The sequence below is a fragment of the Electrophorus electricus genome, chromosome 2, assembly GCF_041902795.1.
Source record: "Electrophorus electricus isolate QZ-2024a chromosome 2, ASM4190279v1, whole genome shotgun sequence".
Taxonomy (NCBI): domain Eukaryota; kingdom Metazoa; phylum Chordata; class Actinopteri; order Gymnotiformes; family Gymnotidae; genus Electrophorus; species Electrophorus electricus.
In genome coordinates, this window is record NC_137498.1 from 41294812 (window position 1) to 41355759 (window position 60948).

Genomic DNA, 60948 nt, shown 5'->3' on the forward strand with positions numbered 1-60948 from the left:
ATCCATTAATATGTTTGATCACAGCTGGACAGTATTACAATGTCTGTTCCTTTCTTACTACAAACATAGTTGGCAAGGTGCTGCTACATCACCACAAAGTGAAAATTGTTTTTTTTTAAATTATTTTTATTGAACTTCATAATTAAATTCACTTAAAGAAGTTACAAAAATAATAAAGTAAAGGCGTGAGATGAGAACGTCCACTGTTAAGCATGGTGAACATCAGAGGCAGTCTGGAGCTTCGGGAGTTAACGCCGGTTGTCATAGTTCTGTAGCGTGACCCATTCATACATTTCTATGGGAACAGGGGGATTTGCATTCGTAAGCTCTGTTTCATTTTCACCCATTCATTATAGAAAAAAGACTTGCAGTGGTTTTGCAAGATTACAGTGGTTATTATGAACTGAATTTAGGCCTGGTATTCTTAAATACTTAAATACTCTGGCATGCTTAATTAGTAGAAAGTTTAAATTCTTACCTGGTTCCTCCTGGCTTCTTTTCCCCATTAACCCAACAAATGAGTTAATTTTATGCCCTGGGAGGGAAATAAGAGCAAAAACAAAAGGTTTGTTAACTGAAATTTTTGAAGGGAATTGGCTTTGAGATTAATTTTGTCCCATTGTTTTCAAAGGAGAGTTAAATTATCAGAAAACAAATGTTTTGAAGAAGCCATTACATGTGTGTGTGTGATAGAGACCATGAAAGAGTAATTTAGATAAACTTTCTAGTTTGAAACAAATGCAATTAATTAAGTTCTCTAATGCTTCTCCCTGACATGTACTCTTGTTAAACACTGTCCAACACTTTTTGGATGTGGGTTTGTTTAGCCAATTTTCTTCATGCAAACCCCATCCAATAGAATTAAATAAGTAAGTAGGTAAATTAAATTTGTCCTCCTCTAAAGCATAAACCCACAATAGAAATCTTTTAATTTCCTGACATTACAGCTAAAGGGGGTCTAGTGAGTTACCTGATATATTTATATATGTATTAGCCCAAATGTGATGGGCAGTCACCTCGGGTTTAAACAATGTTGTTTTGAATGCTGATGTGAAACTAGCCTAAATAATATCAACCGTATGGAGAACAGGCCTAGTTGCCGAGGAACAGACTACAGCAGTCACTTCCATAAAGGAAATATGATGTGAATAAAAGAAGAATGTTTACTTACGTTTTCGTGTAATCTGTGCGTTATCTTTTGAGGGGCAAAATATGTAGGAGAATATGAGTTAGGAGCAGTAACATCATTCCATCAGGCACAATTTTAATGTCATTTGGTTAATCTATGTAGACGGATTTTATATATATATATATATATATATATATATATATATATATATAGAGAGAGAGAGAGAGAGAGAGAGAGAGAGAGAGAGAGAGAGAGAGCGAGAGCGAGCGAGAGCGAGAGCGAGAGCGAGAGAGAGAGAGAGAGAATATTTTAGCTATACATTGTTTTTACCAGAGGAGCGCTTTCCCATTAGTCCGATGAACTGATGTGGTCGAGGTTTTCTCGTCATCCGTCTAAGTATCTCTCTGAATGGATCCGCCTGAAGCCACTCACCCTATAAAGGATTATTTGATTAATGTAACATAAGACAGTAGCGAAGAACATGGGTCACCAGGCTCTTTACGAAATCAAGAGTGTAACTAGCAGTTTCTAACTGCAGGCAAGAGGCCCATTGCGTGTTAAAATGTGGTTTCTTCTTTTGGGTTGAGTTTAAATTATTAAATCTTTAAAGTTAATTATTTATTAGATATTTACGCCTTCTTTGTACGATAGACAAAACCCTGCCTATGCTTAGGAACAAAGACATTTTCACTACATTACCTACTACATATGACGATAATAGCCCTCTTGTGACCGTCCAGTAGGCAAATATTGCCAGTATGCGGTTTATGAGTACAAAGGACGGAACCAGATACTTGGCTGCCTTCCATCCCGCAATGTCAAACGAAAAACGTGTGCTACATTTGAAGCATGGAGTAACGTGTCTACCCCGTTCAGAACTGGACAGCGACAGTACGGCTGCGTTAGACTCATCACACTCGTTCCTTCAACAACTCTTCCGATTAGCTGCTGCTGAGCCAATATCAGGTTAGTCAGGTTAGTCTTTTTCAGTAAAGTTTTTTTTTCTCCTTTATATATATATTTTTACTTTTGTAATTAAAAAAAAACCCCAAAACAAAATTGCGGTATCCTAATCGTAAATCTTTGCTGTTGTTTTTTTTCGAGGCTTGGCTTCTCATAGTAATTCCAAAATGTAATCTAAGATGGAAACGTACCTGTATTTGGTTGTCGTTTGTCCAGTAGTCGAGGTCTTCTTTTAAACTCAAATCCTCACCAAAAATTTGGGACAAAGCGAGGAATACAAGTACTACAGATAACAACAATTTCATGATGGTGTTGACTGGCGGCGCACAGAACGTTAAGTCTGACTATCTCCTTCCTTTTAAACCCACAAAAGTATAGAAATATGACAACAAGTAAGATATGGCGTATAAGAGGCGGTCTTCTTTAAAATTGGATATAATATTGTTTCTGTGTCTTCAGACAGCTTCTTTTTTTTTTCCAGTTATCAATATCCTCCAAATGTAAGCGCAATAGAGAACTATCTGGCTGTCCGCCGCGCTTCAGCGCTGCGCTCCTGTTCGAGATGCGTCTTCGTGACTGTGCTCAAGTGCGCACTAGGTTTTATAGCAAGCAACTAGGAGGTGACCAGGCACTTAAAATCGATAAAAGGAGTATATCTACCGGGCAGATGACTTCCAAAACGTCTTATGACTAATATCCTTTTAAATATTTTGAGTATGGTCAGGATTCGCCGTAAGTTACCCCTCTGACCCCTGATGTCGCTCACGTTGTTGTAACTGGAATGTCCTACTAATCTGTATGGGAAAGCAAGATGTCGATGACGCACTGACTCGTAAATTTCACGCAGGCATTGCAAAGGTCTTCAGGTCAAAAACGACACGAGCCAAGTAAATAGAGTTCCCTCAGCAAATAATTTTGTTTGTGCGTCAAGACGCACGATGTTTGAACAGGTAGTTTTAACTAAATTACTTTAATGAATGTAGAAGGAAGTGACTGTCAAGCAACAATATTTATATAGGTTTGATTTCTGCAAAACAACTCTTAACTTGGTACAACTTTTCTACAACACAGCTAGTGGCAACAGCTGTCGTTCAACACACAGGCAAAATAAAATATTTCTTAATTAAATGCGCTATAGCCACGATGGAACTGACGATGGGGAACATGTAAACATATGGTAGGGGGCTAAAATAGTTTTAATACAGCCATAAATAATGGACATTTAGAAGTTGATGACCCACGGAGGAAGTGGGTCCATCACTAATTTACATTAGAAAGAACACTTGTTTAACAGAAGAGCAAGTGGCATGAGCTCCCAGAGTGCCCGCAGCCCAACAAGCGCTTCACAACTCGAGTGCCTTTACTGGTGACACTGATGTCCCTGTTTTAATGAAGTTTTAATGCTACGCGCTAATGTTATTTCTGTGTAGCACATCCTGGCACTGTTGGAGTATCAGTGAACCCCCTTTGAGTCTTGGTTCCCCTCAAGGTTTCTTCCTCATCTTCTAGTGAGTTTTTCCTTGCTTCGGTTGCCCTTGGCTTGCTCACTGGGGGCTTGGACTAGGACATGTGTAAAACTGCTTTGTGACAACAGCTGTTGTAAAAAGGACTATATAAATACATTTGACTTTGACTTTGACTTTGTTGTCTGCCAATTAAATTAATTTCATTATTCCAAAGATATGTTTCTTCATGTTTATGCATCGGCAAGGAAAACAGTTTGTGAGACCTTCTGCATATTCTGTATTTTTGTAGGAATAGCTCCTAATATGAAACCTGATCTTTTTCTAAGTCACATAATAATAATAATAATAATAATAATAATAATAATAAAGACAATCTTATTATTATAAGGTATGCAGTACTTGAAGTTCAAAGGGTCCAAGGTACAAATTGCATTTTGACTGTTGCCATCAAGTAGTAGGGAGCAGGTCAATTTTTAGCCTTGTAGGCAAGCATTGCAGTTTTTAATATGATATGAGCTTCTACAGGAAGCCAGTGAAATAAACGGAACAGTGGAGTGACATGGAGAAACTTGAGAGAGTTGAAGACCAGCCATGCTGCAGCATTCTGGATCAGTTGCAAGGGCCTGATGGCATATATAGGAAGACCTGGCAGAAGAGAATTGCAGTATTCAACCATGGAGATGATGAGACTGAACAAGCACCTGGGTGGCCTCCCTGGAGACACAAGGGCAAATTATCTGAATGTTGAAGGTTGAAACCTGTATGACCAAGTCAAGTTTGTGATTTGAGACATAATTAGAGAATGATACCTGGTTATCCACAATTACACCAATGTTTCTTGCATTCTCAGATGGAGTGATCAGTGAATTCTCAAGAGAAATGGCAAGATGTCTGTGAGGACCAGTTGCTCTGAGAATGTGTAGTAGCTCAGTTTTGCTGGGATTGAATTTCAGGTGGCGGATCAATTTTCAGGTTATGGATTTTCTCCATGTTACCTTATATAAGCATCCCTTCCAACATGAGCCAGTGATTTCTAGATTTTCTAGAGAGGGTTGACAAGGCAATCATTTGGTTCATTGTGCCAACCGCAGCACACAGGTGTAGAAGAATCAGAACCAACCAACAACAGTTTGGCTCATCTAGCCACACTGTGTTTCTCTGTTACTGCAAGCAAGATAATTGGTTATAAACAGCATGCTCAGGAATCTTAGAGAAAGGAATGGAGGGATTCTGGTTGGTGGTTGTTGATGCCAGTTCAGTGTGGGTTTCTTCAGTATGAGTGCCACCCTGGTAGTCTTGAAGGTAGATGGTACAAACCCTGATAACAGAGAGATGTTTATGATAGAAGTGTTGAATGGGAGTAGGTCCTGGGAGATTGACTGAGGCAATGTGAATGGGATAGAGTCTAGAGGGTCGGTAGTTGGGTTGCTGAATGTTGGAAGATGTAACATTTCATCTGTGGAGACAGGAAAGAAACACAATAGAAGACCAAATGCAGGAGGATGAAGATTGGTAGAGGGAATTGAGACATAAATAAAAAACACTGATGCATCCTGTTAACTTTCTCCTCAAATGAAGGTGGCAAAATCCTTTGAGGTTAGAGAGGTGGGTGGAGCGAGAGGGGGAGGACTGAGAAGGGAAGAAATAATGGTGAAGAACTTAAAGGTTAAGTGTTAAATGAAGTCAAGTGTTTGAATAAATTCAGGAGGGAGTTTTACTTGCCCTACTATATAACAATTTTAGTTATCTGCTCTTTGGATCAGAATTATGCTGTAACATTGTGAAATATAACCAAATCAAAAGATTTTTTTCAGAAGTGTTTCTTCTAAGAGGACCTTCAGGCTGAAGAGGATCTCCATCTGGCAGAGAGTTTGAACAGAATAGTGCCATTAGTGTTCTGCCTACGTGTGAGCATCCTACTACAATCATTCCACATGTGTTACAAAGATCAAATGGGTTACAGATAAAGATCAGAATACGCATCCCTTGCACTTGATAACATCTGTGTTTATGAGTCCCATTAGCTAAACTCTGTACAGTACAAAAACTGATATTCAGTGGAAGGAGCAGATGCAGAAAACCACAGTGCTCCAAAAAATTAAAAGAGGTCCATCTGAAGTTTGTTCAAGACCACCTAGATATTCCAAAACAGTACCAGCTCAAGGTTCTGCAAACAAATGAAGCAAAATATGATTTTTAATTTATATTATTAAATATACAGGTTATATACGTGGTTTTGCCATCAATGACCTTGATTACTTACCCAGTTCAACTGAACTTATCAGACTGCATTTATGCTCCCTACCTACTCACAGTACATCTGAACCAGGCTGCTAAGAACCCTGAGTACCTAGTACAGTAACACTGGGAACTGAGTCAGAGCAAAACAGGTGGGCTCTGAGGTCTATGATGAAAACCATGTTTAAACCATTTGCTTAATCAATGCACTTTAAAACATGTGTGACTTATTTGTTTAATAAGAGCAGCTTGATTTATTGTTTCGACTTAGATGATGGCAAGACCACATTTTTCACACTGCCATTCCTGTAGAAATCTAAGTAATATTAAAGTGCACAAATTGTTTTTCTCTGCACATGCTTTTGATTTTTTTCCTTGTTAAAACTATTAACATTTATATGGCTTGCAATAGTCTATATCTAATGGATCATCAGTATTCTTTTTAGAATTAAAACATGTAAAAATGTTTAAATGATTGTTTATGTGTATATCATGGATATGTCTATATTATGCTGGGTTCAGCCAGAGGGGCATGCTCACTGGCACTCACACTCACACACACATGCCTCTCTCATTCCCAATCACCCACGTATTAATCACACGTGCACTTAATCACCATTACATTTGCCTGTTCTCCCCTACATCAAGCCAACAGTTGTCTGCCTCCAGTGCTGCACATTGCTCTCATGATGCCAGTTCTTATCCGAGCGTACGCTGCTGAGTCCGTGTTCGAGCCTTTACTGCCAGCTATCTACTGGTTTTTGTTTTTCCTTCTTCTCTTGGCAGCTCGACACTGTCCTTGTATTTGTTTTGGAATTTTGAGATGGATAATAAAGAAACTCCACAACCGCACTCACGTGTGGCTCCATCCCTACTGCTGTCACAGTGTAACATGTTCCTTGCAAAAGTGACATATCAGTGTTGTTATCTGGCTGTAATGCTAGTATGTCGCCAAATTTCAAAGCTGGCTTATTTTCAATGTTAAACAGGTCCATCATTATGACCTAAGGTCACAACAGTAAACAAAGCTACGTATTTGATTTTTGTGAGAGAGAGGGCAAGTGATGAAGACAGAACATCAGGCTAAAGAAGAAAAAGTGATAGTTTGACTGCTGCATTTGAGAACTGAAGCCTGCCTGTAACTGGACACTAACATCATTAACATTAATATAAGTCACTGTAGACAATGATGTAAATTTGTCAGCAGATCTCTTTGGATTTCTGGGCTTGGTCAGGCTTGGGGCAGCAGCCTTGGGACAGTAAATGAGAGCACAAATTTAATACTTTCCACTTTTCTTATCTTTGCTTCGGAGAAGTCCGGATTCTTCTTATGGTTCTGGTGAAGATGTTCTTCCTGGTCAGTTCATGGTTCTGGACAATTTTTAACAGGTGGTTCTTTAACGATCCTAAGTAACAATGTAACAAGAATGTAATGAAACAGTGCATTGTTAGACCATAACTACAGTGTGTATTATAACACATGGACAAACGATCAACACCAGTCAGCTATGCGATGTGATTCAGAAATGAAAGTTTTGGCAAACATAGCAAAACAATGCACAAAAGGAAAGGCTCATATTCAACCTTTTTAATGTGCCCACACAATGCACACTCAAGTCTGTATAAATTTAATTGTTTATTTGGTGACTATTATTTTGAATATCATCACAGCGCTTTAGTGGACAAACAACTGCCAGTTCATTGTGTTTTGGAGAAAATGAAATGTACAAATGAAGAGTGTTCACACGGAACATTGGTAGCCTTGGTAGCTATAAAATAATTATATTTTGAAGGCTTAAAAAGAGCCTGTACTCTGCTTGGTTTTGAATCTAAATGTTTCATAATCTTAGCAGGTATTAGGATTTACACATCCACAATGTAATCCACAGGCAGTGTGTGTGTGTTTGTGTGTGTGTGTGTGTGTCTGTGTGTGTGTGTGTGTGTGTGTGTGTGTGTGTGTGTGTGTGTGTGTGTGTGTGCGCGCATGTGTGTGCGTGCGCACGCGTGTGTATATGTGTTTCTGTATGAGGCAGATGAGAAGCAAATTGAATTGGAGTGATGATTTAGAACAGCCCACCTGTATAAAGACAGTGATTATTTTAACATAATGAATGTTTAATGTGAACCTTTTTCATTGGCCTGAGCTTGACACATTGGGCATTTCTGTGTCTATAATGACACGTAAAAAGCTTGACATCTTAAATATTTTTTCTTCTTTCACTTTCACTGATTCATGACATAAATCTATCATATCTAGGAAAAAGTGGTTTAAGTGCTTGATCTGAATAATTATATGGGTGATATTTGAGAATTCCAGAATAAACTTGAAACTGTATTCAGTGATATAGATGCAGAGTGGAATTCAGTGCAAAAGTCATTCCTTATTCGACCTTCATGCTAGAAATATAATAGCCAGAATAACTGTACTGAAACAAATAGGGCATCCCATGCAGTTAGTTGTCAGAAATGAATAGTACATGATTAGAAAAAAATATCTAATTAGAAAAATATTTTTAGAAGTCTTTTTTTTTTTTTTTTAAATACAGAAAACAAAGTTGGAAGTTAAATTAGATACTTGTGAGATAAATGTGTTCAATGCTTGGAAGGTTATTATTAATCAATCTCAGTATGTAAAGAGAGTATAATGCCAAATGTCCGTGAACATTTGTGCAGTGCCTCAAGACTCCTGTTGACAGGAGCAAGTGCAATCTAGCCAGTCTTGCTGTATTATCAATCAATATGAGGCCAGTTCACATAATTGCATATCATCGGTCCAGTTCACAAGGCTAATTCAACACACCCAACCTTCCTTATGCTTTCCACTCTCATGCCAAGTTGTACACTGTAATTAGTTTAAATGATCAGGGCTTACACCTATCTCCTGAACTGAAGTCAGTGCCAACTGTGTTGCTAAATACAATTATGCACTGGAATTGATTACCACACAAAATGAGGTTTTATGACAAGTGAACAATCCTTACAGTCTTTACAGAAGAGAAAGTGCAGATTTTTTTGTGGTTTCTATACTTTTCTTACTGCTTTAAAGTCACTGAGAATTGCAACTTATTCTCTAGTCTAATAAAACATAGAATGCTAATTTCTCTTCAGACGTATATACTTCAAAAAACTGGTGTCATGATTTCCCCCTCTATGTTTTCTGACTCTGTCTAGTCTGTCACTTTAGCCATGTTTAGCTATGTTTTTTGTTTCTGGGCTCCTCCTTGTTTTGACCTATTTGTCTTGCCCTTCGCCTGACTGATCAAATTCAGCTGTTCCTTGTTTTCTAGACTTGTATTTATATTCTCCTGTTTCCCTTTTGTAGCCAGCCAGCATTGCACAAATTGTCTGTAATGTTCTTAGATATGGTTTGTGTTGTTCTACTCTAGTCTAGTTTCTGATTCTTTCTGCAAGTTAGGATTTAGTCTTGTTTTGTTTCTTCCTAGCGTGAAGTCACTAATTTGAATTCTACCGATTGTTATAGCCTGCCGCTCTATGTTTGGTATTTCATTTTTTTTAGTTTTGCTTTTGTAATTTATTTTTCTTTTGGAATTTATGTATTATGCATATTTACACCATAGCATTAGTGTTTAGCAAGCAAGGAAGACTTCACACATCACGAAGACCAGATTTATGAAAACAAAAATATACAAGTAGTTGCATGCTTAAAGGAGCATAAAAAGCTTCACTGTGTTACAAGACAAATACTGTTAAAGAACGAAGCAGAGTTCTCACAGTCATATGAATCACAGGCATTACTACAGAGTGAGAGGTCAGCTTCTGTCTGAAGATCGCTTCTCTGTCAGGTTGGTAAGCTTGCCACTTATTTCTGTTTTCTTTTCCTGGTTTTCTTCACATTACCATTATATACAATCATGCATTGTACTCTAAAATCACCACTAACTGATATGATGGAATATTATTCTTTAACCATGCAGCCAATTTTCTTTATTTCATGTTACTGTTCTTTGTGTTGCTTCTCCAGTGCAGGCAGTTTAAGTGCCTTTGTAGTAGTTTTACATATCCTTTAGTATTTTGCTCACCTTTCAAAGTCTTGATCAAGTTAAATCACTCACTGGTATGCTTGATAACTGCAGCAGTAACGAACACCGTTGTGCAAATGCAAAAGCATGTTTAGGCTTTCTTATTATATATCTAAGAATTAATGTGCAAAAATAATAACAATTGAACAATTGGGCTGCTCAGACATAGTGGCCTCTTCTGTCTCTGAGTCTCTGAATCCCCAATGAGTGACTTGCCAGCCCATGACTCCTGTTCTGTGTGCCCTCAGGGAGCCCCTAGTTCCTTTCAGCACCATGGACAGCACCATTTGGATTGTCTTTAATTAAAGTGGTCCACTTTGCTTGTGGCAGCACAATGGCAGCACATTCTGCGAAGTGTAATGAGGGACTTGGCCCAAAGTCATTCAGCCTGTTTCCTCCTCCCTGTCTTGGACATTGTCCTATGATGTAAATATGAATTATGATTTTTAGATTGCCATTGATCATCTGTGCCTCAGTCAATGACAGCAATAGGTGCATGAATGGATTCTCCATGCTGAATTTTAAACCCCCCAAAAGAGTGTGCAATGCTTTTATTTGCAATTTTAATTTTCTTCACAGAAATAAATCAGTGAGACTTAAATTACCACGAGATTTTCATCTTGCATAATTTGCCATATCTGAGCTCTCTCTTGGCTTTTTCAGCCTTTTTAGAATCTTTGATGAGCCTTATCACAAAATCAGGAATCATCCATGATAAAGGCATGCACACGTCTCTACTTGGGATATACTTAAGAAACAGTGTACAACTTTAAATCAAATCTAGAAAATGTATCTTCCTTAATACAAACTGAATGATTGATGAATGGTTGCGGATATGATGTCATTGTGCGCCTGTCCAAGTAAAGGGTTGTGTGACCAGATTAATTCACTCAGCGTTAATACAGGCAGGAACTATTTTACTGTCCTACACAGAGAACACTATCAATCACAGCCAGACAAGACATTGCACAGTAGATCCACTTGGCATTGCTTCTTTAGTGAGAGCGAGGTAGGAATGGAGTGTGTGTATGTGTGTGTGTTCACATGAATTGGCAAGTCAGGGTGTGTGGAGTCTATTTCCTGCAGAGGATCAGAGAGGAGGGTGTGTTCTCATCCTGCAGCTATAGGGAATTGGCTCATAACTATTATCTGCGTCATTAGAGAAAGGGGGAAATGAAGGGTAGACGTTAGTCTGGTCCAATTACGCATTGCATGAATAACCAGTACTGACATACTCATGCCGTTGACTGTTTGGATTACATGGTGGAAACACAGCATGACACAGGCAGATGTGAATTGAATGTTACAGACAGATGTGAACTGAACTATTTGACTCTCCAGAATCACAAAATCACAAAGACTGCTGCTGACTGCTTGTGGCATATGATTTAAAAGAAGTTCCAATTATTTTTGATTATCAACAATGTCTCTCTGTTTCTCTGTCTCTTACTCTTTCTCAACCTCTCTCTCTCTTTATTTCTCTATTTATCACTCTCTATTTCTCCATCTCTTTCTCCATCCAGGTAACATTCATGAAGTATTTTCTTTTCTGTGTTTCTGTTATATACAGCATGATTTGCATGACCCCATTACAAATTTGTAATTTGTAACTTGTATCATGCTAAAAAACCATGCTACCTTGAACTCATGTGAAGCTCAGCTCAGAAAGTATCATGCAGTGTAATTACATAATATCGCTAATTAGATTGAAGATCCACCTATAGTGCTATAGATTGTCAACACCAATTCCCTGCAAAGTATTCAATCTGCTGTGCACATTTACAAGGTTAAACCATAAAATAGGCCAACCGAATGGAAACCCTCTGACAAAGCAAGCTTTTAGAAGTTTTAGAAGTACAGATTTTTTTTTTTTTTTTTTGTGCATATTTTCATGATGCATGCAGGGCTATGCAATAGAATTTACAGCATATTTGTTAATTATAATTTGGGGTCAATTAGATTTATCATGCATAAACCTTTGCTTGTGCCTGTTTCTGATGCTGGTTGTAGTTAAGTAGGGTAGGTGTGAGTAAATATACATGAACAAAATCCCATCCATACAGCAGTAGTTCAGTTATAGCTAAAACATGAACACTGTTCAAGTTTGGTTTATTTGTCACATACATAGCACTGTAGCAATAGGCTTGTGTAAATTGGTAATACATTTACTAATAGATGTTTCATTTACAGATATTACAGATATTAGATATTTCTCTAACAGATATTTTCAAATGTTGAATCAAATGTCAAAGTCTTTAATGCTAGCTATACACTGTAAGATACATATATATTGTAAGGTAAAATGTCAACAATGATAACATGCACAGACTCCTCAGAGAGAGAAAATAGGCACTGCTAGCACTACCTCGTCCCTCTGGTTGAATGCAGTATACTGGGACAATTGGGTTACCTTGACAGTTGAAAAGCATTTAAAAGCATTGAGTCTTTAGTTGGAATTGTGAAGACTTTTGTAGTGGGCCCTGACCATTCCTGAGGGCTTCACATTGATAAACATCTTCCACTGTTGGATCAAGGTAACATGAAGATTTTTTGCATGCTCTGCATGGCACAAAATCTAGAAAATATTTTCTATATCCCTGTACCAGCTAGTGTCCTCACTTTGACCATTGCCAAAAAAGGCCACAGTAAATCAAGCCGCTATAAAATGCTGTAGAAAGAAAAGGTAGATATTTTTTTATGTAACATAGTTAAATGTATGGATAAACAATTAGTGTCTCAAGTTTTTTTTTTCTGCCAGTGCTACAATATGTGATGTCATGTTTTAGTAGGATACAATGCAGCAAAGTTGTTGTCTATACCTTTCCCGGACACTGACATCTATACTGATCAGGGATTTGTAGATGTGACTAATTGAATCTACTCTCAGCCATTCCAAAAGATAGATCCATGCATGCATGTTGTTTGGCAACATTCTGGAGAAAATAAAAAAGCCTACAAAACCATATGAAACTTTAACTGTTGCTTTTCATGCATGTGATTTGCTGTTAATGTCATGCATAGCTGTTTTGATCTCCTCATGAAAAGTTGATTCAATGTGAACTTAGGTATTCAAAATTATATTACACAGAACTTTGCAAAATATGCAAAATGCAAAATATATTGAAAATACATTCAAATATAATCTATTTACATGTAGAATATATAAGCAACATATTGCAATATTTTCTTTTGAAATGGTTTGTAAGGAAGCCCATGAATAAATGGCGATCCTCAGTTACAATGGAGCCAGTTACAAAATGATTCCATTTAACAAATACAAACATAAATAACATAAGTAAATAAAGAATTTGATGGGCCAGTGTTTTCTCAAATGAATCATTCTCAGACAGAATGCCATCTGACATCAATGATAATAAACAGTATGATTTTGCAGGCTGTCTAAAAATATGCTGTGATGATATAAACTGCAATATACAAAATTAAAATATTTATGCACATCAGTCTTCGTGATCATCAGATTTTCTAAATATGAACAGGTGATAGAGAGAGTAATTCCTGGAGAAAGGCCTTGTAAATCTAATGTGGGAATAAGGTGGGAGCAGAGTGGAGCACTGACATTTCCATTTGACAGGAGTGAGTTCCCCTCTGCTTTGAGCCCTGTGCTCTTCCTTTCTCCCTCTGACTTTGATTTGAATTCACGCTGAGCATCATAGTCATTACACAGAACATGTTGCATATGGAGACTCCCACAAGTCTTTGATCAATATTCCTTTGTGTCACCTGTATATTCACACTATTTATCATTATTGACCAGCGATGTTCCCTTAAACCACCACAACAACCATTTCAATTGTAAAATGATTATTCGCACTACAAGATGTACAAAAGTGAATTTTGCAAAATTGGGGTTTGTTCATTCTCAAATAACCTCTTGGACAGAGCCAGTGTAAAGCAGAATGTCAATCATGTGTCACAGAAAAAAAAGCACTTAGCAATTATGAGACTCAGTGTGATTAGTCCTTGCTGCTACTGTTTTTCTTTGAGTTATAGAATGTATTGATGCTGAAGGCCAAAGAAGCTCAACAATCACAAACAATGACAAAAAAAGCAGACAAAGTTACTTATGTAACATACAATTGCAGTGTAATTTTCTATTCACACAATGAAGCAGACACAATCACCAGTTATATAGACTATCATATGGTAAATCAGGACTTTTGGCAAGTTTCAAAAAATGCTTTTCTCACATCCAAAGAAGAAGGCTAAGCTCTTTCAGCTGTTTGCAATGTGATATATTAAAAATAGAAAGGAAATTAAAAGCTTTCAGGCTCACCATTGACCCACAACAACACTGAACATGTGTTATAATGGAAGTTCATTACAAACAGTCAGGACTAAGGTTCAAGAACTTCTGAAGTATCAGTAAAGGTGATTCACACTCTCACATCAATCCAGTTGATTATTGCATCTGTATTCAACAGTCTGTTCCAACTAAAGCATTTTATCCTCAAACACTGTCACAGATCCAACAGTATCCCAATCCTTTTAATAAAACTAACATAATTTTAATAAAATTGAAAAGAGTCCCATAATTTTAATCAACTTCTTAGCATGTATTATGTACAATGTGAAAAACACTCATATAAAAGCAATAGTAGGAAAATAGACAGGAGAAGTCTATTTGTATGTGTCATCTTTTGTTAAGGTGCATTGAGAAAAGCTAAATCCCAAGTTGGAGAATATGTTCAAATCCCACTGAGCCAGTGTCAAGGACTGGGACTAACTGGGACTAAAGCATGACATGGTAAAAGAGGCATATAAGAGCTCACATTCTGTCTTGTGTCTTACGTTGAAAACATTACTATATATCTTAGCTTATTCTTATAATGTCAAATTCGGCATGTCAAGTCATAGCAGAGATCTAAAACTGCTACGGATGTTATGATGGCCATATGCACCAAATGTACACAGTTGAATGGAGAAGACGCTGGAATGAGCACCCTTCACCAGGGAGGGGTCAGAGACAGCACTCATCAGCTCCTACAGTGCTAATTGTGACAAATTCATGCACTGGAAAACTCAAAAGGCAGATTTTCCCTTGAGAACTGAATTAGGGTTTTAGATAACTTTTTTTATATTTTATTTTTATTTATTACTTTACCAAACTGAAGCTGGAATAGTATTATAAACAGTTTTTGCTAACACCCAATGTGACATAGCCAGCATAGGCTTCATGTGTTGGACTGAAAATTTAAAGTACACTAAAATAGCATGTTCAAAAAGAAAAATATTTAAATGCAAGGGAATTATACAGTAATACAGTAGTGACTTAGTGAAGTACAGTTATGAATTCAATAATCATTAAAAAAAATGTCTGTGAAAACAGAGAGACCAAAATAAATACATTTACAACATGCTCCAGAGAGAGGACCTGCAGCTTATCTAATTATGACACTAATCTACTGCCTAGTCTTATCTTGTGAAGATGATGAGGTACCTTAATTACAGGGCGCTCTGTCTTTCAGTTGCTTGTTTTTGGTATGACTACATAATTTACTAAGCAAAATACTACCTCATATCCGCAGTTATCAGTAGAAGTTGTTTAATTTTATACTGTACATATTATATCAGAGAGATCCAGGTGAGCCGGTAGATGTTAAATATGACTGGAAAAAATCTCATATTGAAGAGTAAATATATTTTTGTTTTATTCCTGGCAATAAGTGTTATATGGCCTCACTACTAAGCTAATAAAATTTCACCTTCATTTAATGCATTGATTCTGCTTTGATTGTTCCGCCTTTCTCTTGTTAGCCTCCTTCTGATAAAAACATACCTTCAAAAGACAAATATTTTGCCTCACAAAAGACCTCAGAAAAGCTTACAAATGAAAGAAGTTCTTTCAGAACAGAAGCAATTTTGTTCGCTGGTGCTTGGGGGGGGGGGGGGGGTCACGTTGCTTCACAGTGACAAACTGGTCTCCACAGAGAGTGAAGATGAACGGTCACCCATTATTTAATAACAAACGTGAGTGGTCTCCTGTGATGATGTGGATATACTGGACACCCTATACACCCAAACACTGTCATTAATCTGCTCCTCAGGGAACAGGAATCTGTCTTAATGCAATGTGAATCATGTGGTCATACGTAATTAGGGTCCAAGAAATACAATGATGAGAGTGTGGCTCTTTACGCTAGCCACAGTGCCAGTCTGGAATGCCCACAGTACTCTGCATAAGCCAGATTTGTTATTGGTTTTTGAAATCTACTTTGAGAGGCACATCTTGATGAGAGCCAGTACATTTAGACACCTATTAGAGCATCAGTGTGAATGAACACATTTATGATGTCACTGCAGCTCAGGGTATATGAACATGTTTATTTACTGACCAGTAACCTCTGCTCTAGAAGGACTTAGAAGGTGGTCAGAGAACAATTATGTCTGTGTAATATGACATAATACTGGAAGAGTTTGCAAAGAGCATTAGAAGAATTTAATCATCATGTGACCCAAACTGAAAGGACACATACAGCAACCATTCTCTTCTTGGATTGCTCATGTTGGTTGATTTTTCCCCAGCAAGTTTTAACCAAGAAAAAGTCTGGTGGCTTTTTTTTTTTTTTTTTTTTTTTTTACAACAATAAACCTCTCTAGGATGCTTGATGGACATAAACTCTGCTGGGCATTTAGGCTTATTAAACATTTAGATTAGCACTAGAATGACTTAATCTCCACTCAGCATGGATATTATGTCTGCTCTTCTTCTGGACACCTGCTAGCCCCCTTACAATCTAAATAACAACCACAGCACTTTAGCGGTATGCACAGTTTGCATGGGTCACTTGCCACATCATCCCCATATTCCTGCATCACATTTCCCTAAATCTAGCTGGAGCCACTTTCCTTTTAAATACAATCACAGGTGTACAGAGTAAGTGGTTTTAAGTAACACTGATTGTAATTCTAGTAGTTAGTCTCTCTCTGCTAATGTAACACAAGAGTGGTTAACTGAAGCCAAGGATCACAGAGTAGAGGCTCTAAACAATGCTCCATGGAAACAAACTACAGAGATTTGTGTGGTTAAATGTGCAAAGTGCAAAGTGAAAACATCTTAGAAAGTGCAGCAGGCTTCCTTGACAGCTTCTCCATACTACATTTGGTGAGCATATCGATCCTTGGTGCTAGATCAATAAATCTGTCATGCAGCTAACCTTTATAAATTGAAAAAATACATGACAAATGTATTAGTGCCATAAGAAACATAGTCACTAGTGGTATAGAACTCTTCTTGTCCTCCTGTTGCTCTAATTTTACACACCTGTGCCAGTAAAGCCACATTACTGTTGAGTGTATCAGTAGGATAAGACCATGCCAGTCACATGAAGTTGTCCATATCCATGTCTGGACCTCAGCTCCTGTGTGAATTAAATGGTGTTGCTCTGTAGGAATGCAGCTGTTAATAATGATTTTTTGTTCTTAATGTAGGGGAAGGATGTGGGAGGACCCGCTGCCTGTAGTCGACTGGAGGGGAAGACAGAATGCTTTAACATGTGCTAAACTGTATAGTCTCCAGGACTTTGTGTGCACAGATTCCTAATTTGGAGAGGGTGATATCTGGACAGAGAGTGAATGGGACTATCATTAGAGAGATGCATTTAGAGCTAGTGTATGCTGCACTCTTGAGTGATCACTCTAAATAAAGCCTCTGTCAAGACCTAAAGCCTATTCACATAAAGATTTAGTCATGTAGACCTAAAGGTTTAGTCATGTAACCACTTGCTATTTTTAAATGCAGTTTTCTCAGAGTTCCTCCATAATCTAATTTCCATAGCACCCTACAAAGCCTGTAATGTTATTGTGTCCTCGCCTTCGTGTTGGAGAGTGAGTGGGTGACTTCTCATTACTTTGCAGACCTTGCAGTCCCTCTACTCTGGTGAAGGGACTCATTATGTCCTTCAGAAACATGAAGACCACCACCTGCATGTTTCTGATAAGGGATTTGTCCAGTAGATCTTCCTTATTTTTCCTGACTGCCATGTCTGTCAGACACACAGGTCTATTGCCTTTCACAACTGGAACAAAAGCAACAAGCTGGTTCTTGTCCACCACCCCATAAGAAACAGGCTTTAAAATGCAAGCTGAATTCCTGCATGAACACATTTAGGGAACTCACTGTCCACAGCCAACAGTAATAAAGCAGCATGCTTTAAAAGTCTCAAAAATATATTTATCTGACATACATATTTTATCTGACACGCATATTTATCTGAGCTAGGAAGCCTTTTGTCTTGCCTATAGATTAGACACGTTATTCTTAAATGTGGTTATTTTTTTCAGAGGGGTAAAGAATAAATGGCTCCATTAGTATCGAATACCATCTCCCTTCAGTACATGATAATTACATTAGGAAGTAATACTCATTTTTAGTGCTGACAGATTCCCCATCACCCTTTCATTCAGTCAACTGTGTTTACAGTTAACTGTAAATCTGTGAAGCTCCCAATGATTAGACATGTTTGCAGCTTCTTGCGGAGGTGCATCCACATGCTGGTTTACTCTGGAATAATAAATCCACGTGCAGGTTTGCTCCAGAATAATAATTCTCAGTTTTTAATCTTGAGCTGTTGCTGAACTACTTCTACAGAATAGGCACACCAATGACTGTGTATGTGAAATGGTGTTTAAATTTTTCAGCATTTAAACCAGAAGGAGAAAGAGGCAGTAAAGATTCATATGCTGAAACTCAATGAGCTGAACCAGATCTACATGTCAGACTCTCCCATGAATACCTCCCAGGTAAAGAACTGTAAATGCTGAAACATATGTTCAATTCCACAGAGAATATAGTAACTGGTGGTAGAATATACCTCAATGAGGCATGACGCTTTAGATTTCAGCATAACAGACATACATCAAAGATTTGGATAGGCCATGCCTGAAGTGTGCAATAAAGGTAGAGCACCTGGGAGTTAGTGATGAGCGGCAGCTGCCCGGCTTGGATCCCACAATGATAAACCCTTTCTGTCGAAGCACTGCAACCCAACTAAACTACAACCCAAGCATGCATCCCCTGCAGGAAACCAAACATGTCTGTGCAAAAAAGAGGTAAGGTAGAGTTGTCATAAGCAGGTCTCCCAGAGTGACAGCTGCTACAAGGTCCTTCCACATTGTCAAAAGAATGTCACATCAAAAGGAGACATGGAGGTTGTGAAGTCAAAGCATCTGGATGTTTAATATATATTCTAAAGATGTTTTGGCTCTCACCCAAAGGACTCCATCAATTCTTTCACAGCTTTTATAATTATTAGCTGAATCCCCCATTTATGTCACCAGCTTTGCACCATTGTGAACTGGAAATTTATGGTTTTGCCTTTAATTGGAGTTAAACTGTTAAATATTATATTTAGTCTTTATATTGCTTTTTCATCTTACCAAAACTCTATCATATGGGACGTTTTATGCACAGTTCGTTAGGAAGCTTCCAGTACAAATACTAGGGTGATAACCACAGAATGATCAAATACTTTGGGTTTCGTGGAAGAAAAATAATTGGACTGTGATCACTTTAAATATGAGTAATGAGGTGAATGTCTCCTGCTACAAGGATTACAAAATAATTCAAGCATTCTTCTTGTTTTTAGGCTTCATGTCCTATTAGTCTGCAAAGAATATTCTCTCAATGCAGAATAACAACTGGGATTCCTGATGAAGAAGGGCATTCCTTATCCCATTTGGGAGGTGACACCATTAGTCAATTCCAAGAGATGAGATGCATGAATTTACTCTGAAAGATGAATTCATCGGTTGTGTGTTGTCGCAGGGGGACCTGTTTAATGCAGCTGTGGCATGAGCCATGTGCTTCAGTTATTCATTTCGCGGAATTACCCAAACTCCCATGAGGACTTAAAAAACATTCTGGCATCCATTGGTCTTGTTTTATACAATATGTTCTGTGCTTTAAAAAACTATTGTTTAATCCAGGAGACAGACCTGTTCTTATATGATGTGCCTGCCTGTTATATGTAAGAGTACAAAATTAGCTTTACTCAAGAACATTTAAGAAACCTACAAGTCTAGCTATTTCACAAATGTGATTATTTTACAAAGGTACAATGTACAGATTAGATTATCCTTGGCAATACAATCAGATGTATGGGAAACACAATGGCCATTTTTAAGATGTGTAGTGCCGACATGGTACTCCGACCTAAAAGACCCATTAACTTAGTTCCCCGCCAGGGATATATCATTACGTTTCAGATACAACCTGGCAGCCTGCCCAAAACATATTAATCCAAGAGGCACTTTTTCCACCTTGTGACAGAAACTGTAGAGGTAAACCACATGAAATGCTGCACTGCCCTCATTGTCTCTCTGACTCACTGAGCATTGCTCTTAGAACAAGTTTCGGAGAATATATCCCACAGGTCTTCCACTTACTCCACGCAGCCATGACTATAATGTTTCATGTAGCAAAGATAAAAGACAAAAGACCAAACGTTAGGTTAAATGATGATTTTCATCAGAGCTTTTGGAGCCTTTCCCGCCACAATTATGGTGCCTCGGTGAAGAAGAAAGAAGCTACCTCTGTAATTACCAGAACACTTGTAACTGGTAAAAAACTGACATATTCTATTACAGCCCAGTGAGAAATGAGAAGGCCTTGGCGTTAAAAGTTTGAAAATTCCTGTAAAATAGAACAAAGACAGTGAGAATCGAAGTGCTGGTAATGAATTCAAAACCCTTAATTACAAAAGAATGAGGGCATTTGATCCAGAGAACTGAACCCATAACTAAGGAGCTTAAAACATCTGTTTTCTGATTTTTAACATATGTTGTCCACCATTGGCTGATCCTCATGAAATGTTGATACATTCTATTCTGGGAGCTTCTTTGTGGCATTCTGTTTGTTGGTCACATGGTCACCAGCTGTGAATCTGACTGGATAATTACCGTTCATGTCTCTGTGGAAACAAGAGCTTTAATTTGCGCTCTTATTGTTGTCCGTAAGAACTGCAGGGTAAGCTTTTTTATCAGGCTACTAATGACTGGATTTGCCTATGAACCACACACACACATACACACACACACACACACACACACAACACCTACTGTAATAACTCTTTTAATCCAATTCACCGCAAACCTGTGGTTGGCTAGAAAAAAAATCAGAAAGAATTAGATGGATGAAATTGGAATAATTTAATAGAGTATAATCACTTAGGTAATTATATGCCTTGTTCTGGTAATGCCATTCCTGCACTTAAGATAAGAAAGAAGAAGCTGAATTTTCATTATTGAGAAATTTTAAGTCTCACTAATATTTCTTTACCCATTACAAACACTTCATTTTGTTAGAAGAATCCTCGGATGTGAATAAACATTCTTAAACCTACATTTAAGACTTAGCATAATGAGAAACACACAGTATACTTAAGCATATTGATCGCTAACATTAGCAGGAAACACCCATAGATTGCTGTAGTTAAAAGCAATCACAAGGATATTGAATTATTTGTTTACCCCAACTGTGTGTCAGATAATGGCACTAATCAAGGGTTTGGAATTCTGCAGTGTTGAACCTTAAAGCACTTTTTCCCACAACACCCAACTTAGGCAGAATAGCCCTGATTAGGATTCCACACACTCATCCAATCATCTTTCTAAAGAGGAGCTGCTCTGGGCAGAATGACCCTTCACCTTGTTCTCGTCCTTTAGTGCTTACACTTACCCTTCTGCAGGGCTCTTCTCTTCAATACACCTCAGCATGAAAGATTTGGGCATATGCAGCCAATAGCACTGACATGATATTCACCTCTGCCTATGCACTAGCAATTACCATTGAGACCATGAATATAATACTCCTGTCTCACCCTTCCAGTGCATGGTCCTATCTTTTTTCTTCCACTCAGGCCTTCTGCCAGACCACAAGTGTCATTCAACAAACCTCAATGACCCAGGGTTTAAATGTGCCAGAAAGAATAGATAAAAATCACTCCCAAACCATATAAACCATGCAAAGCTGGCAAAAACACACCCCAGCAGAGTCAACTTGCTTACATTTAAATAAAAGGTTACTGTAGTAGCAAAGATGTGCATTTGAATAAACATTAATGAATGTTATACTCAAGAAATATATATGTGTTAATACAATTTAATAATAGTTAATGCTCCACAAACTCAGAACTGTGGTCTGCACACAATAGTGAGGGTGTGTCAGATCACATAATGACTGATAGTGGCGTCTCCCTGACAACATAAACAACCTGGCATTAGTGGCAGCGGTAAGAGAGAGAGCAGGTATGATCAGTGTAGTTTAGCCATATAGTTGTTGTCTGACTGTGAACAATAGCTTCTCCCACAGGAAAGCAGATCATTATAAAATTTGTAAATGACAAAAAATGCCAAAATGTTAGCAGGTTTATCTATGGTTCACTCAGTTGTAAAGGGGCTGGATTATGTGCAGGAAAGTGGTCATTTCACATGAGAGGTTGTATTCAGATGGGAGAGTAGTTTAACAAGGTCTTTTAACAAACCTTAATGAAGGTTATGAAGGTTCAAAGATGCGGTTAAATGGTTATGCAAGAATATATATAAATACACAGTACTGTGCAAATGTTTTAGGCAGGTATGAAAAAATGCTATAAACTAAGAATCCTTTCAAAGATACAAATAATAATTGCTTATTTTTATCAGTTTACAAAATGCAAAGTGAGCAAACAAAAGAAAAATCTAAATCAAATCAATATTTGGTGCTACTAGCCTTTGCCTTCAAACCAGCATCAATTCTTATAGGCACACTTGGACAAAGTCAGGGAATTTGTACGGTTATAGTCAGGTGTATGTTCAACCAATTATACCAAACAGGTGCTAATGATCACAGTGAATAACTGAAACATAAACAGCTGTGTAGGAGGCTTAAAACTGGATGAGGAACATCCACAGAAGATCTGCGGTTAGTTCTCCAAGATATTTGGAACTACCTACCAGCCGAGTTCCTTCAAAAACTGTGTGCAAGTGTACAGAGAAGAATTGATGCTGGTTTGAAGGCAAGGGTGGTCACACCAAATATTGATTTGATTTAGATTTCTCTTCTGTTCGTTCACTGCATTTTGTTAATTGATGAAAATAAACTATTATCATATATATATATATATATAATCCTTGTGCACTGTACAGCTGAATACACACAGAACATGACTCAACTATTCAGGTGATTATGAAAAACAGGAGCTGAGTCATAACCAGACATGGACAGTGCATAACACTTCTCAAACTCCACACTAATGAAAGTTAATTCATATTAGGTTAGTGTAAGCTAAATGCCTAAAGAGTCACATGAGATGAAAAAATGGAATGAATAATATAAATTAATTTTACACATTAACCAGTTAGCAAGTCCATATTAAGGCAGTTCATACAAATAAATTATATTCATTAGTTTTCATTATACAAACACATTGGAAACATGTCATCTTCATGATAAATGAGGAAGCTGAATATATAAGAGAATATTTACCATGTCTGGGGTAATAATTATTCTGGCAATGTGTAAACAATCTAATTATCTTTTATAAAGAGAGAGCAAAAAAGAGAATTGTTACTAAAGAATTTTACTAAAAATTGGTACTTGAATGTGTGCAATACTGCTTTTGTACTAAATGTCATCAACTTTCCTCAGAAATGCCCAGTTTGGAAACTTCTCTCATGATGAATGAGTTTTTTTTAATGAATATGACATTAATCTAGTTTCAGAGCTTGAACCTCTGAGATTTCACAGTTATATTGAGTGATATTCCCCTGTGTTTTACTTGTTTGCTTGTGTGGAAGCCCTCTCTCTCTCTCTCTCTCTCTCTCTCTCTCTCTCTCTCTCTCTCTCTCTCTCTCTCTCTCTCTCTCTCTCTCTCTCTCTCTCTCTCTCTCTCTCTCTCTCTCTCAGTGCAGTTATACTCAATGCATTTATCATACTCAGAAAATGCAAAGTTTCCCACATGCCCTGAGAGGTAATTGATCTCTGCAGACAAGCAGTGTCAATCTGAATTTCACTCCCTCAAACTGCTGAGACTATTTAATAATGACTATTTAATAATATTTGTTTGTGGTTCTCTAATGAACTGTTTATTCCTTAATAAATCACAAGATTTCATTGAATCACACAGCTGACATGCCCCCCAGGTGGTCAGGAAAGATGCCAAAGAAATGGGAATTTTAATCTGTTTGTTTATATTCACATTCACAGTTAATCTAAAATGAATTCATATGAAGATCATTTAGCAGGACTCTGCTCCTCCAGAAATTGTATTGGGAATTGGAGGCTCAGAGCTTTAAGGGATGTATACACTGGTTCATGGGTGATTTCTGATGGACCTTTTGGAGCTTTTTTCAGATAAACAAACAAATCAATATTTTTAAAATATGACCTTTAAATAAGACCTTTGCATCTGACCTCTCAGTATTCATTCATTCATGATACTACAACAAAAAGGTCACTTCCTTTAACAGACTAGTGTGACCCATCCTAATGATCTATATTCCTACTACTCTGACCCATCCTAATTATCTATATTCCTTGATAGTTACCTTTTTTCTCTGCCCTGGATATTAAATCTTCATGAACCTTTTAACATGTTTAATTTAAACTTTCAGTGCAATCTGTTTTTTATGACAGCATTTTATCATTTTATTAATTTTCACCTGTCCATTTGTCTCTTATTAACCCTCATAACCCTGTTTTTAAAGTGCTCCCTTTCCAACCTCAAAATGATTCATTTACTACTTGGTACATCTTCTCTTCTGACATATTTTTATTTCCAGTTTTATTTAAGCATGTTCCTGCCTCTCATGTCCTTGAAGCAGTGCTATTATATGCTTGTGTGTGTGAGTGCAGGTAAGACTGCGGTACCTGGCATGGATAGCTTTTTTTTTTTCTCAGTGTCTTTTAATACAAATTTGATATTTCACAAGAATGACCTTGTATTTCATTAACAGGAACATTTTCAATAACATTAAGCATTTCAGCTCAGCTCTGTCATGAAGGATGGGACACATGCAAATGTTGTCATTGCACTGCATGTGAAAAAATGATTTTATTATATAGATTACCTCAGTCCCAAGAGAGGAACGCCTGGAGAGGAGCCTTTAATGAAAACCCAGCCACCAAGAAAACACTGGTCATCTTACAGGAAGTTTCGCTGAATAACAGTGATGTAAACACTCAAAACACAAAAACAGTATACAAGAGTGCAGTATAGGGACACTATTGCAGAAATGATGCAATGTAAGATGGTGTAATTGACAACTGCTAATGACTTGACTGCCTAAATCTTATTAGATTAATTTGCAAACATGCATGAACATTCATAAATATGGATAAGCTCCTTCATGCCAATACATAAAATGATAGGACCTTCTCTGATTGGGCATCGTGAAATAGTCTTTCATTACAAGCAATTGCTGTAATTACAATTGTTAGAGTTGCATTAAAAATGATAAATAGAGGGTTTGAGCAGATTACCTTAGTCCCAAGAGAGCAATGCCAATAGGGGAACTGTCAACAAACAGCAATCACATATGGGCCCTCACTCCTTCTTTAAAATATAATTTTATGTACAAGCTAAGACTTGCCCAAAAGTATCACCATTCAAAGTTAGTGCTTTTTTTCTTGAACGGTTTATTTGCTCTAAATGTTTTGTATATTGTCCTTTTTTTTGCATGGATTTATTTCTGAGGAATAATGCTTTTATTTAATGCTAACATCATTTCATTTAATATCTGCGCTTGCATTTTTCTGGGGAACAGTTAAACGTCTCGTAACCCCCCGTCAATATTTGTTGACTCCAGGTGTTCAGTACAGCTGTGTTCCTGTACCGAAGCCTAGAGCTCTCTCTGACAGTATCTTGCTGAGGTCTCCACATTCAGGCTCTCTGTAGTTTCTGCTTTATAGGGAAGTCTTGCATCCTGCTGAGTCTCTTAGTGCACTACCATCAGGTACTGGCTGCTTTGTTGTGGTGCATCGCAGTGGGAGTGTGGGGAAATAGGGAGGTGAGAATAGGATGTCATGGTCACTCATTAGTGTCAGTCAAAGAAACGACCCCATTCTCCACACTGCCTGCTCGCATTAGACTCCTGATTAGAAGATGCTGATTTATTCCCAGCTGCACTTGGCAGGGGTGATCCTTCAGTGACTTGTAGGGTAACCAGCTTTTGAGACAGAGAGAGTGAAATATCTATGGTACAGGTATTAGAGTTACCGTATGACATCAGATTCACAGGACGTAAATCAGCTAGGAGTTACACAGGGATGTTCGTTCTAATTTGGGTGTACATGATTTGTGTCTTATCTGTAAAGTCTTCTATATCTTTTTATGGTGGCATAGTGAAAGGATACATTTACAACTCTCTTCTTTTTCTGTGAATGAAATTTGAGATTTATGACTTATATTGAAGAGGTAAGATTTAACCAAACAATATAACCCAAAGCGAGCTGGTATCTGTATTTTAAACAAAATGTAGTAAGTTTTTATATAGGTAACCACAGGTATATTTAGAGATGCCATAATTATATATTTTTTATAGTTGTTTCATTGGAGCTTGACATGATTCAATAATGATGTTTTCTTCCTCAAACTTTTCATTAAAAAAGTTCTACTCCTTTTTTGTCTTCCGTATAACTTTTTATGCCACTTGTGCCTTCCCTGCAAAGAGAAGAAATATTTTAAAATCCACAGGTTTTTTTTTGTGTTGTTGTTGTTGCCTGCAGCTATCAACTGATACAGCTGTAAAAGAGACCACATTAGAGCAGGTTCAGTGAGAACCCTGGTTAAATAATTAACTTTAAATTATTAATTAAAGAATCAGCCACCTATGTTATGAATGTTATGAAAGTGTCATTTATATTGTGGCGGGGAGAAACGAGAGAAAGGAATTGCTATTGCTTAGTATACAACAACTAACACTACTCCACAAAACCTGGTTAATAAAGTTTATGATTTGTTTAGGGAGTTTAAAAAGTTTAAACGTAATGTTTAATCTTTCATATTAAACATCTGCGTCACATTATTCCTGTCTTGTTCCACTCTTTAAACAACAAGTAGCCAAACTGATAGATGCTGTAGTGTGGCCAGCTTATCATTAAAAAGAGTTTTCTTATGATACTGAAACATGCACAGTGCACTTAGAATGTCAGAAGGCTCTTCGTGCTCCCTGAACAATGAGGGATGAGTCAACTCCTAATCATGCACTGCCTTGCACTCTTCAGAGTTACTGTCTATTGCAATTCATGCTTCTATTCAGCATGCATCTAATTCTGTGTCCCTGTTATTTACAAACTCTGAACAGAGTTAAAGTACTTGGCAAATATAAATGTATCAACCATAATTACACAGATTGTTTTTTTTTTTTTAAGTTTTTTAAAATGGTATACTTAAATATCTTCTTTGAAGCTCAGTTTGTTTGGAGTGAGCTATCTGAGGACGTTTAGTTATGTAAAGTTGGTTTAAAATAAAAGTATGTAAATAATCCTGAGATTTATATACTTCAGAAGTGAATTTTATGAATATTTGAGTACATGAAAACTGTCCTCTCATCTGGTGGAGGAAAATCCATACAACTGAGAAAAATTACTATTAAATACATAGTTTTCCCAAGGATAAACTTGATTATTTATTCAAAGAATTCAATTTATCTTTAATCATATTTGTGTCATTTTAAATTACTTAAATAATCTTTTGTTGCACCCAGGTGGATGAAGCAGACCTGAATAAGTTGATGTCCTGCCTTATGAATAATGCAAGATAATAATACATGAAAATTGATTTGTCAGTAGCATACATTTGTGTCCTAGTCCCGGGCCCTCCTCACATGGCCTGGGATATTTTCACTATCTCAGATAAAATTCTCTCCCATATATAGCTACTGAATTCTATGATATTTCACAAAGCCAGATTAATATTTCAGACTGTTAACTGTGCCAATACAAGGTTATTTTCATAGAAGTGTCTAAGTCAGGCACAAACATGTGCACACAGAGAAACTGCCATTATTCCATGTATTACTGCACGTGCATCCATGCGGTGTATCTCAGCAGCCTTTATAAAACCACCACTGGTTAATAAGAGAACATTGCTCTGTATTCTGCTCCCACAAGCGAAACTTTCAACAATCCACTGTCTTTCGCCATTGATTTTTTTTGTCCTGTTCTCTCTCTTTGTCCCTTTCTGCTTGGCTTTGAAAGCGGTGCACTGAAAGGTTACTACACACGAACTTGTTTTATCTCCCTGGCACCGTGTCCTCTGGGGGAAGCGTAGTGATCACCCCCGTGTTTCTGCCAACCCCGTGTGGAGCTGCACTCTCTGCTCAACCTGTCAGAAACTGTACCGCAAGGAGGGCTGCTGCTCTGCTCACCCAGACGTTATTGATCCTGTAAGTATGTCTCTATTGGTGATATTTTTTCGTTTTTGTTGCTGTCATTCTAGATTAAACTATGCATATTGTTTTATAAAAATGAACTCAGTCTCTCACTGCTGTGAGGCATGAATCTGAATGTCAAGTGTTTGCCTGCTAAAATTATTGCTTGGGTGGTGGTTAACAAAAGATCATTAATACAGTCAGAGGTATAGTGCAAAATTCTGGGGCCCCACCGTAACAGGCAGGGTGGAGGCCCTTTTATAAATATTTGATCTTTTTTAAATTTACGATCCCCTCCTGGGCTTGAGACTTCCCCATGCTGCAGTGCATACCCCTCCCCTACATTGATGACTACAGTACACAACATTCGCATGCACTCTTCCACACACGGAGCTGGGACAATTGATAATGTAGTGAAGAGCCGAACTGAACAATGAATGTTTGTTACTACAGCAGACAACTTTCTCATACATAGGGCTGTAACAATCAATACTATAGTGTAGCACCTGAATAATAAATGTTCAAGTGTTTGTTCCAGAATCGGCCGCCTATGCTGACATGCGTCTGGCCAATATTATTTTGCGGTTGCAGTTTGGGTGAACCCTTTAAAGAAGAGACCATCATATACGCAATGACTCACGTAAGTCATGTAAGTCACAATGCCATTTGAAACACACTGAGCAGTTTGGTCAGTGTAAGGATTACACAGTGAGTCTTTGTTCTTTTTCTACAGGACTCCAATACAACACAGCCCAAGATGATGCATCAGTGAAGTCTGATGATCATGAATTCGTCTTGCTTATTTATCATAACAACCATAGTCTATGACGATGATAAAACAGCTACTTCGTTACAAAGAACACAGCACAAATGTTATGTGAGGTTATAAACTGGCTGGCAGCCTTCAGGAAAAGGCTGACATCCTCATAGTTAACAAACATGAGGACAGTATAAGTGCTGTCATTATGCTGGCACAGATTTCTATGCATTAGGGTCAGTTGTAATAAAACTGAATTTGACTGTCTTTACTGTTTGCTTTAATTCTTGGTCTCTTCAATATTAGGTTAAATATTTGCTAAATGCTGTTTTTCTAGAGCAACTTATATATTTATCAGTGTGTGTGTATGTGGGTGGGAAACAATCCTATGACCATATGTTGACCTGGGTGGCTTGGTTGTTAGCATATTTGCCTCTCAGCCCTAGAGTCTTGAGTTTGTGTCCCTATCTGAATGGAGTTTGCACGTTCTCCTTGTGTGGGTTTCCTCCAACAGACCAAAAACTAGGTTGGGTAAAAATTGTCTACTCCAAAAATTGTCTGTGTGTGTGAATGTCTGCATGCCCAGTGAAGCATGGTGCTTGGTCCTGAATGTTATCTTCACTCCTCTTCCTGTGCCTGATGCAGTCCCTCAGGGGCTGGGGTTTCTGGCTGAGAGTACAATGTGCAAAGTTGGCAGCCACTTCTCACTGGTGTGTTGACTGGATATAAACATTATATACTGGGAACTGAGAAAGGTGTATTCATTTGTTGTTAACACACCTATCAGCCTCATCATGAATGCCACACTTAAAATGTCACAATTTATAGAATTTCTATTGTTAAGAAGTTGCCAGCTTGATAGGTACATTCCCACCTTCACATAAATTAAATACTTCAAGTCATATGTGTGTAAGTCAGGCAGACCAATGTTTCAAGTTCAGTGTTTAAATAGACAAAACAAGTAAGCTGAAAGTGTCATGATAGTTGGCAATAGATGGACCAGTTCTAGCATCTCCCAAATGACTGTTGTCTTGGGGTTTTCAGACACAACCATTTCATGGGTTTGAAAAAAATGGCACAAAAAACAAACAAACAAACAAAAACATCCAGTAAGTAGTGATCCTGTAATTGGAAACAGCATGTAGATCAGACATTAAATGAATGTGGCAAGAATAAAAAAAAACAAAAACAAAAAACAAGACTGCGTATAACAATAATAATCACATGGCAAAACCACAATGGCAGAATGGCATCTCAGACTCAGGGACTTTATCTCAAATGCATACAAAAGCCAAACAGCTCATACCAGCAAAGAACCATGAATGGCCGAATGACTCCCGGTTCCTTTATTTAATGGAAGGATCAAGCAATATTAGTCCACTGAGGCATCCTGTTTGGTTCTAACAATCTAGGCTGATGACATCAGTGTGACGGTGTGGGGGACATTCATCTATTAATGTTGCAGATATGCAATGAACAACATGTAAACAGCAGGGAGTGTCTGAACATCGTTGTTGTCCAATTTCCTCCACCCCATGGCTATGGTTTAACCACACATCTCCTGCATGGTAATGCACCACTTCCCGAGGTATGTATCGTCAATGGAGAGCTTCAGGAAACAGGGCATTTTCATTGCTTCAGTGACCTGCACAGTGCACAGAGCTCAACCGTCTCAAGCATCTTTGGCATGAGGTAAAAAAAAGGCTGTTCGCAGCAAGCTGTACATCCACCCATTTCTAAACAATATACTGGCAACTCAGGGTACACACTAAAACAAATAGCATGATTAGCATACATTCTCCCCAACTTTTCTTTTTTAGGTAAACTTGTGGTGTTCAAATTAGGGGATACCACTTTCTTTGCTCTTGTTTATGTTGATTCTGTGAAGGAAACTTTATCTGTGTATAATAAAGGAGCTCTTGGATATTCAGTCACTGCATGTGTGATGAAGCTTAAGATTGTTCAGATACTCAGTCAGCCAGAATTCTATGCAATAATCACACCACAGTTATAACTGAACACAGGGATGTTTTGCTTTAAATGCTGTTAAAAATATAAAGGGATATAATTATGCATACAAAAAGATTATTCAGTTGACAATACTTACTAACTCCATTCATATCAAGCACCTCAAGCACAATGAGCGCAAAAAACTGGCACCAAAGTGGAATACAACGAGAGGGTGAGAAACCATGGTAGCAGTAGATAGCTGCCTAGCGACTAGCTGAGAACTCCGTTTTGCTAAATCATTGCAGTGTTAGCGAAAGCTCAGTGCAGAGAAAATGTATCCTCTCACAGATGGCTGACACGCCTTGCACTGTTGAGCTTCGATAGTTACACAAGTATATAAACAAAATTATTCTGTGCCTAACAAATCTTTTCAGACATTGGAGTAATTCAGTTAAAGTGAAGGAGGCTTTATTGATTCAAACTTTTTTCCAAATCCTTGGAAAGATTTAAATGCCTCAAGTGCTTATCTTTAACAATTTGCCTGGCTGTATACTTTTCCAGGAAAACAATCAGGGTACAGAAAGTCAAGGTACCTTTGTCATTTAATTTTTTTCATTCTCACAAATACAGCAAAGAAACACACACACACACACACACACACACACACACACACACACACACACACACACTACAGCACATCAGGACCCTAATATAATTATATCTTATCGGCAGCTGGTGTCATAAAAGAGTACAGCACTCAATTCACAATATGTCCCTGTGAGGCAGTCCCATATGGTGAGGTGCAGCAGTTTCAGAGCCTCTCCTTTCCCCATAGCGAGCTCTCATTTAGGCAGGCTGTCTTCCTGGATATGGAACTGCTGGTTAGGTTTGGTAGCCTCCAGCATTAGCTCGTACAGCTGCCCGATCTGTTCCTCTTGAAAATCTCTGAGACTCTGTTCGGACAGCTTACTCCCAAACATGGGACTCTTGGTTCCTGCTGCCTCCAGCACCTGAGCCTGCAGGGTATCCCTGTAGTTCTGTAGACAGAAGAATATCACAGATCAGCTCAGAGTGTGCCACACTGAAAAATCAGGAGCCAATTACAGCTCTCAGGTATAATGCCGGACCAGGGATGCTTTTGGGAAAAAGCAGCTGCATGCTGGCTGATCATCACTTATGCCTAATATTTGGCCCTGACAAGACAGAAACACACAGGAAAATTATTATTATTATTATTTACAGGGCATTACTGATATGCCATAAATCTTTCTAATAACAACAATTTATTTATTTAAATGTTTGAGAATTCTACTGCCTGCCATGAACTCATGTGATACACTCTAGGTCATGAAGGTCATGCAGAGATGATGTAGTCTTCTGGGGTACATTAGTTATAATGGAGGTCAGAGCCCCACTGTGACCCACTCCCCAAATGTCATGTGTTGGAATTGCTGCCTTAATACATCAATTACTGCTTGCCCTCACATTCCTTTTCAAAGAACAAAAGGTCCCAAGTCCTCTGTGGTCGATATACTGCAGCTTGCAACTAACATGGGCATTAAAAGTCAAAAAGGCACTATTGGTACTAAAAATATTAACTGAAATTGTTTATTGACATGTTTTGGAAAAAGCAGACTTTTAAAAAAGTTGTGTTTTAAAAGCTGGTAAGAGGATATGGAAGTGATATCTCATATTAGACAGTAGTAAAAACACTTATGAAGACAGACATGCTGCTATTCATCTCACATGTAGCATGTAGCTGTGGCTGTACGGGTCCCATTATCAAAACATGATTGGAAAATCAGTCAAATTACAACCACTACATCAAAGTTACAGGGGGACCAAAGGTAAGCGGACTGTGAGCTCATTCATAAAAATGCACACAAACGTAAACCTTGAGTCATCCGTCTAGTCACTCACGAAACATCTTCGAATTTGGATGCAATTCAATTTCAGAAGCAACAAGCCATTTGTCTGAGAGGCTTCTTCCCCTACATAATGTAATTAGATTGAACATTTGCCAAGCAGCTATATTTTAAGAATGGAGGGGGATTGTTCAATGGCAGGCTTTTTGGCGAAGTTCATGAACTGAATATAAAGGTTCGTTATTTGTAGTGACGTAATCAAATACCCCATTTTGAACTTCTATGGAGTGGACTAGCTTTCCCAAGGGCAAAGCTCTTAAGTAGCTCTTTCAAGTCCATATCCTTCACTAAGTACACACATCCACACCAAAGTACTAGCTACTTACATGACAGTTATAGCAAAATCCCAAACCAAATTGATTTACTTCTCCATGAATCAGTCTATTTATGTGCATATTATATAATGATATTATGAATATATTTCTATCCCTATAATTTTTATGTAGTTGTATTACATGAAAATGAAACAAAGCATTATTCCACCAACAGTTTGAAAAGACGTTTTAAGGTCCTGACCTTGATGACAATCAAGTGCATTTAGTGCAACCAATCAGCTAATGTTCCTTTCGACTGTCTGAAACAGTAATGTAGCCAGTCATTACAGTGGCCATTCCACATGACTCCACCTCAAATTCGTACATTAGTGGACAAGAGGCCATTCTCCCATATCGTTGCTTTTCCCCTTACTGCTCCCTTCTTCTTCACTATGACCAACATCTGTCAGTCTCCTTCTCTCCTCCACTCCTTCTTGCCATGCCCCTCTCTCTCTCTCTTTTTTCTTTCTTCCCAAGGGAAAGCTTGTCCATTGCAATGTGGCCGATTTATTAGCCGAGGAGAAGCCCCATGAGGCCCCTGCAGTAACCGGATTAAAGTGAACACTCAGTGCTCTTAATCACATTTTGAGACTCGTTCTGCGTCTGTTCCTGGGTCCACCACCCTTCCGTGCTTTTTCTATTTTTTTCCCTCTTCCATGGAGTGCCTTTGGAAAGTGAGATGGAGTGGTGATTCACCCACTTCAAAATGAAGCAAAATGAGAGGAGAGGGTGGGTGGGGACAGTCAGAGGCTGTCATCACAATTTTTCTCAACATTAATTCCATTCTAATGACCACCTAGATATGTTAACAATTATGGATATCAATATGGTGTAAAAATTCTTAGGAGTGGCTAAAAGGATATTTTTGGTATACCTACTATATGTACAGTATCACCTAAACTCTCTGTATTGTATATCATGTCAGGAAATGTAAGCACAGTAAAAGGAGAACTTAACTGTTGTCATCCTTGAACAAAAGCAGTTCTATCTAGGCTTGAACAATCCCTGTCTAGCAGAATGTCAGAAAAAGTTATTTTCCATTTTATGAAAAGTTCCTCTCATGCTGCCCATTTATAGTGACATACGAGATAATGTTCATGAGTCTTATTTTAACCCGATATCATAAACATAGTAATTACAGGTGGGTGAGTTTTATCTTCTGCACCTGACACTGTAACAAGATTATCATCAAAGAAGCATTGTGCACACTTAATACAATACTGTTATCTTATAACAATAGTTCCCACATATATGGGTGGGATACATCTTTTCAAACGAAAAGCATGGTAGACTACTCTCGTGTCTTGTCTGGTAGGGATAAAACCTGTTCAAACTGTAAAGGACTATTGCTTGATGGAAGTTCATGGTTGTAGACATGCATGCGAGACGAAACCTTTCAGAATGGACTGAACTGCTGAAAGGTTCTGACGGTCATTTTATGAAGTATGGTGCCATCGTGTGGCTGGACAGTTACTTCAAAAGGAGGAGAGGAATTAACCTGAAAAACACTATAAACACCGAACAAAGCGCACCCCCCCCCCCCCCCCAATCTATAATTTTTATTTTTCAAGCATAGAGGAAGTCTGTTAGAGTTGAAATTACTGGCCGACGACGCGTCTTACCTCCCATTCCTTCATGAAGAGTTTGACCGTTTCCGGAGGTGCAGATTTGTGACTTCGAAATTCATCTTTCACGTACTGATCACCGAGCGCTCTCAAGTCGATCGGCATAAATCGATGCAAAAAGAGTATTCTCTTATATAATGAGCGCACCTTGGACACATGAGCTGGAATAGCCATAACACTGGACCAAATATTCCTGATGTTGGCGACAGCTAGCTGCCCATCCGACTTTAAAGAAATCTCTTTTAACTCGTGAACCAAAAAAAAAAAAAAAACCCCTAGCAACCTGGAAATAGCCTACTCAAAAGTAGCCAGCTAACTATCTTAGCTAAGGATGTAGCGTCCAAATTCAAGTACATCTGTACAAACTCTAGCGAACGATTACAGCCAAATCCTGAGCTATCTAACGCCAGGTTAGCTAACCCAAATAACTAATACGACCACGTAACGAAGAGGATGTTATTGGTACAGACCTTCCGTCAATAAGCATATCTCCCCGGCGAGAACGAAATAGGTTATTATCGATCACCAAGCTGACATTATATACGCCTATAATGACTTTGATATAACTCACGTCGTCGTCCGTCTAGACCGTTTGAATAAACGGTGCGCATCCGCTGACTCTTATGGCGATTTGTTTTTAAACCACCAAAATGGCGGACATGGAAGCCGCCATCTTGTGTGTGCTTGTGAGTGCGATTGGAGCCCGAGCATGCGCAGTACAGACAATAGGCTGTGGACGGTCACAAGTAGCGCAGTAGAGCGAAAGTGGAGTACGAGCATGCGCAGTAGGTTCTATAGACTGTCGCTCTAAGCCGCCCCCCACAGTCAGCCACTAGAGGGCGTCACTTTTCACTCGCTGTCGTCCACTCCATGTGTACATTCGGTCTAGTTTGTACGGTGTTACAAGTTTGCACGTGTTTTTACATGCCAGTTGTTAGGAAACCACATTTAAATCAACAGACATTAGACACTTAGTAAAGATCAAATCCATTTAAAGCCAAAACCTTTAAAAAAAAAAAAAAAAAAGCAATAGCAGTTGTGGTTTCATTAACATATTTGACAGGTGTTTACATCTGTTACTAAAAGCACAGATAAATTTTTCCTGTGTAAGTATTACCTCTCAAATGGGAAAATAATTGTCGCACAATGCCGAAAGTATAACATCAGACTGTTCCTTGAAACAAAGGGGTGAACCAAGATGGCGACCAGTGCAAGCGGTATTTGGCTGATGCAAAATTTCAGTTTTCATACCTTAATGATAGTCTACTAGACTTCATTCAACATGTACAATATTTATGAGTGTCAGAAGACATGATGCTTATTATTAGTCACATTTAAATAGCATCTTTCTCAAACCCAGGGAGGCTTTATGGCTAGAGATCATATATATATATATATATATATATATATATATATATATATATATATATATATATATATATATATATATATATATATATATACACATACATACATACATATATATGTATGGGGTCACATCAGTTTGGGGTCACATCCCCTAGTGCTCCATTTCTCGAGCTTTTCATGTTCCTTCTTCCTGATGTTGCTATCACTTGGGATTGGCACACCTATCACTACTATGTCCAGTTGGTTAGCCATTACCATCTCGTCTGTCTGTGTCTGGCACGAATTTCCACCTTGGAACTTCCAGATGTACAGAGGTTTCAGTGTACAATGCCAGCCAGCATCTTACATCCTGGTGTTATGTGCTGGATTGTGTTTATAGCAACAGGTGCAAATTCTTATTTTTCCTTCTCAAGTCTCTAAATCAACATGGATACCCACGAACAAGGCAAGAAGAGGAAAGACAAAGAGAAGTCTTTTACTTCTGAAACAATGGTCCTTGGTGTAAATATAAAATCTTCAAAGGTGGAAGTTAAAGCTACTCACAAAACTACATGGAACACAACTATGTGCACAGTCACAGTGCTGACGTTTGGCCTCTTATGGAAACTGAGCTAGACACACCAACTAAGCAGAAGGGGTAGAAGTAGAAAGGCGATATATCTCTGACGAAACTGCAGAATAACATCAAGAAATAATTTCTGCAAAAATCAATGAAAGGGCAGACAGCCTGGAGTCAACTATTAACTGCAATACAGTAAGTATTGATGCACTGAAGAAATTAATTGCCTGCATTTTACAGAGGTAGAAAGCCTTTAAAAAGACATGAGGACAGTAAAAATGTGTCAGGGAAGAGCACAGAAAGTTTTGGACTTGGAGCAGAAGCTCAACAAGGCTAAAACACATCCAACGCAGATGGAACATTAAGCTTTTCGGCATCCACAACAATTCAAAGGAAGAAATCAAAGCCAAAGTTTACATTTTATTTACCTGAAACTTTTATACAAAGTGACTTACAATTATGACTGAGTACAACTTGAGCGATTGAGGGTTAAGGGCCTTGTTCAGGGGCCAAATAGTGGTAACTTGGCAGTGGTGGGGCTTGAACCAGCAACCTTCTGATTACAAGTCAAATAAACCACTGAGCAGTTGCAGTGCCTCCAAACAAAACTGATTGTAAATCTGCCAACTGCTTATTGACAATGATTGCATATGCTACATTTTGATATAATTGGTTAGAAGTGTACTGCACGTTGTGTTTCCATAGCCTAGTTAATGTTAGGTCAGGGAAAAACAGCCTCATTTGCTCCACTGCAGATGCAGAAGATAGCTAGGTTAACTACTCGTTTGTCGAGCTTTAACATCATCAGAGGAGAAATTAATTCGATCAACTGAGGTATGAAATTTTTCAGTTACTATATCCTAAGATTTCTACATTGAAAACTGGTAGAAATTAGGATATCCTGTCAGCACCAACATTTTCGTACAGCTGACACGATGCTGACTGATTTGACTTTAGTCCATCAGCACATAGCTAGCTCGCAAGTTTATGAATAACTTGAGCAACAAGACCAGAACGTGTATGTTGTGTATTGACTTTTGGCTGATTTCCAATTGTTTGGATATAAACAAAATCAATGTTCATATTCTTACTACTCTTTTACCATACCACAAAGATATATATATATATCTTTGTGGTATGGTAAACGACATTAACTGAACACAATCTATTATATATATATATATATATATATATATATATATATATATATATATATATATATATATATAATAGATTGTGTTCAGTTAATGTCACTAAAAAGGTTAGGCTCATACTGGAAACTGGAATAATTACATTTTTAAAAATTTTTAAAAATTGATGTGGCAATGTTAAAAGCCAGATTTTTCACATAAAGCTCTAAATGAAAAAAAAAAACATTTTGACAGTCACTGAGAGCTTATAAAATACAAAGTTGCAAAATATTAAGCATGTGTGGGCGTTTTTTGGCTCGTGTGAAAAACGGTGAATAGAATATTTGTTTAAATAATTTATAAGATTCAGACAGAGGCTGGAGGAACATTTGCAAGGTCCAGAAAATGACAGCTGGAAGACAGTAAGCAAAACAATCCAGAGATTAACTATAGATGGAAATGTTACAGATGATCAAAGAAAATAGCTAGCTATTGTTGCAGTTTTTTCACAGAAAGGCATATTGGCTGATTTGAGGGGATCAGCTGAGAGTAAATTGAATAGTTTAGGTAAAGTTATTAACGAACATGGAATGGAAAGGTTTGGAAGGTTGCAAGTAGACAGCAAGTAGAAATAGGTCTGATTCGGGAATTAAGGGTTCTTAGGAAGCAGTGGAGCTGTGTAGCAGAGGAGGAAAGAGAGGCTGATAATATATTACAGAAAGAGCTGAAGGCTTGTGGTGCTGAGGAGAGTTGAGGTCTTGAGGAAAAGGAGGTAGAAGGAACACGCTAGGGTAGCCTTCTTTAGGAATCCTTTCATTATGTGAATCATGTGAAAACCTTGTTTAAGAAGGAGAAAGTGGGAAAAGGGAGTTAGAGGAATATTTTGAGGGTGTTTATACAGATAAGGATAAGATAAAGGAGATGGGGTTACCCACTTATGCCTGTGATTCACCATCACTGCACACAAATGCAAGGCTGACTGAAGATGAGGAGAGACCCCCATTTACCAGCCTGGGGACCGGGTGTGGGCAGCTATGAGAGATGTCCGATGGGACCCACAGGCAAGCTAGTCCTTAAATACACCAGTCCCTACACTATCCTTTGCTGCATAAAAGAGGTGACGTGTAGGGTCGGCTTGCCAGAGGGTAGCTGTGCATCGTCAGCCTTCAATGTCTCTGCCCTGAAGCCTGTAGTCGTAGGACCCCTTGATGAGTGCAGCACTGCTGGACATTCACTACTATGACTGGGGCTCGACAGGTGTCCTGCATATAAGGTTGAGTGCCCTGCTGGACTTGCAGTGGTGAGGTAAAAAGTATCCAGTGACGCGCACACACACACACACACACACACACACACACACACACACACACGCACACACACAAAATATGCAGGTTTTTTTTGCTGTTGTGTTTACTTATTTAGTTTAACTGTCAGCCATGTTGGTGCATTTGTATTTTCATCAGTGCAATACTAGAGCAATTTCCAGCATGTCAAAGCAAATTCATGTACTAGCAGAAAGATGGTTATTCATTTTACCTACAAAACCAGAAGCAAGCAAAACAGATCTGGGTAGGAGAGTGAGTCTGGGTATTAAAATTATACCAGGTATAAACATGCCCAGGCACCCCAACTCCAGAACCAAGAATGTCCATGCAACCTGGTATTTCCAGTACCTTAACAAACGCTACCTGAATAATACAAACTGGTTCCTCAAAGCAAACAATGAAATGTTGTTGTCCCTGACAACTTGTGGTACATGATGTCTGACATGAATAAAAGGTACAGGCTCAAGCTGTTTGTGTCATATGAGTTTATGGGTATATGAGTCATGGAGCAGGTTATGTCTTGAGCAAAGGGGCTCTTTTATGAAGGGACATGCAGGTGGAAACTGCACTCATTCCTCAGACATTGAGGACATGGCTTTGGACAAGCGTATGAAGACTGTGAATCCTAAATCTGGTGGTTCCATAGATGTGAAAGGGATTCAGACCTTTCAACCTTATGCTCCAAATACTTGTATCAGTAGAACCTTTGGCCAAGGCCTGAATACATGAACATCTGCATGACCTAAGAGTACTAGTGCCTGTAATTCAAGGCTGTGGTACACATGCACTTATGGCACTTTCTTTCAAGCAAAATAATGATTTCTAGTTAGATGAGTGGGAAGCCAAGTTATTGGTCTACTGTCGTAACCAATGAGTTTTCTTTAATACGATGACATGTCACTTTGGTGTCTTTCCAGGAAACTGGGTGGTGTTCATAATTAGCAGCATAATTTCATTTTGTTCAACCACTGGAAATGTGCATACTGGACTACCACACCCATCATCCACATCCATTTGGGCAGCATGGTGGTTTGGTGGTTAGCATGTTTGCCTCTCACTGCTAAGGTCTCTGGTCCCTATCTGGGTGGAGTTTCCATGTTTTCTCCATGTCTGCATGGGTTTTCTCTGGAGTCTCTGATTTCTTCCCATAGTCCAAAAACATAGAGATTTGGTCAACTGGCTATCTAAAATCAATTGTCCTTGTGTGTCTGTGTGTTTGTGTGGGAGTGTGTGTGAATGATTATTAGACATGCAGAAACAAACAATCAACGTTGTCCTGGTGTGAGTGTGTGTCTGCGTGCCTAGTGGTGGATGGTGCTTTGTCTTGGTTGTTGTCCTCTCTCCCCTCCTGCAGGGGGCAGATTCTCTGCTTGAGAGTATGGTGTGTGCAACTGGCTGCTGCTTCTCACTGGCATAAAGTGACCTTGGTTTTCTTGAAATGCGTTATATAAATATAGTTTCAGTCATTCATTCATTTGGATATAAGTTGTTAGAGGAAGCATCACATAAATAGGCTGCATGAAAGCACATATTTTCTGGGAAGCTCTTCAATACTGGCTTGCAAGAAGAGTTTTGTCATTTCTTCCATAGCTTAATTTAGGACATATTTAGATTTGTTTTAAAGTCGTATTGTAACAATGTCTAAATACTTTTTAAGACTATTAAAAATATTAAATTATCTGTTAGCTCTACTTCTTTGTAATAAAGATTCAAACATATTTTACAAATATTTTAAGTTTTAAGATTAATGACATAGTTAATGCATGGAGTAGCAAGTTTCTTTATGTAGAGTTAATACTTTAATATTGCCAAAACAGAAATGGACTAAATCCAAGTTTGGAACTGAAGCAGATAAGATCTAAATATCTAAAATCTAAAATCTAAAATCTAAATATAACATATTATTTAGCATTCATTCATATAATTCCTGTACTCTTTAAATGATGAAGTTGAAAAAGTTATTGTATGAAAACATAAAAGCTACTGTCACACTGGAAAATAATACAGCTTTGAACACAGACGTGATGTTTAGAACACTGATTAAGCCAAGAATTTCAGTGTATTGTAGAGAGAATTCTTCATTTCAAAGAAATCCTTTCTTAGTCAAACATGATAGACTAATGTCTGACTGCAAAACTGCCACTGAGAAAGACCTCTGCATCTTTAGTTTTTTGGGGAAATTATACATGGACTGGCTATAGCACTGTACTCTTTAAACTTTACATCTTGTGTATATGGATTCAGTTTTCGACTGGCAGTGTGTATATAGATTCAGTTATTTTCTAGAAAAAAAATCAAAACAAAACTTGCACTATCTAGGGCATAGCAGTAGGCCCTGTATCTGTAAATAAATTCAACTGATTCTTAAGATAAACCTTCAGTTATGAGATTTTGCTTTTAGTCCATGAAACAAAATCTCCAGGCTATATACCTTACCATGGAATTCTGTTGTTAAAAGTGAACTAAATAGCTCGTTTTTCTGTATAGTGCATTCAAGTTAATATAACATAATTGCCAATCTACTGCATTAAAATGATGAAGTCACACAAGTCTTCTTGCAGCTGTGGTATGTTTCAAAGCGGTTGTTGTTTCCTTGGCAGCCACCATACCAGAACCGGGCACAGGCGTTGGCCCCTGGGTCATAGTACCACTTCATCTGGTAGTGTCTGCATGGCCCGGGGTCCAGCTGCTGCCTGCAGCCCACAGCTGGGAACCAGAACATACACCTTACCATCTCAGATAGCTCACATCTAACAAATCCAGTTGTTAAAAGTGGAATCAAGATTTTTGTAACTTTGTAAGCATGTTTTCTGAAACAGCCACTGTTACTTCTTTTTTTCAGGCCTTTGTTAATGATTTTTAATTGCAGTCCTAACTGAAAACACATCTGATTCCATCAGCTAATTATAAAACTCAGCAGAAGTGCAGAGATAATGGCCTCCCTGGGGAGGGCAATGGTGTAGACTATGCTACCTTGGATTATACTACTTTTTATGCCTGTATTCCAGTCATTATCAAGCCTCATATAAAGTCCTCTTCTAGCTACTCTTTTTAAAGATAGATCATGTCTATCAGTTTAAGCAGTTTTTGGCTAGTCTTCAACAAGCCAACATTAAAGTTCATTCACAGACTTGATCTTCTAGTTGTCACAGGAGAATACAGTAGATGCAGAATGATGGGGAGCCCCTTATTCTGTATGTGCTGAAGAAAGTGCTTACCCACTTCAGATTGATCAGGCTGGGAGGGCGGAGGTAGAATCTGTGAGGAAGACCCACTTGCCAAATCAATTGGCCGGTCTGGGGGAGTATGAGGTGCCATCACAGGTGTGCCAGGGGACCCGACATGTTCCCTGCTCCCAGATGAGGCTACTGTGAGACCGTGGAACCCATTAATTGACTCCTCAAGATGTGACATCTTCCCATCCCCATCAACTGCATTGTCAGCACTGCCATCAGGCCTTGGGAGCTGAAAAGCAGAGAGAAACTCAGTCTCCACTGGAGCTTCAGGCTGCAGGGGGAGGAGAATTGTTTTAGAACTTGCTGCACTTTCAACCCTGATAATTAGCTTATTAGTTAAATCTGGTGGGTGAAATCAGAGATAAATACTGCCAAGATTGTGGGTCCTCAAGACTGGCATCAGAAAAATAAAAAAACAAAAAATCTGATCTGCCATATTAACTTACATGGGCATTTCAAATATTTAACCATACACTTAAGATTATATCTTCACTATTTCCTAGGATGAAAATTTAAAATTGAAGAATGTATAGATAGCATGTTTTAATTCAGATATACAGTTTCATGTTGGCATGGAGCACTCCACCAAAGATCCAGCTTCCAAAGGCTGTACATCAGGAAGGAAGGAGGAACCCATAAAGTGGTGGATGTGGTCACCATGGAAGCAGAGGCGATACCATGGCAGAATAAGCCCTTCCATAGAATGTATCTCCTACAGATATTTCAGCTGTCAGACATAAGACAGTCCTACCAATGGGTGGAAAAGGCAGGACTAGAGGACAGCACAGAGGAACTAATGATGGCAGCACAAAGCCAATCAAAACAGAGATGTATTACACCCCAGACCCGAGATGCATACTGTGCAAAGGAGCCTCTGGAATGATCCAGTCTCTAGTAGCAGGATTCAAAATTCTGGCAAGGAAAGCACACACAGAGAGCCACATCTGAGTTGTAGTGATATGCAAAGACATATGAGGTGGACACACCCAAGTCCAAGTGGGAGGAGCCACAGAGAGTAGTGGGGAACAACTAGGCTATGATCCTGTGGGACCTCCAGATCCAGACAGATACACAAGCAGTGGCAAACCAACCAGACATGACAGCAGGGCACAGCAGTGATAATTGATAACAGCACCCCAGTGAAAAAACTAAAAATGACCAGACACTGAAAGAGGAAATAGAGAGAATGTGGAAGGCTGACACCAAGGTTGTCTCGGACTGTGACTTTTAAAACGATCTATACTATAAATAAAATAGAGTATTATATAGAGAGAATGAAATAATTCACATAACACAGTATGAATATATAAAAAAAATCCTTGATGTTTAGATGATAGTGACATTGCATTTAATATAATAATTGCCAGGAGTCAAATTTCTTTGGGGCTTTGTACAGTTACAGACTGTACTCGGGACTCGACCACATTTTGTTATTTGTTACCTTCTGCGCTGGTCATCACATCATTTCTAACCACAGCACCAGCTGTTTTGAATGGTGGACTATTCTCAATACACCAGTGACACTGAAATGGTAGTGACATAGTTATATGATATAAATTTATCAGACACAGCAGTGCTAGTGGAGATTTTTTTGCACATCTGTATCACTGCTGGGTTGAGTGGTCATCCACCAAGAATTAACAAATACAACTACAATTTCCTCACCTTTCTAACTGTTGTACGAATGGTACTGTCATCGGGGGATGTGTCTGGTGTCTGTATGTTGGGCCCAGGCATAAGTGCGAAGTGTTTATTCTTGTCTGGGGTTAGTATCACACTATCCTTAAGCTCACAGATCCGACTCAGGAACTGACTTTCCAAAGCTGTGAAAACAAAATTATGTAAACGTACAGCAGGTGTTTCAGCCTTAAGTGATCCAGGTTCTGTTTGCTGAAGCCTCCAGAGCAATGTTGGGATTGATCTTACTTTACTTAAACAAAATCGATATAATATAAATGGACTCCAGTATTTTTCCTTTCAGTATTTCATTTTATGTTACTTAGTTAATTTCTGAATACACACCTGGCAGATACATGAAGTCATCGATCAGGTAGACATGCTCCTCATCGGGGTCAGAGGCTATCAAATTCATCTCACGTCGAAACTCTGCATGCAGAGGGTCACTGCGGCTCCCTGCCCCAATAATGAACATCTCTATCCCTGCTGCATGCGCCTCTGTTGCAGCCTCTTCCAGATGCACCGCGTCCCGCCGGTTTGCCAATCCATTGGTCACAACCACCGCCACCTTTCTCCCACCTGGCCGCGCGACCTGAAACATCTGCATGGCACTGTGGATGGCGCTGCCTGTGAAGGTGCCTTCCCCCAGGTACGCCGTCTTCCGCACGGCAGCTTTGACAGCAGTGCTGTCGGAGACCTGGTGAAGGCTGGCAACCACCACAGATATATGGCTATACAGAACCACCCCTATGCGAGTGGCCTTTTGGCTCACAGACACGCGGTCCACCAGTGCGTTTACAAAGTCCTTTACAACCTCAAAGTTCTCAGGGCCCATGTCCTTTGAGCTGTCAATCACAAAGATCAGCTCAAGAGGACTGTCTCTGCACTTTAGACCACAGCCTGAAAAGAAACCTAGAGGAGAACAAGAAAGCTGATTATTATGTATTATGTACAAAAATATGTTCCTTGTTTCTGGTGCCACATCAAACACTATCTATAGACAGAATAATTACACCAGCAAAATAACATTTAAAAATAAAATAAAAAATTATTTTATAGTCTTCAGCATGAACACGTATCATAATCTCATAGTTTATATTCTAGAATTGTTAGTATCTTATAGTACCGCAGATTTCCCTGATTATTTTGATCACGTCTTCTCTCTGGCAGGGAAATTAAAGACATTAGTTCTGTGTCATAGTACATGGTTATATTACATACAGAAAAATGACTCCAAAGTGCTGATTTGAACCTACAGAAAGGCCAGGATCTCCTTTCTCTCCAGGTGTTCCCTGCAAAAAATCCCAACTTTATAAAATACTTTTCATGCATTCACTCTCAGTCTCAAGGATGTAGTTTTGTTGTTTGCAGGAGGATTGTGCTCAGAACTATAACAGTGATAATACATTTACATTTATGACATTTGGCAGATGCTCTTATCCAGAGCGACTTACAAACGTGCTTTGTCATTTACTCATACAATGCAGTACAGCCAGTACAGCAGATTAGAGTCCAAGATACCATTGAACACTGGAGAACATTATTGAAATACAGGGATCATGCTGATGCCTAGAAGTGCAAAATGCAATATTACCGCTGGTCCTGTTTCCCCAGTGGCTCCAGAGTCCCCTTGGTCTCCTTTTCTCCCATGTTCACCTGTCAGACCTCTGACACCCTGACACATTCAAAACATTCAGTCAACACATTCAGTCATTTTGTTTGATATTTTAATAACCATATAACTTAATTTACAGCTATTATTCCTTCCAGCACCTTTTCTCCGGGCATCCCTTCACCTGGTGCACCTCTGAATCCTGGTGACCCTTGAGATCCAGGCTCCCCCTATAATTCCAGAGATGAGATCACTGTTGCTCACGCTTTGAACTTCAAGTACACCCCTAAACCACAAAAGCCCAAGGTTCCTGTAAACTCAGAAACCCAATAGTGAGTGTTCAGTGGTAGCTGATAGTTTAAATGAGCTTACTACACCAACAGCAGCAACAGAAATTAAGGTCAGATGGTTAAGGTACTTGACTTGTAATCAGAAGGTTACTGGTTCAAGCCCCACTGCCAAGTTGCCACTGTTGGGCCACTGGGCAATGCCCTTAACCCTCAATTGCTCAAGTTGTACTTACTCATAATTGTAAGTCACTTTGGATAAAATGCTGTAAATGTTCTTACCTTAGGCCCATCAATTCCCTCCCCAGGTAAGCCTGGTAGCCCAGGAGCACCTGACTGACCAGTAGCTCCCTTGAGGATAAATCCAACAAATGTATTGACTAGATAGTGCTATGGGCCTATGTCATGTCCTAGTTCAAAGTTAACAATGACCTGTTCCTGTGCTGACTGACCTTTGGTCCCATAAGTCCTGTTCCGGATGGTCCAGATGGCCCAGAAGCCCCTGGTAAACCTTGGTCACCCTACCAATGCAACATTCATTTCAACTTAAAATAAGAGCGTTGGTGATTTTTGCAGAAGAGAGTTGTGGGTTGTCAAGAAGTGCCCTTGATCTTGGTTGTAAGGATGTGTTTGTACCTTAGGCCCAGGTATGCCTATTCCTTCTGACCCCATATCCCCTTCTGCTCCTGGCAACCCTGGAAGTCCCTAATAGCAGGAAAATGTAAAGGCATAACACACCATACAGAAACACACATGCACATATGAATGCACACACGCACACACCTGAGGCCCAGGATAGCCATCTCCCTTTATCCCTTGTGGTCCAAACGGCCCAGGGGGTCCTCTGTCACCCTGAAACAATAAACACAGAAACACAAACATATCTATGAAGATAAGCCCGATAAGACATTAACCATAGAAAAACTGTACAGGTATTACCATTGGCCCTGTGATCCCTGCTCCAGGATCTCCAACAGGACCTTGGGGACCCCTGGGTCCTGGGTCACCCTGACAGTGAACAACACACCTGAATGCTGATGTAATTTATCACAATATAGCAAAAACAGAACATTACTAAAACCACATTGAATCTCAACTTGTAAACAGATATTAAGCAAAATCACTGACAGAAAATTTACTGCCTACATTTATTTCAGTTGTGTTTACTTAAGATAAGTTAGCATGCCATACTCATGCCATTTATCACATGAGAACTCTCAAGGAAGTGCAAGATACAAGATGAGTTTCACTAGTGTCACTGTCAAGTTGCATAGTGATACTTTAGCCTCTTTACCTTTGAACCAGGCAATCCCTGACCTGGAAGACCGGGAATCCCCAGCCTCCCGAGAATACCAGGTTCTCCCTACAAATGAACCAAAGCAAACATTAACATTGATTCTACATATTTCTGTTTGCTGCATCCTGTCTCATCTTAATTTTTTTTTTTTATGTGAAACTACTTATAATGCCTTTGTAGCCAGCAGGTTTTAGGCATTAAAAATAAATTTTCCATTTTGTGTCAAATAACTCCAGTATAATCTTGAGTTTCTTCTCTTTTTTTCTGTCATACATTCTAACATTTCTAGCACATCATCATTCCTTTATTCCAAGGGCCTCGCCTTCCTGCACAGCTTTGTCACCCATTCCCCTGCCTCAGCACGCCTGATCCAACTCATAGAGGGATGACAGATGGCTAAGGATGTGGATATAGTGACCAGGGAAACCTGAAATTCTGCAGTGCAGCACGTCTCCAGGAGTGGAGGTGATAAACCACGCTTTAGCTCAAGTGCATCACATTTAGATCCTGAAAGGCCCCAGTACCACAGAGATTAGTGTCTACCCTGTGTAACAGGTTCAGTTCAGTCATCAGTGGTATAAGTTAAATCAGTTGTCATGGAAAACACAAATCTCTGCACTGACAGACTTATGGCAATGCAGCATAAAATGGAGTCTTTAGGTACATTAAAGTTTAAAGCACAACTCTGCTAATTGGGGGTCATTAAAATGATGAGCTTGACATTATGTTCTACATTCTCAGATAAAGTGGCCACACTGTGTGACCCACCTTTGCCCCTGGTGGCCCTACTTCTCCAGGGGCTCCTGGTAGTCCCCGAGTCCCACGGTCACCTCGATCACCCTACAGAGACATTAGAGATTAAACTATTCACTTTTACAAGTTCCAAATCTATATGCATTTACTAAGAACAGGTGTTGTACATTCACCTTCTGTACATGACAATTTTACACTTGGATGTTATTTAAAATGATCTTTTTTAGTATCTTATTTCAAGATTTTAAAATGAAGTAGGGGAAAGTAAGAAAGTATAATGCTACCAACATGCTTATGTCACAGTTGGCCAGGCATCCAGAAGGACACGCCCACTCCTGCTAGGGAGCGCACTACATCCCTGCCTCATTCCCAGTCCCCTGCCTACTAATCACCTTCACCTGTCCCATGTTCTGTCTCTCTATTTAAACTCACAGGTCCCGAGAGAAAGCGCTGCACATTAGTGGAATGCCAGACTGCTCACTTGCTCACATCGCTACATGGGGTGTTAGGACCAAGTATCATCTATTATTAGTTGTGGTTTTGTCGCATATTGACAATGGATAATAAAGAGCACTTTGGCGAAACCTTGCCTCTCGCTTCCTCTGAACCCCCACTGTCACACCTTACATATGAAGATGAGTTAAATTTTAAAAAATGTAAAGTTAATGGTATTTAATGTAAAAGATTCTTCCAGAGCTATTTGGTGTTATGCTGTGTGCAAGGAACAACAGGAGAAAACACTGTAAAGTCTGTATTACTTAATATAATAGCCCTTCCACTTTAAAGTTACCTATGTTTACCTAAAACAGATATCCAATGACCACTGAGTTTTTCTGATAGAGGCAGGTGTGAGGTCATGTATTCTCGATTTATTAAGAGTAGTACTATTGTAGTATGAAGAGTTTTATAGTGTAGACAGTCAAACTAGACTAGACTAGCAGAAACAAAACTAATATTTTAAGCATGTCTGTCAAAAAAACAGTGATAATGGTGAATATGAATAATAATCTTACCTACCAAGCTAGTCACTTGTTGCAAGATATTCAGTGTGCATGCATTAATTCAAGTGTCTGTTTTGCTTGTGGTCAGACTGCCTGCCATTTCCAATTCAAGCATAATTAAAAAGTCACAACTAGTCGTTTTTCATCTGAAGTTTCTTTCTGAATGGGATATTAATGAACTGAAATTTGGTAGACTACGTCCAAAACTGCCCCCTCCTGGTCAAGTCCCTTCTGTTCTGCAAGTCAAAGTGGTTGCACCCCACCACTTTCTCCATGTCTTTTCTGACCCTCTGCCACTTCAGGAAAGCAGAACCATCCAGAAATCCAACCCAAGTTTCCCTGAGTTGATTCCCACTTTTCCTATAGTTCCATAACCATGCGTTCCAGGCAGAGTCTGTGTTCATAGTATAATGCACCAGCATTTGTATCATGTGTGGTGTGCTACTTCTTTCTGGAAAATATGTAAATAATTCCCACACACTATAAAATAGCAGATGTGTGGAATAGTAATTATTAATGATTATCTTTGTAAATATCATATACTAAAAAGGTTATTCATGGCTTCAGAAAATGGAATAATGCTACACCAAACACACATTAATGTAATTCTTTAATGCCTAAACATTCAACTTTCACATGAGTAAATGCGGAACCACATGGAAAGTCAGTAATGCAAGGGACCAGGAATGGTAATGTACCTTTTCTCCTGGAGTTCCTTTTCCTGGTACACCATCAGGACCTTGTAATCCAGGTGACCCCATCTCACCCTAATGTTGTGAACAAGATAATAACACATGAAGAAAATGAAAAACATGAGCAATTAAAAATATTCAGAAGCAGAATGGAATTGCTTAGTAACATTCATGTTTATATCAGTAAATACAGCCTTGAGCCAAAAATGACATGTTAATGATCATACAAATGTTTTCTAGTACTATATAGTACAAAGACTAATACTAGTATTTTTGTGCAGTACTATAATTGTTTTACACGTTTTATATTACTATACAGTACTAAAACTAGTACTAGTATTATGGTATAGTACTATAACTATTATACAAATGACACTTATGTATTTGACATATCAATACTGAAGTGAACAGCATTCTTTGCTGAGTCTTGGGATTAGTCTCAGATTCACTGACATGTTAAATATACAAGAAAATGAGAATGTGCTAGTCTTTTTGGACTTAAAGTTAATATAGACTCAACACATGTGTCAGAGACTGCTAAGACAGGGGGCTGCTCTTTGGTCTGGTGCTCAGAGCTCATGTTTACCTCCTGTCAGACCTGGGTTTGAGTCCTGGGTAGGGTGAGTGTCTTCAGCGTTTGTTACAGTGCACCTTGGGCATTGAGGTGCTTACCTTTGGCCCAACAGCTCCATCCTCTCCTGGGATGCCAGGAATACCTGGAGCGCCATCTGGTCCTGGCTCACCCTTGTAGACACATGATATTTACCAGTATTTGCAATAAAACCCGCCATGTTTCTACCTCCACCATATTCATCATACAAGAATTACTTTGTTGCACTGTGAAGGTGACTTCACAGAAAAGGAATAAACATTTAAACAATGACCAGTAAATAATGGCAAAAGAGAACATACAAAGGACAGAAGACTAAGAGGATGGTAAACAGACTATGGAGAAATAAGTATAGTGTAAAATGTATTATAAAATATATTGTATAAATGTAAAACATGGAACCACAGCACAGAGATTTATGCTGTTTCGTAGTTATAACCCAAAAACTCTTGGAGGAATTGTGTCTAATTATGGTAAGGTTGCTTATTGATCAGCCATTTGATGACATTGCTTTTGCTTTATAAACAACTCTAAACTACACTGTTCAGTGTGTAATATTCATATTCTGAAAAGCTATACTTTTGTGCCAGGCTGTCCAATCCCTCTCTCTCCTTGTGGTCCCTGTTCACCAGGAAAGCCCTGATCCCCCTGTAAAGCAATTATTAACATTTAATCAATACATTACATTCTACTTCATTTTCATGTTACTTTTACCATTTCCATTAACATAACTCTTTATGCAAAATAACATTTCTGCCACATTTCATACCAGCCACTGTTCGGTGGGCAGCACACACCTTTGATCCTTCGATGCCCAACCCTAGAGTTCCACTATTCCCTTGTGGTCCAGGTGCTCCGTGGTCACCCTGTATGCACAAACCATCAAACAGAAAATCATATTAAGCCTTTTAAAAATGCTAGGAACACCAGGATCTGAGCATCTAACAGCAGTGATTGTGTACATCAGTCTAATAACAGCGGCGTAAGGACATAATGTACAGCAGCGTAAGTAGAGGGAGACGTAGAGAATACTGCCTTTTCCCCCTGTGTCCCAGCCCCAGGATATCCTATCGACCCTGGCAGGCCTGGAGCCCCTGTGTTTCCCTGCAGGACAGAAGACAGAGATCTTAGAGTGCTCCTTCACACATGCAAGCTTTCTCACAATTATTCCCAGGGATAATGATGGCACTGGTCCAAAAAAACATTCCAACAATAGAAGGGGCAAATTCAGTGGATCACTGTATTAAGTGGTAAAACTAGTACACATAATACACTGGTTGTATTGGAACTAAACTAATTAATATTTAACTTTGCAAGCACTGAATTTTGCAACTTTTGGACAAGCATGTTGCGATGCTGATGTGATGTTTAAACTTGAAGGAAGAGTTAACTTTGACCATTTTAAAGTGGATGGGAAGAGACCTTTCATGAAATACTGCCCATCTTCATGGTATTAGACTAGGGAAAATCTAATACCTTCTCCCCCTGAACACCCAGCCCTGGAGGACCACATACACCCTTAGGGCCCTCATAACCTCTGTCCCCCTTGAAACAGTAAAAAGAGTCAGTAAAAGTGCAAGCCACACATTTAGAACAATGTATCTGCTGTAACATTCAAATTTAGGCCTTTTACTGATGACAGCTGGGAGAAGAGACCATTTCACTGCGAGTTATACTGTGTATGACTATGTATGTGACAAATAAACCGAACTTGAAGAGTACTTACCTTGGGTCCAGGTAAACCCTCACCTGGAAAACCTTGGTTGCCTTGCACACCTGGGTGACCTGGTGAGCCCTTGTAAGTACACATAACTCATTAGTATTAAGAGCAGGGAGTGATCAAGATATGAATCAAATCTTTAAGATACCTTTTGGTGTAGTATGAATGGGTTAGGAATCAATGAAAATATGTCGCCATCTATTGGAGGGATTTAGCACTCATGCTTTGAGAAGGAAAAACCATACAGAAGTGGCTCTGAAACTTACAGGTAGTCCTGGCTTTCCTATACCTACAGGGCCATTTGGTCCAGATCTGCCTTGGTATCCTCTGTCTCCCTGGGAAACACATAAAGAATAAGTAGCCTGATGACTGATGAGGCATACTGAACGCTCAGATGTTATTTAATTACTGTAACTATTATACAGTCGGTCACTTTTTAATCACTACTATATTCACAGCATTGCTTATTTAATGAAAGTTGCAAGTTTACAAGTGTTTGTCTTACCTTTGGGCCAAACAATCCAAGTCCTGCATCTCCTGGAGGTCCAGTCGCTCCAGCTGGTCCACGCTCCCCCTGGGAGAAAAACAACCCCATTCCACAGCCTTTCTTTTGTGTGATGTTCACATAATAACACTTACAAAGCAGTACAGTAAGTCCTTACCTTAGATCCAGAAGGGCCCTCTGATCCAAGGTCTCCATGGGCTCCAATGTGACCCTATAATGTATATATAACAGTTACAAATTAACATATGCATCATCAGATATTGATTTCATATAATTATTGCTGTTATTCTTGCTGCTGTTGGAAAATGGAAATTTATAATTAAGTCAAATCATTTTTTTGCAGCCAGATAATATAAATTATTCATTTAATTTACTGAATGCTACAGCATGCATGTGGAAGCAGGAGCCTCGCCTAAATTCAGGTCACATCAAAACCAACATGTGCTCTCATCGATCCGGTGCTAGGAGTGAACAAATAGCCTCTGTCCTATAAAACGGACAATGTCCAATCCCAAAGAAGAAGAATGCATTTTAGGCCTGAATTCACAGATTTTGTTATTCGCAGTCGCCCCACCTAATCCTGGTTCTACATTCCACAAGCGCAGAGAGAGGAGAGGGCATTTGTGCCTTGGGCCAACCCCATTTGTGCATGATCGCCTGCTCATTGTTGAAGGACATGATTTCCACGCGCTTTCATAATCAGCTACTGCCTAGAATGCTGATTAGGAAGCAGGTCACTTAGTTTTTTTGCAATTCCAAACACCTGCACGATCTAACAAGTAACACTAAAAAGGTTATATGTTTACAGTGAGGTATCCAAGACAAGTCAGCAGAATTTAATTTTCCAACAGGTGTGCCCCCGACAAAAGCTGTGCCCCTTGTCTTGAAAAACCACAGCAGTCATCAGTTCTGCATTTTACTGTGAAATTGCTGTGTCTACCATACCCAAAGGAAGATTTCTTTAAGTAGCCACCTCAAAATCTGCCTTGTCTTGTTTCTGATTATTTGAGTTTTCCGTAAAGACTTGTAACTAAAACATAGTTCATACTCCAGGACTGTTTCTATAACTGTGCCCTGTTGCTCTGTACTAGTCTGTGGTAATCAGGGCTGATATAGCCCCATCTTTGACATTCATAAAAATACATTTTACTGAGCTTATCTACACTGTCGTCACTGACTTGAAAAAATATCAAAAACACACAGAGGCTACTCTGTTATCTTATTTTACTCAGACATATTTACTTAGACTTTATTTTACTCAGGTGGAAATAGTTTTCACCACCATCTGGCTGAGAGCCCTTAAATTATGTTAATCTTGAGAAAATTAGAGCCACACTATGACGCTCCACTTGTAAATTTTATAAGATGATGATGTCCTCTTCCTGAGTATTTAAAATTAATCCAGTTCCTCTCTGCCAACTTTGTAATTCAGTTCTTTGAAACTTACTTGTTGCGTTATGCCAGTTGGTTAGACCATAATTATTTAGTATGAAGATTTAATATGAAAACAACTCTGAACAGATGTGGGAAACAATATATAGGGCTACATAACTTATGTCATATTTTATTAGAATTTAACTTTATGTCATATCTGCATAGCACAGTGGTGAGAGCATTATAGCTTGAGCAATGGTAGTACCTCAGGAGCTTTCTATTAGTGACTTAAACACCAGCAGAGAATAGTTCAAATAAATTACTCCCAAAAAAGGTTCCGTGGCAACAAACTTACAGGCTCTCCACACCCTCATCTGATATAGTGAATGGACAATAATGATTTTCTGTTTGAAATGCAGATAGTCACCTGCTCTCCAGGTGGTCCATGAGGTCCTGGTGGTCCATGGGTTCCCTGTGGGATGAGAGGAGAATAGAGTTATGGTCTCACACAGTGAGCCAGAGCAACCAGCCCAAATCCCACATCCTGAGAACATAAGTCATTAACTCTACCTGATTTCCCTTCATCCCAGGGGCACCACACTCTCCTGTCCCCCCCTGGAGCGTGGGACAGAAATACAGAGAGAGAGAAAGAGAGCGAGAGAGAGAGAGAGAGAGAGAGAGAGAGAGAGAGAGAGAGAGAGAGAAACAGCTGCATGTTATATCATCATAATACAGACAGATGTTATTTTCATAGCTATTTGATGGTACATACAGACTGCATCCATCAATGGATTAGCTGCATTGAAACATTCATTATAATGGCATTTGTATTAACCTCATAATCACATGACTAAACCACCACTTTAGTAGGAATTTTGACAAGAAAAACCATGAAAACCCATGAAAATCTAGGCTATGATTTTCCCACTGAAATAAAACATACCATTGTAAATGCACCTGTCTGTTCAGACCTGGACATCAACCAGGTCACTGCAATGCATTTCTGTATTACAGATGTATTTTCATTTTTGTCCCCTGCAAGGCTCCAGTGCCAGTTTTTGAGGACTGTACACATTGAGGTCTATACTCATGCTTCTGTACCTCACCAGGTGAGACCAAGGCTAGCAAAGCCAAGATCTTAGGTTCAGCTCTCGGAAAGCACACATACTGTCAAATTTATATAAGATGCTCTGGAAAATGCTATCATTGTTTAAAAATGTGAAATGTGACATTAGCTTACAAAATAAATTTGAAATCGAATAAACCCGTATTCCTATACTGTGAATCATAATTGCAGTTTCCAGTGCCAGTCCTCCGTGCCCCATAGACTGAATACCTCTGCAGTAGTACATAAATAATATATAATACACACACAGTAATATATAGAGTTATGTGCAAACTAATAGCAGTCTAACATCACTAATGTATTTAATTACTGTTTTTGGCAGAAAAGATAATACAGCATAGGGAAAAAATGCATGACTAGGTGTTTTAACCAACAGAAAAAATGCATGACTAGGTGTTTTAACCAACTAGTTGTTTTAACCAACAGAATCAACAGTCATGACATGCATGCTGCTAATTGAGTGTAATTGACTCATTTAATGAAAGAGACGTGTTCAAATTAATAGCAGTGTGGAGTTTAATTAGTGAGGTCATTCATTCTATGAAGAAACAGGTGTTGTACCTGCTGGTTTTAGCCCTAGTTCAGTGAGTAAAATGGGTCATTCCAGACATTGTACCAAAGGAGAAAGAACTTTGATCAAGAAGTTGATTGAAGAGGGGAAAACATAGAGAGAAGTGCAGAAAATAATTGGCTGCTCAGCTAAAATGATCTCAAATGCTTTAAAATGGCAAACAAAACCCAAAACACGTGGTAGGAAAATAAATATTACCATCTACGTAGATCATAGAATAACAAGAATGGCAAAGAAGCATCTAATGATCAGCTCCAGGGAAATCAAAGAAGAGCTTCAGTAACCTGTGAGTACTGCAACAATCAGAAGATGCCTATGAGAAGCCAAATTTGCAAGAAACCCTCGTAAAGTACCACTGCTGGAAAAAAAGACGTGTTGAAAAGGTTACAGTTTGCCAAAGAACACATTGACTGGCACAACATTCTATGGACAGATGAGAGCAAGATTGTTTTTATTGGGTCTAAAGGCCACAGACAGTTTGTGAAATGACCTATAAGCACTAAATTCAAACCACAGTGCACAATGAACACTGTAAAATATGGAGGTGCACATATAATGGTTTGGAGTTGTTTCTCATACTTTGGAGTGGGACCTGTTTATCGCATACCAGGTACCATGGACCAGTTGGAATATATCAAAATACTGGAAGAGGTCTTGTTGCCTTATGCTGAAGAAGAATTGCTCTTGAAATGGGTGTTTCAGCAGGACATTGACCCCAAATATACCAGCAAGTGGGCAACATCCTGGTTCTAGACCAACAAGATTGATGTTGTGAAGTGGGCAGCCCAATCCCCAGACCCCAATCTGATTGAGAATTTGTGGAGTGACATCAAAAATGCTGTTTCTGATGCAAAACCCAAGAATGCAGAAGAACTGTTGAATGTTGTCCAGTCAACTTAGGCTGGAATATCTGTTTGTAGGTGTCAGATGTTAGTTGACTCCATGCCACACAGATGTAAATCAGAAAAAAAGGGTTCTACAACTAAATATTAGTTCAGTGATCAACAGAAAAGCTAAATCTGTAAATAACTTTCAGTTTCTACTGTAAATATTTGAGTTTGTAAATGAAAATTAAGACACTGCTATTTTTTGGAACTTATTTCTTAACCTTTGTCATGATCAGTCCCTCCCATCTTCCGTGTTCCATGTTTTCCCTGTCTTGTGTTTTTTAGCTCCGTTCCATAGTTTCGTTTTCTCCTCCCTTCATTTCGTATTCAACACCTGTCCCTCGTTTAGTTGATTGTATTTAAGCCCTGCCTTGTTCCCTTAGTTTTGGCTGTTCATTGAATGTGTTTGTATGGTTGTGTTGGTTTATACACCGTGTATTCTAGCCTTCGTGTTTCATAGCCTCGAGTTTTCCCTAGTCTTTGTTATAGCCTGCTTCTCCCATCTGCCTTCATGTGTTTTTGTTTGTTAATCATATATCCCCATACTCTCCGTGTTGGTAATATGACCCGTAATATGACCGTTATAACGACTCTGATTCTGGATTTGCCCTGAATAAATCTCGCTCTTCTCCGCACATGCGTCTGCCTCCTTACCGCGCACTGTTACAATTTTCAGTTTTAAAATTGATATTTCGTTCATGTTTTCATTTGGAATTGAATGTGCAGTGCTGCCAGTGCCTTTGTGTATATGGAAATAAATGCTATTATGAGGATTGAGTTATTTCTCAGTTGTTTTAAACACACTGCTATTATTTTGCACATAACTGTAAATTGGGATACGTGTTAATAAATCTAATTAAATTGAATTCCAAACCTATAGGCAGTGAATAAAATGACTAACCTTTTCTCCTCTTACTCCTGGGCTTCCCTGTATAAAGACACAAGCAGAATGGTAATTATTCAAAAACTACTTAAAAGCAACCCAATGATTATGCCCAGGTTCTCTTATAATGATATCCTGATACACTACCTCAAGACCCTTTCTTCCAGGATGGCCATTCAAACCGTGCTCCCCCTATGAGAGCAACAGAGAGGAGAGAAGGAAAACATACACTTCTGTAATTAAAAACCGCTTAACTAACAGATGCAATGAGTGTATGTGACAATGGGGGTAAGATCGTCTTACTCTGGCTCCTTTTAATCCAGGAGGACCCACTGCCCCAGGGTTGCCTGCTCTACCCTAGGTTAGAGAAGACATTATGGAATGAACAATTTAGTTTCAATAAGACCTGGCATAAGGGTTGCCAATGCCACTGAGATATTTGTCCAAGACACATTACTGAATTTAAGATTGCATAAGGTCTGGTCACCATACAGCAACACCTCACAGCAGATCATCTGATGTTGTGATGACCTCTGAGCCAGATCGCTGAAAAGATGCTCTATGACAATGAATACTGTGAAAGGTATTCTGCAAATAAACCTAAACTTAACTGAATTAAATTTAAAAATTTTAAATGAGGTTAATAATACTTGCTTAGACAGTAACTGCATGGTGACACTTTTTGAAGATGAGGGATTTATTTGTATACACTTAATCTGTTGCCAGTGACATTTGATCTTTCTTTCTCACACACCCCAGGCCCTTCATTCTTTGAAAGCACAGTCCCCCAAAAAAATAAACTTTTACGGCCCCTTTCACTATCAGGGTGGAAAACACTGTCCCTGCATCCCGACACCTTAGTGACAATCCAACTGCTCTGCACCATCCGAAACAGCAGACCAACTCACATCTCACTCATCTGGCAGATCAAACACAGGTCTGTGGGAGGAATACTGTTTGATTTTCCACTGGCAGAGCAGCGCATCAGGTAAGCAGCGCTGTGTCATGCCATTTGTATCGTTGTGATGTTTTGTCTCGGCCCAGCAACAACCTCAACAACGAAGCCACATTTTGTTAAATCATATAAATATGCTGATCGCTATGGTGAAAACTGCTTTTCTTAAAGTCAGCTATGATAATTAAGTTCTGTGTGAACCTAAAGGATTGACAAATTAACAAATAACCACAAATCAAATATTTTGGTACAAAATTGTTACACCTGAGTTAAATGTGATCTGATTATGCATAGGAGAACGAGGATTTTGTCATTACAAATTTGAATGATTACAGATTTATAATAACATTTTATAATTTTGTGACCAGATGAAATAAGAATGAAATAAGAGTGAGATTAGAGTCTTAAAGCACTCACTGGGTTTCCTGGAAGACCTTGCTCTCCTTTATTACAGACACATAATTTTGGTGGTGGACACTGCAAGAGAGACAGAAACCTTTCAACCAGCAATGGAATCCATCCATGATTGATTACTCAATCTGAGTAAATGCCTCTTATGGGAGCATGTTCTGTAGGCTTTGATTTGACTGAGGTAAAAAGTACTTACCCTTGAATCAACAACCGCACCCTATTAAACAGAGAAAAAGGCAGTAAAGACTAATGCAATAAGCACAGCTTTATGTGTTATTAAAGAAGGTTACAGGGTTAGTAAGCAAAAAAAGCACTACACAGGAATTTACCACAGGGGAATTTAGCATCTGACTGACTACGCTCAATCAAATGTTGCTTTCAATATTAATACCATAAAAATAATAACTATTGTAACAGACAGACATCCGTTAGAATTTTGACAGTCTGGAACCAAATTCAGAAATTAGAACAAGCAATGATGCCAGTATTTTGAAAAAATCAGGAAACCATTCTTTGAAGTCTCTCTTCTTTTAGGAGCTCATAGCAGCCTGATGAAGAAACTGCTCTGATGGTCATTCACCGTCAATACTCACCAGCTCATTAAAGAGCTTTTCCTCCAGCAGGGGGTCCGTGAAACTAAACATGTGCTGCTCGGGTGGGGCACTGGCGATGGACCTCAGTCTGGTGTGACTCTCCCGTGTCGCAGGCAGCAGGCTGATGGCAAACACTCGGATGTCATGGTTTTTGGCTTCGGCGGCAGCAACCAGTGCGCTTGGGCTACGTGGGTGGTCCATCCCTTCAGTGAACAGCAGCGCCACCCTCAGGCTGTTGCCCGACGTCTCCTGGGCAAAGACACGCGTGGCATTGGAGAGAGCATAGGCCGAGTAGGTGCCATGCCCAATGTGGGCCAGAGAGGCCACGAGGCTCTGGAAGATGTCCACACCCTGCCACTGGCGGAAAGTATGCTCCAGGGAGACGGTGCTGCTGTACTGCAGCAAAGCGAGTCGCAGACGCAGATCCCAGCCGGGCGCCTGCAGACGCATCAGCTGTGCACTGAAACGCTGCACTAAAGTGCACTGCTTCTCAAACAGCAGAGCCTTGGTCCTCTCAGAACTGTCCATGAGGAAGAACAGCTCCACTGGGCAAGTAAGAGCTGCAGAGGACAGCAACGTGGACTTAGATTGAGAAAGAAAAGACCTGGAGTAGAGAAAGGCAGGCCTAGGAACATATTTGGAGTTTCATGCACTGATTTTCAAAAATTAAGAAAACATAGCTTTAGGAAAACATCCAGGGGTGACCTTTTACACAGTGAAAAAGGTCACCCCTGCACCTTGGACGGTTAAAAAAATCATATGGAATGCTCTCTAAAAACATTGATTTCTCCTAGCTCAAATAAAACCACACTTTAATAAAATCACTTTTTTGAATACAAATCTTGGAACAATCATTTAGAGTCTACTTACTTTTTCCTTCGTTTAGAATGCCAGGGCTATCTGTCTTCTGTCTGCTCCTTTGCTTCTTCTGGCCCTTGGCTCCCTCAGTGCAGATCAGCAAGATACACACCAGTATACCACACTGCATCCTGCCCTCATACATGCACCTGTAAGCCCCACATATATATATTCCTATAAAGTTATTTTTTAATAAAATATGTTCTCTCATGGTGATTTACAAGAACAGGTGTCAGGTGATAGATGCCAACACTAGAGGGCTCTAGGTCAACGTCACCTAATAAATTGATTATGAACAGGCTATACTGGATCCCAAAGTCATGCATAATTTCCTCTCACAATAAAATATTTTATGGGATTACATTTTTGAACTTCGGAACAAGGCAATTCAATATCCACAGAAAGGTATACGTCTGCTAATAATTTTCATAAGCAAAAATGATGACAGAATGGTTAAAAAATGTTTGACATGATACTTTTGAATAATAATAATAAACTTTAAGCATGACGGAACTATAGTAACAAGCTTATACGGCTATGAAATATCATTAATACGTCTGCCGTAATGTCTTCTGATCATCGTAAAGCGTAAAAGTTTGAAACCTGCCCTAACAGCTTTAATTAAAATTGTTAATTGATCTTACCCAAATTCTCACCGAAATACGCTGTGTCATGGATGAATATCTCATTTGAATTCAGTTCTTTAATCGTGCGAGTTTTTTGTCGTTGTCAATATTTAAAA

General features: G+C 38.9%; 3 protein-coding genes and 1 long non-coding RNA gene across 5 annotated transcripts in view; 1 reads left to right on the plus strand and 3 right to left on the minus strand.

The window, feature by feature from the left end:
* tac1 (tachykinin precursor 1) overlaps nucleotides 1-2871 on the minus strand; it is a 3108-nt gene extending 237 nt beyond the window's left edge. The window contains exons 1-5 of the mRNA XM_027023360.3: nucleotides 2284-2871; nucleotides 1460-1562; nucleotides 1172-1195; nucleotides 479-535; nucleotides 1-295 (exon numbers count right to left, since the gene is read on the minus strand). The exon at nucleotides 1-295 is cut by the window's left edge and continues 237 nt beyond it. Coding sequence (XP_026879161.1) covers nucleotides 249-295; nucleotides 479-535; nucleotides 1172-1195; nucleotides 1460-1562; nucleotides 2284-2397 — 345 coding nt within the window. The 5' untranslated portion in view covers nucleotides 2398-2871 and the 3' untranslated portion in view covers nucleotides 1-248. The remainder of the gene's footprint in view (nucleotides 296-478; nucleotides 536-1171; nucleotides 1196-1459; nucleotides 1563-2283) is intronic.
* A 25223-nt stretch (nucleotides 2872-28094) lies between these two features.
* LOC113585683 (uncharacterized) lies at nucleotides 28095-29217 on the plus strand. 2 transcript variants are annotated; one of them, XR_003411533.3, is made up of 3 exons: nucleotides 28095-28220; nucleotides 28744-28854; nucleotides 28939-29217. It is a non-coding gene; the product is annotated as an uncharacterized LOC113585683 (long non-coding RNA). The 2 variants fall into 2 exon arrangements; XR_003411534.3 differs by having other exon boundaries at nucleotides 28744-28845.
* A 2146-nt stretch (nucleotides 29218-31363) lies between these two features.
* On the minus strand, nucleotides 31364-35453 carry sdhaf3 (succinate dehydrogenase complex assembly factor 3). Its single transcript, XM_027023359.3, has 2 exons — nucleotides 34774-35453; nucleotides 31364-31949 (listed from the first exon to the last, which is right to left on the minus strand). The coding sequence occupies exons 1-2, from the start codon at nucleotides 34948-34950 to the stop codon at nucleotides 31755-31757; spliced, it is 372 nt and encodes a 123-aa protein (XP_026879160.2). The 5' UTR covers nucleotides 34951-35453; the 3' UTR covers nucleotides 31364-31754.
* A 5509-nt stretch (nucleotides 35454-40962) lies between these two features.
* col28a1a (collagen, type XXVIII, alpha 1a) lies at nucleotides 40963-60336 on the minus strand. Its single transcript, XM_035529472.2, has 34 exons — nucleotides 60219-60336; nucleotides 59349-59908; nucleotides 58952-58972; nucleotides 58762-58821; nucleotides 57693-57746; nucleotides 57537-57581; nucleotides 57408-57434; nucleotides 54493-54537; nucleotides 54350-54394; nucleotides 52706-52759; nucleotides 52549-52617; nucleotides 52310-52378; nucleotides 52050-52118; nucleotides 51800-51868; nucleotides 51359-51427; nucleotides 51121-51189; nucleotides 50903-50971; nucleotides 50386-50457; nucleotides 49720-49788; nucleotides 48036-48107; nucleotides 47265-47333; nucleotides 46910-46978; nucleotides 46754-46822; nucleotides 46607-46675; nucleotides 46423-46491; nucleotides 46253-46321; nucleotides 45845-45913; nucleotides 45666-45746; nucleotides 45328-45363; nucleotides 45198-45234; nucleotides 44417-44971; nucleotides 44060-44217; nucleotides 42377-42623; nucleotides 40963-41864 (listed from the first exon to the last, which is right to left on the minus strand). Exons 1-34 carry the CDS (start codon nucleotides 60334-60336, stop codon nucleotides 41686-41688), a joined length of 3501 nt encoding a protein of 1166 aa, XP_035385365.1. The 3' UTR covers nucleotides 40963-41685.
* Between the last annotated feature and the right edge of the window lie 612 nt (nucleotides 60337-60948).

Coding starts and splice junctions, on each gene's coding strand:
- sdhaf3 (XM_027023359.3), bottom strand. CDS start 34,950: ATGGCTATTCCAGCTCATGTGTCCAAGGTGCGCTCATTATATAAGAGA. Junction 31,950..34,773: donor TCTTCATGAAGGAATGGGAG/GTAAGACGCGTC, acceptor TTCTGTCTACAG/AACTACAGGGATACCCTGCA.
- col28a1a (XM_035529472.2), bottom strand. CDS start 60,336: ATGCAGTGTGGTATACTGGTGTGTATCTTGCTGATCTGCACTGAGGGA. Junction 57,435..57,536: donor CTGGAAGAAAGGGTCTTGAG/GTAGTGTATCAG, acceptor GTCTTTATACAG/GGAAGCCCAGGAGTAAGAGG. Junction 46,979..47,264: donor AGGGATTGCCTGGTTCAAAG/GTAAAGAGGCTA, acceptor GTTCACTGTCAG/GGTGACCCAGGACCCAGGGG.